General features: G+C 61.1%; 4 protein-coding genes across 7 annotated transcripts in view; 2 read left to right on the top strand and 2 right to left on the bottom strand.

Moving 5' to 3' along the window:
- The window catches only part of ZMPSTE24 (zinc metallopeptidase STE24), a 6,797-nt gene extending 5,190 nt beyond the window's left edge, over positions 1-1,607 (top strand). Inside the window, exons 9-10 of the mRNA XM_029081487.2 lie at positions 206-349; positions 1,248-1,607. Coding sequence (XP_028937320.1) covers positions 206-349; positions 1,248-1,472 — 369 coding nt within the window. The 3' untranslated portion in view covers positions 1,473-1,607. The remainder of the gene's footprint in view (positions 1-205; positions 350-1,247) is intronic.
- Positions 1,608-2,876: 1,269 nt separating this feature from the next.
- TEX46 (testis expressed 46) lies at positions 2,877-5,526 on the bottom strand. Its single transcript, XM_007658728.4, has 2 exons — positions 5,278-5,526; positions 2,877-3,250 (listed from the first exon to the last, which is right to left on the bottom strand). Exons 1-2 carry the CDS (start codon positions 5,452-5,454, stop codon positions 2,945-2,947), a joined length of 483 nt encoding a protein of 160 aa, XP_007656918.1. The 5' UTR covers positions 5,455-5,526; the 3' UTR covers positions 2,877-2,944.
- A 3,143-nt stretch (positions 5,527-8,669) lies between these two features.
- On the top strand, positions 8,670-45,454 carry KDM1A (lysine demethylase 1A). 3 transcript variants are annotated; one of them, XM_029081042.1, is made up of 21 exons: positions 8,670-9,080; positions 15,271-15,436; positions 24,263-24,322; positions 28,268-28,401; positions 29,738-29,816; positions 31,185-31,277; positions 32,092-32,198; positions 32,718-32,799; positions 34,166-34,260; positions 37,870-37,881; positions 40,062-40,204; positions 40,468-40,558; positions 41,154-41,288; positions 41,612-41,685; positions 42,545-42,656; positions 43,213-43,345; positions 43,574-43,761; positions 43,885-43,999; positions 44,532-44,659; positions 44,757-44,903; positions 45,041-45,454. In XM_029081042.1, exons 1-21 carry the CDS (start codon positions 8,685-8,687, stop codon positions 45,224-45,226), a joined length of 2,676 nt encoding a protein of 891 aa, XP_028936875.1. In that variant the 5' UTR covers positions 8,670-8,684; the 3' UTR covers positions 45,227-45,454. The 3 variants fall into 3 exon arrangements, with proteins under 3 accessions (XP_028936875.1, XP_028936874.1, XP_028936876.1); XM_029081041.1 differs by lacking the exon at positions 37,870-37,881 and adding an exon at positions 36,359-36,451; XM_029081043.1 differs by lacking the exon at positions 37,870-37,881.
- A 1,333-nt stretch (positions 45,455-46,787) lies between these two features.
- LUZP1 (leucine zipper protein 1) lies at positions 46,788-53,437 on the bottom strand. Of its 2 annotated transcripts, XM_029081030.1 has the most exons (3): positions 50,351-53,437; positions 48,256-48,442; positions 46,788-47,325 (listed from the first exon to the last, which is right to left on the bottom strand). In XM_029081030.1, exons 1-2 carry the CDS (start codon positions 53,297-53,299, stop codon positions 48,266-48,268), a joined length of 3,126 nt encoding a protein of 1,041 aa, XP_028936863.1. In that variant the 5' UTR covers positions 53,300-53,437; the 3' UTR covers positions 46,788-47,325; positions 48,256-48,265. The 2 variants fall into 2 exon arrangements, with proteins under 2 accessions (XP_028936863.1, XP_028936862.1); XM_029081029.1 differs by having other exon boundaries at positions 46,788-48,442.
- Positions 53,438-66,987: the final 13,550 nt, after the last annotated feature.

The following is a 66,987-nucleotide window of genomic DNA, read 5'->3' as shown; positions in this document are numbered from 1 at the left end:
CCCAGCCCGCCGCAGTTTGAGTTTCAGTCTTGGCCGGAGGAGACTTCAGTCCCTGGGTTTGGCTGGGGTGAAGCCGTTGGGAGCATGTGCAAAGCTCCCCAGTGACCAGGAGGCACACCCGCTGGAGAGGCACGGATCTGTGGACCCCCAGGGCAGGAGCGAGCGGAGTGGCCACTCGGTGGTTCTGCCTTCCCCCCCTTCCCAGGTGAACTCCTTCCTCTGCTTCTTCTTGTTCGCCGCGCTCATCGGCCGCCGGGAGCTCTTCGCCGCCTTCGGCTTCTACGATTCCCAGCCCACGCTGATAGGCCTCATGATCATTTTCCAGTTCATCTTCTCCCCTTACAATGAGGTAACGCCTGGCTTCCGCCGTCCGGGTAGGGGCCGGGAACCGCCATCCCTCATCCCCGTCCTCTCACCAAGTCCCGCCTGTCTGCTAGGTTGCCTGGCCCCGGGCCAAACTTTCCATTCAGAGATAAGCCCTCTGGGGACCCTGGGGGCACCAGGGGGTGGAGGTGGGACAGGGCGGGGACTGCTGCTCCGAGCTGGGCGGGGGGCCCAAACTCCTGGACCACCCACCCCCACCGGTCAGTCGGTCAGTTGTATTTACTGAGTGCTTACTGTGTGCAGAGCACTTTGCTGACAGATGGAGTACACTGCAACAATAATTTGACACATTCCCTGCCCACAGTGAGCTTTCAGTCTAGAAGGGGAGACAGACACTAGTATAAAGAAATAGATTGCAGATATGCAGCGCTGTAGGGCCAGGAGTGGGGATGAATTAAGGGAGCGAGTCAGGGTGATGCAGAAGGGGGTGGGAGAAGAGGAAAGGAGGGCTTAGTCAGGGAAGGCCTCTTGGAGATGTGCCTTCAATAAGGCTTTCAAGGTGGAGAGAATAATTGTGTGTTGGATATGAGGAGGGAGGGTGTTCCAGGCCAGAGATGGGACGTGGGTGAGGAGTCGGCGGCGAGATAGATGAGATAATAGGGCCTTAGGGGAGGCACCTGGGTCTAGGGGACGGGGGTGGGGGGGGCTGGCAGCCAGTGAGAATCCTCCCCCCCCGGCTGGGATTGAGAGCAGGGATCGCTCTCCCCACTTTACAGGAGAGGAAACTGAGGCCCCGAGTGATTCAGAGGCTCCCGCCAGGGCACTTGATGGCCAGGGTTGCCACTGGGACCGGAGCCCAGGTCTCCTGACTCCCGTTGTCGGCGGCCGGCCTGGGCGCCAACCCGCTCCCCTTCTCTCCCCAGCTGCTCTCCTTCGGCCTGACGGTGCTGAGCCGCAGGTTTGAGTTTCAAGCCGACGCCTTCGCGAAGGAGCTGGGCAAGGCCAAAGACCTGTACTCCGCCTTGATCAAACTGAACCAGGACAACTTGGGCTTCCCGGTCTCCGACTGGATCTTCTCCATGTGGCACTATTCCCACCCGCCCCTCCTGGAGAGACTGCAGGCCCTGAAAGACACAAAGCAAGACTGAGCCTGGCGGGGGCGAGGGACCCCGGGGGGATGGGGAGGTGGGCGGGCAGTCGATACGGGGCGGGGGGGGACACGCACAGACAAACGTGCCATTTTAAACATAGAATCGTTCAGTGCCGAAACCCGGCCGGGCTGAGTCGCGTTGAGTCCGATTGTTCCGCACGGCCGAACCTTCTGAGCGCCAGCATTCTGGGGTGGTCTCAGGACCCGCTCGAGGTGGGGGTCTCTTGGATCGGGTCAGCTCCCTTCCCGGGCTCAGGGAATTCCCAGTGAAGAGAGTCCAGACTCGATGCGTTCCCTCGCATCTGGCTTTTGCGATGAGAGGTGTGGAACTAGGCGCCCTGCTTCTGGTATTTCCAGAGGGCTTTGACTTCTGGCTTCGCTTACCAGATCTCTGGTCACAGAGAGGCAATCAGGGGCAGGGTTAGAGACAGGGAGGGATGGACGGACATGGGGCAGCGCCCCTTTGGTCAACATCCTGGCCAGGTGGTCTGATACAGTGGCTGGTAGGATATGGAGGTGTCTCTGGTCACTGTTCACTGCCAGCTCGGCTTGCGGAGCAATTGGTCAATGGTATTTATTGAGTGCTTAATGTATGCAGAGCACCGTACTAAGCGCTTGAGAGAGTAATCATAGCAATTGTGTCATTTAAGCGCTTAATATGCACCAGGCACTCTAGTAAGCTCTGGGGTGGATTCGAGCAAATCGGGTTGGACTCAGTTGCCGTCCCATAGGGGACTCACAATCTTAATCCCCATTTTATGGCTGAGGTAACTGAGGGCCAGAGAAGTGTAGTGACTTGCCCAAGGTCGCACAGCAGACAGGTGGCGGAACCGGGATTGGAACCCAGGCCCTTGCTCTACCCACTAGGCCACGCTCCTTCTCGGCCAGGGTGGCACCCCAAGTGCGGTAGACACCGTCTGTCCTGAGGCGGAGGGGTTGGTGAGTCTCCCAGCACAGGCAGGTCGGGTACACAGAGGGCCAGGATCTCTGCCAAGCGGGACGCCGTTCCCTCTCCCCGGACCTCAGGGAAGGCACCTGCCAGGAGAGGGATTTGGTGAGAGGGGCGCAGTGCTTGTCAAGTGCGAAGGACCCTGCCCTCTCGGGCCCTGCTGCTGATGGTCCAGGGGAGAGAACGCGGCTCTGGGAACCGGGAGATCCGGGTTCTAGACCCAGTTTGGGCCGGAGTCGGCCGACCCGGGCGACAGTGGCACTCGCGCTTTTCAGCGGGCTGCCTGCCCGCCAGCCCTTTGCCCCCCGGAATGCCTCGGAAACCTCCCAGGCAGGGATGGGAAGGTGCGAGGGCCCTGCCTAAGCCTCCAGCGCCAACATTGACGTCTCCGCATGGGGTTTCAGCCTGAGGACCGGGGCCCGTCCAACCCAAGGCTAAAGAAAGGCGCCCGGCTCCGGCTGGGGCTTTACTGCTGAGAGGTGGGGCTCCCCGACCGAGCCCCGGGTTCCGTGGTCTCGTCCTCAGTCTGGGGAATTGGAACTGCCCGCCTCGGAGGCGTAGGCCGAGTGTCTCCTCGAGCTGGGCTTTCCTGGGCATGGGCTCCTCCGGGGCCTCCCCGACTTCCTGTCCATCTGATTCCAGACGACGAGCATCTGGTTCTCCAACACTTTGAGCTTCATCTCGTTGAAGATGAGTCGCTCCAGGATCTTGTCTTGGAGAGCGAAGCAGGCGTGCACTTTGTCAACCTCCCTGGGGGTTAGGGCTGCAGGGCTGGGTGGGGGGCCCTGCTCCTTTGGTGTCTTTGAAAGCTCCAAGTGCCCCTTCTCCTGTCCCGCCCAAAACAAGCCCACATTTGGCAGGCCAGGTTAGAGGAATTGAGAAAGTCAGACCTGAAGTAATAGTAATAATAACGTTGGTATTTGGTAAGCGCTTACTATGTGCCAAGCAGTGTTCTAAGCCTCAGGGTAGATATAAGGTAATCAGGCTGTCCCACCTAGGGCTCACAGACTTCATCCCCATTTTAATAATAATAATAATGTTGGTATTTGCTAAGTGCTTACTATGTGCCGAGCACTGTTCTAAGCACTGGGGTAGATACAGGGTAATCAGGTTGTCCCACATGAGGCTCACAGTTAATCCCCATTTTACAGATGAGGTAACTGAGGCACAGGGAAGTTAAGTGACTTGCTCACAGTCACACAGCTGACAAGTGGCAGAGCTGGGATTTGAACTCATGACCTCTGGCTCCCAAGCCCGTGCTCGTTCCACTGGGTCACTGAGGCACGGAGAAGTGACTTTCCCAAGGTCACACAGCTGACAAGCGGCGGAGTGGGGATTAGAACCCATGACCTCTGACTCCCAAGCCCTGGCTCTTTCCACTGAGCCACATCAAGAATCCTCTCTCCCCCTTCAGATCCTCCACACTACCACTCCCTCCATCCTCAAGGGCTCCCCCAAATCCCGCCTCCTCCAGGAACCTCTCCCGGATTGATTTTTTCCTCTCCCCCGAGGCACACCTCCCAACTGCCATCTCTGCCCCTCTGCCCTCACAACTGCTCACAGTGCTTTGGTGCATGTTGATTTATGCACACGACCAGTTAGGCACTTTCTCTACTTTTGAAGTAGCGTGGTGTAGTGGGTAGAGCCCGGGCCTGGGAGTCAGAAGGTCATGGGTTCTAATGCCAGCTCCGCCACTTGTCTGCTCTGTGACCTGGGGCAAGTCACTTCACTTCTCTGGGCCTCGGTTACTTCCTCCGTAAAATCACAGCCCAGGATTTGGACTGTGAGCCCCATGTGGGAAAGGGACTGTTCCCAACCCGATTTGCTTGTTTCTACCCCAGGGTTTACTAGACTGCCTGGCACATAGTGAGCTCTTAACAAATGCCACAACTATTATTATTCCATGCATCTATTTTTTCCATTCTCCCTCCCGTCCTAGAGTGGAGGGCTGTGTTAAGCCCTTACTATATGCCAAGCCCGGTACTAAGTGCTGGGGTAAGGTACAAGACCTTCAGGCCAGACACCGACCACCTCTGACCCACATGGGGGTCACGGTCCAAGTAGGGAAAGAGACCAGGTATTGAATCCCCCTTTTTTAAAAGAGGGAAGTGAAGGTCTTCCCCAAGACCACGTGGCAGGTAAGAGGCAGAGCTGAGATTTCAGCGCTTAGAACAGTGCTTGGCACATAGTAATAATACCATCATTATTATTGTTACACCCCAGGCCTTCTGACTCACAGGTCCGGACTCTGACCACTCCACCCCACTGCTTCCTTTTGCTGTAAAATGTATCACATCTGTCTCCCCAACTAGACAGTGAGCGCCTCGAGGGCAGTGGTCACGACCGCTGACTCCATCTTACTCTCCAACCGTTGACTCCATCTTACTCTCCAAGCACTCAGGACCGAGCCCCCGCTCTCCGGCTGCTTGGTGAACACGATGGATCACTGATGGGCCGCCTACATGGCAGGGGGTAACTTGGGAGGCCCGTGCCGTGGGCTGGGTCTCACGTCGAGGGCCCGGCTGGTCCCCGGGGCCTCCGGCAGTGAACGAATCTCCGGTGGCCTGGCCCGGGCCAGCAGCGACGGGGAGAGGTGGCCCCGTCGTCGGGGCGAGGCGGTTTCGATAGGAACCGGCAGCGCGAGGGGAAGGTGAGAGCCTTTCTACCCGGTTGTGGCCAGCGAGGGGCTGCGCCTCGGGCGGGGGCTCGGTGGCCTCCATCCCCCTCCCTCAGAATGGCTTGATACGTTGGCTTCTCACCGTGGGCTCTCAGCTTGGTGGGCCTCCTTGTACCGTGCCCCCTCCACCCCTCTGTCTGTCAACCCCTGTACCCCTGGCCCGGCCCTCAAGCCTACCGGGCTCGGGCTGCCCTTCGCCGATTGCACCTCAACCGGCATGCTGGCTTCATATTTGACCATCCAGTTGCTGAGCAGCAGCAGGAAGAAGAGGAGCCCGAGTATCAGGGCCTTGTAGTGGAACAGGTAGGAGATGATGGCCACGGTCCAGTCTACCTCAGTCAGGTCTGCCTTCATACCCCCCAGAGCTGGTAGCAGTAGGTCCAGCACTGGGAACCCCTGCTGCCCACCCCAGGGCCCTGCCCCGCCAGCTGCCCCGCCTCTCGGGCCACCCTCTGTGACCTGGGCTGGGGAGAGCCCCGCCTCCGCCCCCGCCCCTGCCCCCTCATACTGGGCAAGGCCCAGGTTCCAACCTCTTTCTCCACCCTAGCACCCTTGGCAGACTCAGCCCCAACCCTCACCATCCGGTCCCCACCCCTCACTTTTCACTGCCCCCTACTCAGGGCAACTCCTGGAGACAGGAGGAGGAATCAGAGGATGAATGGCAGCAGGGTGGCCATCACAGGGTTCCTCCAAGTGTCCGCTGAGTCCCCGTTGGTGTCAGAGGCCGGCCTGGATGTGTCTGGATTTGAAACAGCCTCTCGGGTTTCTAGTAAGCTGTGTGACATCAACGGAAATGGTAGCCCTTTCGGTTAGATTATAAGCCAGGTGTCGTTTCAGTTGTCTTCTTGCAAGCGCTTAGGAGAGTTCACTCTACTCAGTAGGAACTCGGTAAAGAGCAGTGATTGATTCATTTCCTTACCACTCTCTGCTCTAGAGTGGCCACTGACTCTGGTTCCAGAGACAGTTGTGCGATATAGGTTACATCAAGTAGTGTGGATGTCACACTGTCTGTCGCACGTAAGGGTTCTTTGTGGAAATCTGAAGAACAGAGTCTGTCTCGAGGATGATCCCTGATCTCTCTCCCTTGCCCTAGAGACATTGTGGTTCCCGTGAATATCGGCTTCCTAGTCATGGAATTTGGCGGCAGGAGCTGGGGCGGAGAGTGGCTGGGTACTGATGATAAAAATACCAGACACAGGCATCCGGTGCCATATCTGTACCAGAGGGAGGAGTAAAGAATCACGTGGACTAGTGGAAAGGCCACAGACCCCGAGTCAGGAGACCTGGGTTCTAAGCCCACTTCTGCCACTTGCCTGCTGCGTGACCATGGGTGAGTCACTTAGCTTCTCCGTGCCTCCATTTCCTCATCTGCACAATGGGGATTAAATCCCGTTTTTCTCTCCCTCTTAGACTGTCTGATCTGATAGAATTGTATATACCCCAGCATCTAGCAGACTGCTTGGCAGATAATAAACGCTTAGCAAATACAACAGTTGTTATTACAGACTGGCTGAAAGCCCATCTGTCCCTGCAGTCAAAAACTGGACAGATGGCCCACGGCTAATGGACAGGTCATTTGGACCTGGGGGTGTCCCTGTGGTCTGAAATAGGATGAATAGTTGCCCAATGGGTAGGGGACCCCCCCGCCCTGTGCCAAGGTGCCAGATGGTCTGGGTTCTCTCCACATAGTGATGCTCAGGGCTGGCTGACTGGTGCACTATCGCTCAACAGTGTGGTCCTAGTGGATAGAGTTCGGGCCTGGGAACCTGAAGGACCTGGGAACCTGAAGGACCTGAGTTCTAATCTTGGCTTTGCCACTTGTCTTCTGTGTGACCTTGGGCAACTCATTCGGAACTGTAAGCTCATTGTGTGCAGGGACTGTGTCTGCTTATTGTTACACTGTACTCTCCCAAGAGTTTAGTACTGTGCTTTGCACACAGTAAAGCGCTCAAGGAACACGAGTGAATGAATGAATGAATTTAACTTCTCTGTGCCTCAGCTACCTCATCTGTAAAATGGGGATTGAGACGGACCCCTATGTGGGACAGGGACTGTGTCCCACTCGATTAGCGTGCACCTAACCCAGTTCTTAGTACAGGGCCTGACACATAGTAAACACTTAACAGATATTATCCCAGACTGAGCCCCCCTTTTCCTGTGGTCCTCCTCCCTCCCTCTGCTCTACCCCCTTCCCTGCCCCACAGCACTTGTGTAGATTTGTACATATTTACCACTCTCTTTTATTAATGATGGGTATATAATCTAACATTCTAGTATCTATTCTGATGCTATTGATGCCTGTCTCCTTGTGCTGTTGTCTGTCTCCCCCTTCTAGACTGTGAGCCCGTTGTTGGGGAGGGATGGTCTCTATCTGTTGCTGAATTGTACTTTCCAAGCGCTCAGTCCAGTGCTCTGCACCCATTTTGTTTTGTTCTGTTTTGCTTTGTTGTCTGTCTCCCCCATTTAGACTGTGAGCCTGTCTTTGGGCAGAGACGGTCTCGTTGCCGAATTATCCGTTTCAAGCGCTTAGTACGGTGCTCTGCAGATAGTAATCCCTCAATAAATACTATTGAGTGAATGAATTAATGAAGTCTCCCCCTATTAGATTGTGAGCTCGTCACTGGGGAGGAATGGTCTCTATCTGTTGCCGAATTGTTCATTCCAAGTGCTTAGTCCAGTGCTTTGCACGTCGTAGGTGCTCCATCAATACTAAAAGGAGGCGCTTAATAAATTCGATTGAATGAGTGATTATTAGTCGAGGGGGCGCTGAGAGGATAATAATGAAGGCTCGGGCCCTCATTATTGGAGGATTCCCATTGTCCATTCCAAGCGCTTAGTCCAGTGCTCTGCACGTAGTAGGCGCTCCATCAATACTATTGAATGAATAAAAGGAGGCGCTTAATAAATTCGACTGAATGATTATTAGTCGAGGGGGGGCTGAGAGGATAATAATGAAGGCTCCGGCCCTCATTACTGGAGGATTCCCATTGTCCATTCCAAGCGCTTAGTCCAGTGCTCTGCACGTAGTAGGCGCTCCATCAATACTATTGAATGAATAAAAGGAGGCGCTTAATAAATTCGACTGAATGAGTGATTATTAGTCGAGGGGGGGCTGAGAGGATAATAATGAAGGCTCCGGCCCTCATTATTGGAGGATTCCCATTGTCCATTCCGAGCGTTTAGTCCAGTGCCCCGCACACAGTAAGCGCTCCATCAATACTATCGAATGAAGGATGGGCCGACGGGCCGAGGGCCCCGGCTCGGGACCGGAAGTCGGCCTCGCGAGACGCCCGTGGAAAGAGGGGGCGGTGGCGGCCGGGGGCCGTAGGGGGGCGCCGTGGGCCGTCTGGGCTCCCCTTCCCCTCTGTCCCGGTGGTTCTCGCTCTCTATGGTGCGACGCCCGGAGGCGGGCGTGCGCATGCGCGGCGCCCCCAGGTGAGGCGCTTTGTCCGGGGGTCCGGGGGCGCGCGCCGGGTTGGCGTGAGGCGGCGGGTCGGGGGCGCGCTTCGGCTTGGCGGGCGGCGGCGGCGGCGGCGGCGTTGGCGGCGGGGCCTCCGGACCGGCGGCGGCCGCGGCCTCGAAGGATGCTGTCCGGGAAGAAGGCGGCGGCCGCGGCGGCGGCGGCGGCGGCGGCGGCGGCGGCGGCGGCCGAGGCGGGTCCCGGGGCGCCGGGCGGCGGCGGCGTCGAGAACGGGTCTGAGGGGGCGGCGGCGGCGGCGGCGGCGGGGCTGTCGGGCGCGGCGGACGGCGGGCCCGGGGCGGAGCGGACCCCCCGCAAGAAGGAGGCTTCGCGGGCCTCCCCGCCGGGCCCGCCCTCCGACCCCCCGGGCCCCGCCGCGCCCCCGCCGCCGCCGCCGCCGCCGCCGCCGCCGGGGCCCAACGCCCCCAACGCCCCCAACGCCCCCGCCCCCGCGCCCGTCGACACCGGCATCGCCGAGACCCCCGAGGGACGGAGGACCAGCCGCCGGAAGAGGGCCAAGGTCAGGAACCCCGTCAGTCAGTCACCCCGTCAGTCCGGCAGTCAGTCACCCCGCACCTCCTCCCCCGCCTCGGAATCCTCCGCTTTCGCCGGCGCTCGCTCATTAGGCTCATGAGGGCTTGTGTTAAGCGCAGACCACTGTCCTGAGCGCTGGGGAGGAGACGAGGCGAGCGGGTGGGCCCCCGTCCCCATTTGACGGATGAGATCACCGAGGCCCGGAGAAGTGAAGCCACAAGCCCAGACTCACCCGGCTGGCGAGCGGAGGAGCCGGGATTCATAATGTTGGTATTTGGTATTTGGTAAGCGCTTACTATGTGCCGAGCACTGTTCTAAGCGCTGGGGTAGACACGGGGGAATCAGGCTGGCCCACGTGGGGCGCACAGTCTTCGTCCCCATTTTACAGATGAGGTCACCGAGGCCCAGAGGAAGGGAAGTGACTTGCCCACAGTCACACAGCTGACAAGTGGCCGAGCCGGGATTAGAACCCGTGACCTCCGACTCTCCAGCCCGGCCTCTTGGCACCGAGTGACGCTGCCGAGCCCAGTTCGCCGCGCTGGGGGAGATTCAGGGTGATCGGGGGGTCCCACCTAGGGCCCAGTCTTCATCCCCATTTTACAGAGGAGGTCACTGAGGCCCGGAGAAGTGAAGCCACTGGCCCACAGTCACCCCGCTGACAATCGACGGAGCCGGGATTAGAACCCATGACCTCTGACTCCCCAGCCCGGGCTCTTTCCATTCATTCACTCAGTAGTATTTAATGAGCAATTACTATGTGCGGAGCACTGGGCTAAGCACTTGGAGTGTCCGATTCGGCAACACATAGAGACTATCCTTGCCCATTCATTCAGTCATTTTTATGGAGCACTTTCTATGTGCAGAGCACTGGGCGGAGCACTGGGCTAAGCACTTGGAGTGTCCAATTCGGCAACAATAATAATAATAATAATGACGGTATTTGTTAAGCGCTTACTATGTGCCGAGCACTGTTCTAAGCGCTGGGGTAGACACAGGGGAGTCAGGTTGTCCCACGTGGGGCTCACAGTCTTCATCCCCATTTTACAGATGAGGTCACTGAGGCACAGAGAAGTGAAGCGACTTGCCCACAGTCACACAGCTGGCAAGTGGCAGAGCCAGGATTTGAACTCATGACCTCTGAGTCGTTAACGCATAGAGACTATTCTTGCCCATTCATTCAATCATATTTATGGAGCACTTACTATGTGCAGCGCACTGGGCTAAGCACTTGGAGTGTCCAGTTCGGCATCACTTAGACTATCCTTGCCCATTCAATCAATCATATTTATGGAGCACTTACTATGTGCGGAGCCCTGGGCTAAGCACTTGGAGTGTCCGATTCGGCAACACATAGAGACTATCCTTGCCCATTCATTCATTCAGTCATATTTATGGAGCACTTACTATGTGCAGCGCACTGGGCTAAGCACTTGGAGTGTCCAATTCAGCAACAGATAGACACCATCCTTGCCCAACAACAGGCTCGTGGTCTCAACGGGGGCACAGACAGCTGAGCCATGCTACTTACTAGGTGCCAAGCGCTGCTCTAAGCGCTGGGAGGGATACAAGGTCATCAGGTTGCCCCCTGTGGGGCTTCACAGCCTTCATCCCCGTTTTCCAGATGAGGCCACTGAGGCCCGGAGAAGTGAAGTGACTGGCCCAAAGTCACCCAACTGACCTCTCCGCCGATTAGACTGTAAGCCCGTCATTGGGCAGGGATGGTCTCTACCTGTTGCCAAATTGTCCATTCCAAGCGCTTAGTACAGTGCTCTGCACATAGTAAGTGCTCAGTAAATACTATTGAATGAAGACTCCCCTGTTTAGACTGTGAGCCCGTCATTGGGCAGGGATTGTCTCCTACCTGTTGCCAAATTGTACCTTCCAAGTGCTTAGTACAGTGCTCTGCGCACATGAGAAGCAGCGTGGCTCAGTGGAAAGAGCCCGGGCTTGGGAGTCAGAGGTCACCGGTTCGAATCCCGGCTCTGCTACTTGTCAGCTGTGTGACTGTGGGCAAGTCACTTCACTTCTCTGTGCCTCAGTTTCCTTATCTGTGAAATGGAAATTAAATGTGAGCCTCACGTGGGACAACCTGATGACCCTGTATCTACCCCAGTGCTTAGAACAGTGCTCTGCACATAGTAAGTGCTTAACAAATACCAACATCACATAGTAAGCGCTCAATAAATGCTATTGAATGAATGAATGAAGTCTCCCCTGTTTAGACTGTGAGCCCGTCATGGGGCAGGGGTTGTCTCTACCTGTTGCCGAATTGCCCATTTCATGTGCTTTGTACAGTGTTCTGCACATAGTAAGCACTCAGTAAATACTATTGAATGAATGAATGAATGAAGTCGCTGAGCTCCCCCCTTCCCTCTGCTCCTCCTTCCCTCCCGCCCTCTGCTCTTCCCCTCCCCTCAGCACTGTGCTTATTTGTATAATTTATTACCCTATTTATTTTGTTCATGAGGTGTATATCTCCATGATTCTGTTTCCCTTGATGATGATGTCTTGTTTTGTTCTGTTTTGCTTGGCCGTCTGTCTCTCCCGTTTAGACTGTGAGCCCGTTATTGGGCAAGGATTGTCTCTATCTGTTGCCGAATTGTGCATTCCAAATGCTTAGTCCAGTGCTCTGCACATAGTAAGCACTCCAATACTAATGAATGAATAAATGAAGTGGCAGAGTCAGGATAAAATCCCTCGACCTCGGACGCCCCAGCCCGGGCTCTTTCCACCGAGTCACACTGCTTCTCTGTCACCCCTCCCCTCACCCCGTAGCTCCCCCATCTCCAACTTATTGACTTATGTCACCATCTGAATTTATATTCTGCCGTTGATTTCTAGTAGAGAAATCTAGTCGTGATTTCTTCTATTCTATTTCTCCTATTCATGAGATGCAGCCTGGCTTCGTGGAAAGAGCCCGGGCTTGGGTGTCAGAGGTCGTGGGTTCTCATCCCGTCTCTGCCACTTGTCAGCTGTGTGACTCTGGGCAAGTCACTTCACTTCTCTGGGCCTCAGTTACCTCATCTGAGTGGGGATTGAGTGGGGATTGAGGCCGTGAGCCCCACGGGGGACAACCTCATTACCTTGGATCTCCCCTAACACTTAGGACAGTGCTCGGCACACAGTAAGCGCTTAACAAATACCATTATTATTATTATTATTATTATTATTATTATTATTATTACCATCACCCCCTCCGGGCTGTAAGCTCATTGCGGGCAGGGGACGTGTCTGTTAGATGGTTGTGCCGTGCTCTCTCGAGCGCTCAGTAGAGTGCCCCGCACACAACGCTCGATAAATACAACTGATGACCGACTCGTCCCCCAGGTCCTCCTGCTCGTCTTATGCCGTGGAGTTGTGTCCGACCCACAGCGACGCCACGGGCACAGCTCTCCCAGAACACACCCCATCTCCATCTGCAGTCGTTCTGGTGGTGGATCCACAGAGTTTTCTTGGTTAAAATTACGGAAGTGGTTGACCATCACCTTCCGCGCGGTCAGCTTGAGCGTCCACCCTCGACTCGCTCCCGTGCCACTGCTGCCGGGCACGGGTGGGTTTTGACCGATAGCAGACGGCCTGCCACTCGCCAGCCGCTGCCCAAGCTGGGAATGGAATGGATAATGATGGTGGTATTTGTTAAGCGCTTACTATGTGCAAAGCACTGTTCTAAGCGCTGGGGGGATTCAAGGTGATCAGCTTGTCCCATGTGGGGCTCACAGTTTTCATCCCCATTTTACAGATGAGGTAACTGAGGCACAGAGAAGTTAAGTGACTTGCCTACAGTCACACAGCTGACGAGCGGCAGAGTCGGGATTCGAACCCATGACCTCTGGGTCCCAAGCCCGGGCTCTTTCCACTGAGCCATGCTGCTTCTCAGGATAGGCCTCAGCTTGATTCTCCCTCTATGGTCGAGACTGGTGGAGTACTGGAAACTCTCCAGGTGCCACCCTGAGAGGGGCCTCCGTATTTATTGAGCGCCTACTGGGTGCAGACCACCGTACTAAGCGGTTGGGAGAGGACAGTAGAACGATGTAATAGGCACATTCCCCGCCCACAACAAGCTTACAGTCTAGAGACAGATGTTAATTATAAATCTGTAAATGACAGAGAGGGACATAAGCGCTGTGGGGCCGGGAGGCGGGGATAAATAAAGGGAGGGAGTTGGAGAAGAGGAAAGGAGGACTTAGTCAGGGAAGGCCTCTTGGAGGAGGTGTGCCTTCAATAAGGCTTTGAGGTGGGGCGGAGTAAACGTCTGTTAGCGCCACTAGGGATTCACTAGCAGCCCTTTCAGCTCTCTGCCCTCGTGGCGGCTAGCCCCGTGTTATTCCCACGCCAGCCAGGGCGACTGGGCTGGGAAGAGTGGTGGGGAACAGGGGGCTCCCATTATCTCTGCAGGGAGCCTGTCCCCTCTCCACCCCGGCTAGGAAGGGCACAGCTTTGGCCATTAACATCTACAGACAGAGCAAGCAGCTTGGCAGTGGCTAAGAATCTAGCCTCCAGCCCAGGGCCAGCCCTTATGTACATATCTGTAATTTTATTAAGTTTATATTAAGGTGTGTCTATTTCTCTAGACTGTAAACTCGTTGTCGGGAGGGAATGTGTCTGTTATTACATTGGAATTTCCCAAGTGCTTAATACAATGCTTCGTGCACAGTAAGTGCTCAAATGATGGTGGTATTTAAGTGCTTATCATGTGTCAAGCACTGTTCTAAGGGCAGGAGTAGATACTAGAAGTAGCGTGGCTCAGTGGAAAGAGCCTGGGCTTCGGAGTCAGAGGTCTTGGGTTCGACTCCCGGCTCTGCCACTTGTCAGCTGTGTGACTGTGGGCGAGTCACTTAACTTCTCTGTGCCTCAGTTCCGACAGCTGTAAAATGGGGATTAACTGTGAGCCTCACGTGGGACAGCCTGGTTACCCTGTATCTCCCCCTGCTCTTAGAACAGTGCTCTGCACATAGTAAGCGCTTAACAAATACCAACATTATTATTATACAAGGTAATCAGGTTGGATGCAATCCCTGTTCCAAATAGGGCTCGCTGTCTTAGTCCCCATTTTCAAAATGAGGTAACTGAGAAGCAGAGAAATTACGTGAGTTGCCCAAGGTCACACAGCAGACGAGTGGCGGAGCCAGGTTTAGAACCCAGGTCCTTCTGACACCCAGCCTTGTGCTCTATTCACTAGGCCATGCTACTTCAGTATATACAGTTGACTGACTGGGCTCACCCCTTTCCACCCTACCCCCAGTTCCTCAGCTCATCCCTCCCTCTACCCCCCTAACCCCGCTCCAGCTTCTCAGTTCACCCCTTCCCACTCCTCCCTCACAAACCCCTCACTCCAATCAAGTCAGGACAGCCCATACCACCCCCTCCACTAAGCCAGTCCAGACAGCTGTCTGTGAGCTTTCCTCAGCCACCTCATCCCCACCTCGATTTTCTTCACTAGATGTCCCCTTCCAAGTGCTCTTCTCTGATGGGCCTGTCCCCAGGGTGTCGCTCCCTTCTGGAGTCTAGAACCCCCAGAAACCTCCCTCCACTCTCCTCCTCTCCTTCCCTGGCTTCTCCCCTCTTCCCCCGCCCTTTGTCCCCTGCTTTTCCTCCTCCACCTCCTCCCACCGCCAACTTCTGGGGAGGTTGAGCCCCTGCTGGCACCGGCTGCCACGGACAGGGCTTTGTGTGCCAACCGAGCTGCTCCACAGAGGCCACTGGTGAGCGGCCAGACCAGCGGTGGCGGCTGCGTCCCTGCAGTCACACATCTTGTGCCTGGGAGTAGTGATCTAGGCAGCCCCGTGACCTGAAAGGCAATGTTTTCAGCAGAAGCTTTGTAGGACGTGGAGTCAGGGAGCGGGTGCAGGGGCTGGGGTCTGTCTTATAGAATTGGGGTAGGAAGAGCAAAGCTCCCCGAGTACTGACTTGCTCTTCCTGGGGATCGTGGGACAGCAAATGGGCGATGGGCATACGGGGGTGTCTGTTCAGGGTGGATCTGGGGCGCCCAGAGGGAGAGATGGAGGCTGGTCGAGGCAGGCTCCTCTCCGGGGACACGTTGTTGTCCGTGGTGGGAGAGTGAGCTGGCCCGGAGAGTCACCTCGCGTCATTCTGGCTCTCAACGGCCCCTGCCTGCCCCCGGCGAGATTCGGAGCTGCTTTCTGACTGTGCTGCTTCTCTGGGGCCCGTCCCCACAGGTGGAATATCGGGAGATGGACGAGAGCCTGGCCAACCTCTCAGAAGACGAGTACTACTCAGAGGAGGAGAGAAACGCCAAAGCGGAGAAGGAGAAGAAGCTCCCCCCGCCCCCTCCGCAGGCTCCCCCCGAGGAGGAGAACGAGAGTGAATCGGAGGAACCGTCGGGTGAGTCTCGGTGCCAAGTCCCCTTCTCGCTCTGCCGGGAGGTGGCTTCTGGCGGGAGGAGGTGGGGCAGCGGTGGCCTCCACCTGACCGAGGGGCAGCGTCCGACCCCCGTGTGTGCGTTGGGACCCGGTGAGGGGCGCACGGGCGCCTGAGGAGGGATGAGACCTGCCTGAGGGCCGGGAGCGAAGACTGGGACAGGTGGGCAGTGCCAGGAGGAAGAACGAGGTAGGAGTGGGACCCCTCGGGGCCGGTTCTGAACTAGGAAGGGCCGGCTCTGCGGAGGGCAGCCGAGGGGAGACTGGTCAGGCAGGGCTGTCCTGGAGCTGGTCCCCCACTCCTCCCCTGATCTTGGGGGTCAGCTCAGGGTAAACTGGCAGATTGCTGGGGAGGGAGGTCTGCCTAGGGTTGGAGAGCGGTATGCCCCAGCTCCCTTGAACTCTGCTTCTCTTCATCATGTGTGGGGCCGAAGGTCTGTCAAGGAGGGGAGGGAGTCCTCCTCTGTTCTCCCTCCTCCCCCGACTCCCCCAACCCGGTACTGAGCTCTGATGGGTCACTTGGGGCAGAATGTGAATGGGAGTATCCCTGCCTCGATGGATCATCTGGAGCATTTGGCCAAAGCCCTCCAGAGTGGGTGTGTGGGGAGTCACTTTTTCTTTTCTACTCCATCTGTTAAGCGTTTACTATGTGTCAAGCACTGTTCCAAGCGTTGGAGTAGATGCAGTTAATCAGGTTGGACACGGTCCTTGTCCTGCATGGGACTCAGTATGATTAGGAGGGAGCCCAGGTTTTACTTAGTCCTGTCCCCTCAGAGAGATTGCAGGACCCGCATCCCCGGAGGCTGATCCCCTGGTTCTCGGGGATCCCGGAACCAGGCCCCCTCTTGCAGAGTTCAGAGAGGGAAGGGGATTCAGGGGAGAGGGGGGCAGGTAAAGGGCCTAAGCCTGTGGTTGGGTACGACCTGGGGCAGATGAAGAAATGGCTCCCCTGGCTGGGCCTGCCTGCTATTTGAGGTTCGGTAGGCCTTTCCCGGCCTGCTAGGCGGCCTGCTAGGCGGAAACTGTTTTCCTGAGGTTTCTGCCCCCAGATTGGCCCTGGCTGAGACCTCACGGCCCCGACCCTGCAGCCCATATCTGGCCAGAGCAGCTGCAGTGAGGAAGGCCCTCGTCGGGGGGCGGGGACCGTGGCTTGGGTCACGTTTCTTTGTTTCCTCCTAGAGACAGGGCAGTTAGGGGCCCGGCACACTGACGGAAAGGCTCCTGATTAGTGTTGGACCTGACCTGCAGCGGTAGGGAAAGCCAAGTCTGGAGTTTTATCCAGAAGTCGCGAACCTGGCTCGACTGCATGGTTGTGGAGTAGGAGTCCAGACTGTTTGTTGGGGGATCTCCCGGCAGGTCCAACTGCCTCCCTCCCTTGGCTTAATTGGAAAATTACCCTTTTCCAGTCTGAGGTCCCCGAGGCCCCCCTGGCCTGCCTGAGACCCCCCAGGGCCCTGCAATCTTAATCATAATCATAATAATGATGGCATTTGTTAAGCGTTTACTATGTGTCAAGCAATTTTCTAAGCAGTGGGGGTAAATACAAGCGAATCAGGTTGGACTCAGTCTTAATCCCCATTTTACAGATGAGGGGACTGAGTCACAGAGAAGTGAAGTAAGTTGCCCAAGGTCACACAGCTAAATGGCAGAGTTGGGATTAGAACCCAGGACCTTCTGACTCCCAGGCCCACACTCTATCCACTAGGCCATGCTGCTTCTCCATTGCATGCACCCTGAATCAGCTGCTGAGCGAGCCTGCTGGGGAATCCAAGGAGGCACCCCGGGACTTGTGGCCTGCATGCTGCAGTGGGGGAGACGGGCCGCTTGGCCTGGAAGCTCCTCCCGTGTCTGTCTGCTCTCTCTCCCGAGGATCAGGGGAGGCGCGGGGGAATGACCAGAGCCGCTGGGGGAAGCCCTCTTCTGGAGGACAGCAGTCAACCGGTGTCAGCGTCGGGGACGGGAGGGCGTGCACATCGGATTTTGTCCTCCAGATTGGTCGGGCGCCTCGGTGCGTAGGGCCTTGAGCTGGGGACGGGAGGACCTGCCTGCTGGACCCTTGCCAGAGGTCACTTTCCCCACGCCGACCGCTCGTGCCTCAGGGGGAACCTCTCTACAGGAGCTGCAGGGCTCTGAGCTAGCAGCTGATGGGGGACACCGGGACCCGTCCACCCACCTGCTTTCTTGATCCACGAGTTAGTGCTCAAGATGGGGGTGGCAGAGGGGCCGCTGCAGGAACTGCTCTCCCAGGGAGAGGGCCGGGTTGGGCCCTGTCAGCAAAAGCTGCGAGGGGCCCCCGTGGCGGTCGGCGTGAGTGGGCCTTGGGCTGGGTCGAATGTTGGGGGAAAGATACGGTGCCATCTGTGCCCACGGTTTTCTGCCCGGCGCGCCCCTCCCCCAATCTGTCTGTGGCTGTGTTCTTTTGAAGGTGAATTTCCACTTTGGGATGCCTTCGGTGATGTGTTCCCCATGGAGCAACTTTGGCCTGGCACTCAGGTGGCACCGATCCCATAGTTTCTTTGGAGAGCCCCGTATTGGCCACATTCCCAGAGCCCGGGCCGTCACCTGGTCCGGACCAGCCGGCTCCGACCTGCCAGTGGTCAGGCTGTTGGGTGGAGGGAGAAGGGCATCCCTGGGCCGATCCCAGGGACCATGTTTCCTCTCCAACTCCACCCTCTCCTCCCGAGTCGGCCCCAGAGTTCTTGCCATCCTACAGCTCTCCCCGGGTTCTGGACAGAAAGGCTGTGGCATTTCCCATTAACTTCTGCTGAACTTTTAACTTCTACAAGAAGTTAGGTCTGCGGGGGTATTTACTCATATGCTTTTTGGGGGCTTTGGTTTCTGAAAAAAAAGTTGTCGCCTTGCTTCGAGAGACTGTAGATTTTCGGTTTTACACAGGGGCTATCTGTTTGTTTCTTTCCAAGACGCCTCTCTCCCGTTCTAGGGGAAGCTGGCTGGGGGCTGGGGGCGAATTGGGTGCAAGGCCTCTCGCCTTGCCCCCTGGGTGGTGCGATCCGTGTTGCCCAACTTGGGATTCGGTCGATGAACCCCTTGAGGCAGGGGCTGTTTTCTCCTGGGTGCTGGGCCACAGTAAGCACCGGGCATAGCGGTCCCTACTCAGTAGACACCCCACAGTCAGTAGGTGTGGTAACACAAGCTGCACCAGACCAATTTTCCCCCTGAAAGGGTCGGTTGGTCGCCTTCCTGCCTCCCGTCCCTCAGGGGTGCTGAGTTCCAGGGTGGAGGCTCCCTCCCATGCTGAGCATCCCAGGCCATCGAGGCAGAGGTGGGCGGGTCCCCAGGGCAGCCAAAGCTGTCATTTCTCCTCAGGTTCGGCCAGGCTTCTTAGGGAGCGACCCTTCAGCCCTTCTCAGTGTTCCCACGCTGGAGGCAGAGTGGAGTGCCCAGGGGCCGGGGCGGTGGGGGTCTCATGCTCCTGGGTTACTTCCCAAGCGCTCAGATCCCAGTGCGGGAAGCGTGCTCGGCACAAGCAGTCCCTGTGGCTAATCTCGAGTTGGTATGTGGGCGAGTGTGGGGGCAGCGCTAGGGGAAGGGAGCTGAGGGGACTCTGTGGAGGTGGGTTGGGGAGGGTCTGTGTGAGGGGCCTGGGGGTGATGCTGGGAGAAGCTGTTTGGGGTGGTACTGGTGCAGGGGTGTCTGTGGGTGAGGCCTGGGGGGGGCAGCGGTCTGTGTGAGGGGCTATGTGTGGCGGGAGGTGGGAGGCAGTGTGGTCCGTGGGCTCTGCAGGTAAAGGCTACTGGTCTCTGGGCTTTGGCCCCATTTTTCACAGACCCAGAGCGAGTCTCCAACCCGTCTTTCCATACCGGCGTTCGTTTCTGGGCCAGGCATTGGTGTCCCCAGTCCGGGGGGCCAGGCTGCGGGGTAACTGGGCCAGAGGGCGGGACTCATCTTGCTGTCTTATCAGTCTTCGGGCAGCATCCAGCACTGCCAGGGCCCTCGCCACCTGCGCAAGGAGGTGGAGGAGGCTGTGGCGGCTGGCACATGGGGGACACCAGCTGTTAGCCTGGGGTTCCCTTGGCCCCACAAGAAAAAGCTTGAAAGAGTCTGAGGAGTCTGAGTCCAAGCTGCCCCCGAACTAAAGCTTGGGGCCCTGCCGCCCACCCCTATGGGCACCTCTGTGTCCGCCCCCATTTACCAAGTCTCTAGTATCCTCCAGCGGGCAGGCTCCTGGAGGAGGCGAGGGTCGTTAAAGGGATGCAGAAACTCCAGGACCCTCTGTTGGAAACAGCAACGGCTGGCCTGGCACTGGTCTCTGCGTGCTCTCTCTGACTGGCAAGGTGGGCTTCACCCAGCCACCAAGCCTGGTCATCTGAGCATCTAGAGAGACCCCAGGGTGGTTCTCTGGTCAGTCAGAGGATCGTTCTTTGGGAAAACTTGCAAGTGTGGGGGCTGTGGGATCTGGGGGTTGCCCTCGGCACCCTGAGCCCCACTTGGCCAACTCCCCAGATTGTCTCTGCCCATGGAGTTTTGCCCTTCTACCTCCCATAGAGCCACTCGGGTAGCCCACCGTAGGGCAAAACCCCCTTCAGGCGGCGTGTTCTCGACCCCAGTCGCCCCCAGTAGCCTGGGGTGACCAGTCACAGCCGCCACGATGCCCCTGTCAGGGACTGCCGTGCCCATCTTCCTCTCTCCTTCCCACGACCCCGACCGTCTCCAGTGTGGTGTGTACTACAAGGCTTGGAGCCGCTGCCTCTGCAGAGGGGGCTGGCAGCTGGTCAGCGATGCCTAGCAGACTGGTCTGGTACTTCACCTCCCAGCCTGTCTCTATCCCCCTCCACCTGATCCCACCTCTGAAATCCCACGATTGGTTTAAGAGGAAGGTGCCCGAGAGGACCCATTCTCAGAGTTTTCAGGGCTGGGGAGCTGGAAAGGGTCGACGGACTGGAGCTCGTGGCCGGAAGGACACACATCCTCCCCAGGGCATCCACTTGGCGGGGGCGGTGGGGTCTGTGTTGGTCCGCCTCAGTCAGTTGCGGTGTAGCATTTCTGGGCGGGCTTTGCGGTAGCCATTGAGGTGAGCTGTTCACCGTCAGGGTTTCCTGCTTTGCCAGGCGGCCCCCGTCGGCCGGTCCCCAACTGGGGACTCAACTAGTGTGAGAGACGTGGTTATGAGACACCACTAGTGTGAGAACGGCAGGAGCCTAGCGGGTCCCTGGTGATGGGCAGCAACAGTAGCTTCGGTCTCGGTCGTTCTGCTTTCTGTTGGGGTCTCAGTGGCATATCGTCCCTGTCCATTCCTGCCCCTGTTCACCACGTGGCACTCTGGGGGAGATTTGGGTTCCAGCATCCATCCTCCCTTCCTTCTGCCGTCTGTCTCTCCCCAAACCTCCCCAGAGAGGGATGAATGTGTGCAGTCCCAGAGGACCGAGCTCCGAAGGGCTTCCCGTCCTGGTCATACCCAGTGCACACCTTGCTTTCCTTTTGCTCTTGGCAGGATAGTAGGCCTCGGGGAGAACATGACGGGCTGGTGTCAGGGAGCCCGGCTTCTAATCCCAGCCCCACCGTTGGCCCGTTGTATAACCCTGGGCAAGTTATTGAGCCTCCCTGGGCCTCAATTTCCTCCCTCCCTCCGAAAAATGGAGATGAGACAGATTGTGAAAGTGGTGTCTCATAACCACGTCTCCACCCCAGCGCTGAGCACATAGTGAATGGAACTATGCTGAGTGAATGAGTGAATGGAACTGAGTGAATGGAACAGTCAGCGCTGAGTGAATGGAACAGTCAATATTATTATTATGCCTTTCCCCTATCCCCCGGGCTCTGTGGGCTGTGGGACGGGGGGAATGTGGCACTAGGCTGAATCAGGGTGGGCCACTTAGGGCTCTGCCTTCAGGGAAAAGGAGCCCATGGGCAGCTGCCCCCACAGCCAGTTGTGGTCGTGGAGGGTTTTGTTCCTGAGAACAAGGCCTTCAGGTGACACTGCAGCACTGTGGCAGCTCCTGGCCGAAATAACCCCGGTCCTGAGTGCCTCCGCAGGTGAACACCAGCCCCTCCCGCCCCCATGTTTCCCCCCACTCCCCAACCCCACCATTACAGCTCGAACTCTGTCTGGGCCCATGGCAAGCATGGCTAGAGTGACCCCCAAGTTAAAGTGGAGAGCAGCAAACCAAAGTTGCTGGGGGCCTGAGGATGGTTTGACCAACAAACCGCAACCGGGGTGGGTTGGAGAAGATGGAGTGGCCGTGAGCTGTTAGGGTGGCTCTCGTGCCTGGACCCTGAGCTGTGCAGAGATGTTTCCCCACCTGGCTGGGAGCCAAGATCTGGGCAGGCCAAGTCTCATTTCTCCTGCTCTGCTGGGTGAGGAGGGGCCCCAGGCTGCACCCTCCCCATGCCTGGCTCGTGTCTGGGGCCCGCAGCACCGGGCCCAGGCACCTGCACTGGGGCCCCTGGATTTTCTCTTTTTTTAATAATAATAATAATATTAGTAATAATTATGGTATCTGTTAAACACTATGTGCCAAGCGCTGTACTAAGCTCTGGGTGGCCACCACTCCTGGTGGAGGTGAGAAGCTCGGCGACCCAGCGAGAAGCAGCGTGGCGGGGATAAGGGGGTCGGAGAGCGCCATCGCTGGGGGCCACCGGCCTGCAGCTGCTGCTGTCGCAGGCTCCGTGCCCACCTCCCCCACCTGTTGCTCTCCACGTGGGAAGCATCACCACGGGTGAAGCGCAGTCTTCCCGCTTCCCAGCCAGTGGAAGTCCAGATCCACGAAACGCTCTGAGCCGTGTGTGTTTAGCGACCCTGGAGGCCGCCGCCACTGCTGTCATCACAGCCGCGGCCTCCGCTTTGAGACCGCCTGCCCCTCCGGTCTGGACCCCTAGCGCAGCCGCACCATGACTCTCAGTTGTGTCCCGCACACCGAGCCCTCCCCTCACCCCCGTCGTGCTCGCCTCGTGACCGTCTTCCGGACACTCCCTTCTCCTCCCCAGATGTGGTCCCCGCCCCAGAGGGCCTTCCTCTCCCACAGCAGAGGGGATGGGGGGCCGAGGGTGGGATGTGAGCTGAGTTAGGTTGGATCTGGGGCCCAGAGAAAAGGAGTACAAGGGTGTAGCTGGCACCTGTGGCCTGCCCGGCCCTGCCGGTTGTAGAGTGGTTTGGGGCAGGTGGCCGGGTGGGCAGACCGGTGACCTGGTGACTAGGGCAGATGCCCGGGCAGCAGCCAGAGCCCCGCCGGGTGAGGCTGTGGCCGTGGCAGTCTGGCAGCCCCATGGCCCTGCTCCGGCAGGCTCAGGCTCGCTTGCCGCCGGCCGGTGGGAGGGAGCTCACCTGGCAGCCTTCACAGGAGCATGGACACTCAGTCTCCCTTTTGGCCTGTTCCCTCTCCGCCATCTCCCTCTGCTCACCCAACAGGAAGGAGCAGCCCCTCCCGGGCCCCAGCCTTCCCTGATGAAGCTGCGCCGGTGCCCGGGCCGGAGGGGCGATGGGGGTCCTTTCCCTCAGGGTCCTGCAGTGCCTGCGAGGACTGTGGTTTCCCAGAGCTGTGGGGGGCGGGAGGGGCCGGTTCGGGGGGCGGGCCAATTCCCCAACTCCACGCTCTTCCCCAGGAGGTTCGGAGGTAGTGCTTGGAAGCGCGTGCACTTGTTCAGCGCATGAGAGCTCCTGGAGCCGGCGGGAGCGCTCCAGCCTCCTCCTGTGCCTGCAAGAGCAAGGTGATCCTCTTCTTAGAGCACTATGGAAAGAGTCGGAGCCATAGAGTGAGGCTCCAGTGGGGTCTCCCCTTCCCCAAAATCTGCATAAAGGGCCCAGGATCGGGCTGGACTCCCCATCTCCTCGCCACTCCCTTACCACCTCGGCCTAGGGATTTCCCAGAAGCGCGAGGAGACTCCGGGACCCCCTCGCCGGGGCCCGGCCCTGGGCTGTGGAAGCCCCCCTCGCTGACGGGGTGAGCCTGGAGACACTCGGCCTCCTGTCCTCCACCGACCCCCTCGGACCGCCCCCGTGCCCACCCCCTGACGGACAGGCAGACAACACGCATCGAGCCTCGCTGTCCTCGGTCGAGTAGACTTGAGTGTCTGCGTCTCAGCAGGCCCCGGCAGCCCCGGCTGTGGTTTGGGCGTTGGCCCATTTCGGTTCTTGGCAGGGGGCCAGAGGAAACGGCCGTGGGGGTGGGGGGGTGTTAGGCTTGTCCAGATGTGGGTTTTTGCCACTCCCTCTGGCTGTCAAGGGTTCTGGCATTCCTAGTGCCTGGAAATCCACTCAGATGCGTGAAACAGCACGGGGGGCCCACGCCTCTACTTCTCCGGGGCCCCTCGGGCCTGGCCGAGCCCACCGCAGAGGAGGGAGAGACTCGATCAAGATTAGCGCAGCCCTCTTGGGCAGAGGGGCCTGCTGGAATCCCTCTTCGGAGAGTGTCTGGGCTGGGCCGGGCCGGGAGGCTGCCACTCCCGCCGTTAGACCCCACCCACCCCGGCTTCTGGATCTGGCCACGAGGAGACCCAGATGGGTGCCTGCCAGCCTGCCTTCCTCTCTGCCTGCCCAACTTTCCCCTGGGCCAGGAACTGGGCAGGGCCGGGCTTTGGCGGCCAGCACTACCATGGTCCCCGTGCCCGCCTCCTCTTCTGCAGGATTCGGGGTGGAAAGCTGCCGTTCTGTGGATCCGAGTTGGGAGGACAGAGGGACTCAACGGCCCGAGACTCCCGAAGACGGCTCTCTTGGACAGCGGGCCGGCTGGTTGGTGGGGCGCTCCTGAATCACTAGTCAGGAGGCCTCGGGGTCCAGAAAGGGGGCCTGTTTCTGGAGTGAGGTCCCTGAGCGCTCTCCTCTTTCCTTCCACAGGGCAAGCAGGAGGACTTCACGACGACAGTTCTGGAGGGTATGGAGACGGCCAAGCGTCAGGTGAGGGTGGCATTGATGCTTGCCTCTTCTTAGCCAGAGCCGCCAGGCCAGGGATCGGTGCTTGCAAGGGCTTCTGGCTCAGGGTAGCCGGGCCAGGGGCAGGAACGGAGCAAGGACAGAGCGGGAACAGGAGCCGCACAGGATGGGTGGGAGCGGAGCGGGGCAGGGGAAGGAACGGAGCGGGTGGGGGCAGGAGCAGGGCGAGAAAAGGTGCCGGTGTGGGGCCGGAGCAGGACAGGGACAGGGCAGGAGGAGGACAACTTGCTGAGGCCAGAGCACTTGAGCCCTCCGTGTGCTCCCACAGTCTGATATCACTGCTGGGTCTTGGGAAGACCCTGGGTCCAGGAATCTCAGATCGTTCTCTGACAGGCTTGAGAGCTGGTCGGTGCCCAAGCCGACCGGCGCCTGGTGCTCTGGCACCCGGGAGGAGCTGGTGGCCGCCGGTGTCCTCAGGTGGGAGGTGAATTGCCCTGGGCATCTGCTCATTGGGAGAGCCCAACAGCTATCCCTCTTTTTCCTCCTCCTCCTCCTTCCTTTTTCTCCTGTCAGTCCTCCCTCACTTCCTCTTCCTCCTCCCCCACCTTCCCCTGCTCCTCCCCCGGGGTGGGTTGAGGTCTGCCCCCAGGTTTAGGAAAAGAGCGCAGGGATCAGCGAAACCCCAGCTAGCTTAAGTCAGGCTCTGCCTCTCCCTGACCCAAGCAGGCGCTGAGGCGGACCCTTGATAAAGGCCCCGGGTTAGTCGGGTGATGGATCGCCCCACGGGATCCGATAGGGCATCTCCGGGTGCCGAACGGGTCCCCCCGCCGTCAGCTGTGCGTGTTTCTGGGTGGCAGGTTCCTGCTCTGCATTAGCACGACTCCCAGGGGTGCCCAGGGTTGCCCAGCTCCATGGTCATGGGTGAGCAGTTGGTTAAACGTGGCAGGCTTCGGGGACGTCAGGGAGGTGCTGGCTCCGAGCTGCTGGTGACTGGACTCTGGAAGCCTGTCTCACGGGCTGACGGTGCCTCCACGACCCTGGCCGCGCTTGGCCGGAGGGAGCCAAGGACCTCGGCCCCACCACCCTCCAGGAGGACTGCTTGTCTGCTTGTCTCCCTCCTGCCTGCCTGGCTCCTTGGGCACCGCCTCGACAGGACAGCAGTCCCTTCCCATGGCTCAGTGTCGTCTCTCCCTTCTGAGCTTAGATCAGAGTCCAGCCCGGACGCAGGAGAGGCAGAAGATGTTCTGTGGGAGACTGGGCAGATCAGCGCCCACGAGTTCCCCATGCTGGAATGGGGCTGCTCCTCTCAGAGATAGGGAGGGGGGCTCCTTTAGCTTCCCCATTGCAAATCAATCAATCAGTGGTATTGATGAAGTACGCCTGGCAGCCCCTCAGTCCCGGGGCTGGCCTGGTGGATACCTTCCACATACCCTGTCTCTGTGCGGCCTGAACCCCAGCCCTCCTCAAGGGGCTTCCCACTCCTGTAGGGCGATGGCAGGGCCCCCATAGTGACGGAGCACCCTGCTGGGACAGAGCATGGTTGGGAGGTTTAGGGGGCATTGGGGCACCCAGGGAGGTCCCTGCCCCAGAGGGACTCGCGCTGATGAAGCCAGCCCTCGGGCAGGGCAGGCGGGCAGGCAGCCCTCCATCCGCTCGTGTCGGTGACACACAGCAGGCGACCACACTCAGCGGGCGGGAGAGCGCAGGCACCTTTGGGGCTGCTGGATCGAGCGGGACCCTCTGGAGCGTGGGTGTCTTGGAGCTCGTATTCCCTCACAGCCAGGCTCCCTGACGACGGGAAGTTCTCCATCCTCGGGTCGGGCGTCTTGGCGGGTGGCAGTTCACCGTCCGCAGGTTGGGTCCAGCCCAGGGAGGCTAGAGGGGCTGGGGACTGCTGGGTTGCAACTGGGCACCGATGTGGTGCCAGAGGCTTTCCCAGAGGCCACAGAGCACGCGGCGGCAGAGGGGGGGTCCCGCCCAAAAGGGCACAGGACCCACGTTAACCCCACGTTAACTCATCCCCACCGGCCCTGGGCTAGGCGTTCCCGGGAGAGGGTCTTGTGTCGTGCTTCTCCAAGCGGGACGGGAGAGGGCAGGCGGGTCTGGCGTCCCAAGGACAGAGGCTGGGGTGTGCCCGGGCCCCTCTGAACCCGAGAGCGACCCGCCAGCCGGAGGGGCGGCTCCGTTCAGAGGGAACCCCGACCTGGCCCGGAGATCCCTTGCAGAGGGGGGCTCTCCTGCCCAAAGCCTTCACTTCCAGGCTGTTGTCTCGGCGCGTTTCCTCTCTCTCCCCGAGAATCAGGGGCCAAGGCCCACTTCGTCCTTGTTTCTGCCCCTGTGGCGCCTTTCCTTGCTGTGCCTCACTGCATTGTGTCTTCTTACTGCACCTTCTTTCTGCGCTACATCTCACCACACTGTACCCTGCAGGGCTGCTCCTCACTGCGCCGTGCCGTCTCTCTGTGCTGTGCCTTAACTTACTGTACCCTGCCAGGTGGTGCCTTCTTACTGCGCTGTGTCTTATCACACCGTACCTCGCCGGTCTTCGCCTCACTGCGCCGTGCCTCCTTACTGCGCTGCGTATTACCGCACCGTATCCTGCCTTACTGTGCCTTCCGACTCTGCCGCGCCTCACCACACTGTACTCGCTGGGCCGCGCCTCACTGCGCCGCGTCTTCACGCTGCGCTGCACCTTACCTCACCGTACCTCGTGGCGCCGGGCCCCCTCGCTGCACTGCGCTGCGTCTTTCCGCGCCACACTCTGCCTCGCCGCGCTGCGTGTTGCCACGCTGTTCCATGCCGTGTTGCACCTTGAAACCACGCTGTGGCATCTTGCCAAGCCTTGCCCCGCCGCACCTTCTTACTGGGCCGTGACTTACCGCACTGCTGCATCGTGCTGTGCCTTGCTGCGCCGCATCTTCTTACCAGGGGGTGACTTACTACAGTGCTGCCTCATGCCTTGCTGTGTCGCGCCTCAATACCCCCACTGCATCTTTGTGTCTGGTTTGCTCCATTGCACTCTCCGGCTCTTCTTGCTTGTTGGTAACCCTCACCCTCCCTCCCCATCGGTGATTCCCAACCCCTCAGCTCAGTGCCATGCCTCTGTGTCTCTTGGACTGCCAGCCTCGATCTTCCTTGGGTTCTACTCTCCTTCCCGTTTGCTCGTGGCTCCTCGTTTGGTAGTTTGGGAAGGTCCAGCTGAGTCCCTCCTTTGTTTGGCCGGGGGGGGGGGGAGGGGGAGAGAGAGAGAGAGAAAGTGAGTGGGTGTGGGTGGATGGCAGGGTGAGGAGGGGTGTCTCGAGGCCAGGTTCCCCGTGTCTGACGCCCTATGGAACTTTTTAGTGTTCCTTCCGTTTTCCGCTCTTTGGATCATGCTTAGCGGTGTTGTTCTCACCCTTGAACTCTTGGTCGGGCCCAGTGGAGTGAGTGTCTTCGTCCCGCTGGCTCGGGAGGGCCCTTTGGAGAGGGACTTCAGTGTCGGCTTCACAGCTGGAGAGGGGAAATCGGGCCTTCCTGCTGGCTTCTGCCCCTTAGCGCCCTGCTTGGCAGCCCCTGCGGCACCTGGCCCGGGAAGGAGCGCCTCGGCTGGAACCCCAGCAGGGTGTGCCCGGCCCCCGTCTCTTCCTGCCGGCCAGGAGGCCAAGCTGGCGCCATTCCACGTCGGCTCTCACCCTGTCTTCCCTCTGGCTGGGGCTCTGACCCGCTGGCCTACCTTCGAGCCCTTTCCTCTGGGAAGCCCGTACCGGGAGCGGACGGCCGATTCCCGAGAGCCAAGTCGGCTCAACCTATCGGATTCTCGGGCGGGCCATCACCCAGCTTTCGTGAGGCCAGCAGGCCCCTCCTCGGGTGACTCTCACAGCAGCACTGCTCCCGGCTGGTCGGTCTCGGGGCATCTACCGGGAGTCAGCGGCGCCATTCTAGAACCTTCTGTTCTTTCTTTGTCTGTCCGTCTGTTATCCGTCCGTGGCCCAGGTGTGGAGGGAGCAGCCTTCCAGAGCAGGCTCCCCCATGACCGGATGACATCTCAAGAGGCCGCATGCTTCCCGGACATCATCAGCGGCCCCCAGCAGACCCAGAAGGTTTTCCTGTTCATCCGGAACCGCACGGTATGGCCGCTGGGGAGGGACCCTGAGGCGAGAGACCGGGGTGGGGCCACCTTGCTGAGGAGACTGGGCAGCCATGAGGAAGAAGAAGTTGGGCCTGGGGGCCGTGTGGGCTCCCATAGGGCCTCTGGAATGGCCCCACGGCACAACTTACAGAATTCCCAGGCGATACCCGCTGATCGGTCCCCAGACTGGATCTCTGCCTTTCCCAGCAGCTCCTTGCACCCTGAATTAGAGTCCAGTGGGGTGGGGAGGAGGGAACGGCCCTCCTTCTTCCTCAGTCTCCCCCTCCATGGGAAACCCCCTCGGTTTCTGGCCAGATCTGAAAATTTCCTCTCAGGGCCCACCTGGTCCAGATGGTGGCTTCTGGCCCATTAGCCCCTAAAGCCTGCCCGTGAAACCCACCCCCTTCCTCCCCCTCACACCTACCTCGGCCACCCTGATGGAACCCCCGCCTCCAGGGGGTTGCTGCTAGCGGGCTTGATCACCTGCCCCGGCTGATCCCCTGGCTCTCCCAGGGAGCTCTAACTGAGGGAGCTGCCCTCACCTCTGCCTCCCCGAGAAAATCTCTTGCCTCGTACGGTTGGGCTGTTGGACAGTCACTCAGCTGCTGTCTCCACAGCTCTCCGATCCCACCCTGGGGGCCCGCAACCTGCTGAGTTCTGGGGGCTGTCTGCGAGGCTGCCTGGCCCTGGGGTGGCAGGTGGGGATTCTGTCGGGAGCACTGCACTTACAGGGTCTGCTCAGTCTTTCCTTGACAGGTCAGAGTTTGGTGTCACCCTGAGAGTGGGCACCCCAGGCCGGGACCTTGTTGAGGGCTCTCATTGGGTTTCAGGGTGATTCTGGGGATCAGACACCCTGTGACTCCAAGGGAATTCCTGGGCTGGGGCAGCCCCCGGCCCCACCCCACCCCACGTCTTCCATGGACAGACCTGGCTTCTGCTCTCAGTCCGGTGTGCCCCTAGCCCAATCCCCAGTCCCACCACCATCTCTGCCTGCTTGAGCTCCCTGCTGGGCCAGCCCAGGGTTGTGGTGGGGTTAGGGGTGGGCAGCCGTGCCAGAGGAGCGATGCCAGGGGAGCAGGGCTACTGAGGAAGGTGCACTAAAGGGGTGCTGAGAATTTGGTCAATGGGCAAGGCCTGGATCTCCTAAGGGATGGTTGCTCCGAGGGTCCTGCACACCCCCTGTGTCAGTGTCCTGGAAGTCGCCAACTTCTGGGGGCAGCTTGGGTACTCCCCAGAGACCCTGCCGTCGGCTGGCACCGCCCTCTTTGGGCCGTAGGGGCCGGGACTTTAGAGTTGGTTGGGGAACGGCCTTGACCCCATCTCTCCACCCACAGCTGCAGCTCTGGCTGGACAACCCCAAGATCCAGCTGACATTCGAGGCCACTCTGCAGCAGTTGGAGGCACCGTACAACAGTAAGTAGCAGCTGCTTCTGCTTCCCCCCTAACTGGGCCCTGCACCCAGCCCCAGGGGCTTCTCAGCCCGCAGGTTGCGGGCAGGAAAAGGCGGTCAGGTTCCCGGTGGTCTCGGCTCCTGTTCTCTCTAAGATGCAGAAATTTGCCCGTGAATAGGGACAACCCTGCTCCCCTCCATGCAGGTTCTCCCGGCCCTCCACACCCTCGACGAGGGTCGGGCAGCCACCACGGGCCCATTGCCTGTTCTTGCGAGTCTGACACTGAAACGCTCCTGACCCTAATGAGGCACTTGCCCTGGCCCAGTATTCACCCCGACCCAAATGCTCCGAGGTGTTGACCGGGGGCTGTTCTCCTCTGTGGCTGGGCTGCGTGTCCAGTGCGGGCGCTCCTGAGCTGTCGCGGAGGTGACTGGCCCAGGTGCCTGGCGTAGCCACCTCGGAGCCAAGCCGCCGGGGATGACTAGTCAACTGGGGATATCGATGACATGCTTTCTGTGTGCAGAGCACTGGGCTGAACACTTGGGAGAGGGCAGGAGAGCTGGTTGACACGATCCCTGCCCGCAGAGAGCTCACAATCTAGCAGGGGAGACGGATACTCAAATGACAGGCAGGTCGAAGCAGTAGAGTCAGATCTGTTTATAAGTGCAACGGGAGAGGCATAAATACCCAAAGGCTGAGCTGAAGTGGAAGTCCTGAAGCGGCAGCAGGTGGGGAGATGGGAGATGGATCTGGAAAGCTTCTGGGAGGAGGTGGAATTTTAGGGAGACCGGGAGAGAAGTGGTCTGATCGATGGGAAAGGGGAGGGAACTCCAGGGAGAAGGGAAGACCCGAGCGAGAAGAATGAGGCCCAGGTAGTAGGTCGGCTTGAGAGGAGCAAAGCGTGCAAGCTGGGATGCAGTGGGAGAGGAGTGAGGAGAAGTAGAGAGGGAGAGAGAGCTGGTGGCCTCTGCCTTAAAGGCAAGAAGTTTGGCTTCTTGCGGAGAGAAACGGGCAACCTGTGGAGGAGTTGGGGCTATTTTAAAACAACAATCAGGCCAGCAGAGTTAAGTGTGGACTGGAGAGGTGGGAGAGACCAGAGGTCTGCGAGGAGTACAGTGCAGGAGTCCGGTCGAGATATGATGACCTCAGACCAGCGTGGCGTTAATTTAGGTGCAGATGAAAGGGGGGATTAAGGAGATGTGGCGGAGGATGAACCAACAGGATTTGTTGTCAGACTGAATGTGAGGAGCAAACTCCGGTGGGGTCAGGGCCTCTGCTGCCCCTCGGCCCTGGGATGTGGTGGGGGTGGATTTGTCAGGGTGGGAGAGGCATTTGGGGAAGTAGGCAGCGAGCAAGGGCTAGAACACCTGTGTTCTTTTTGTCTTGGCAGGTGACACGATGCTGGTCCACCGCGTCCACAGCTACCTGGAACGCCATGGGCTCATCAACTTTGGCATCTACAAGAGGGTGAAGCCCCTTCCGAGTAAGGAACCCGGGGGGACCGCGTTGCAACCCGAGATCGGGAGTGTTTCCCGGACTTTCCCGACCGTGGCCGGGCCCTCCTGGCCCCAACGGCCGGTGACCACACCAGGGACGGCCCGGTGGCGGGTCCAGTAACCGAAGCCAGAGGGTTTCCCCTTCCCATTACCTAAATGGCTGGTGTCCTATAGCTCTCTGTCTCCCCGACTGACTCTCCCATAACCAGCTGCGTGGCCTAGTGGTAAGAGGCCAGGCCCAGGAGTCAGAGGACCTGGGTTCTCATCCCAGCTCTGCCACTTGCCCGGTGTGACCTTGGGCCATTCCTTTAAGGTCTCTGGGCTTCAATTTTCTTATCTGCAATTATATGCAAAGGCCTATTCTCCCTTCCCCTTTGACTGTGAACCCCGTGTAGGGCGGGGACTGTGTCTGACCGGATTGTCATAGATCACCCCCAACGCCCGGTGCAGTGCTTGGCGCCTAGTCAGCGCTTAGCTGGTACCACCTTGTTTGCTGGGATGGTGGTGGTGGTGGTTGCTGTTGTGGGGCCCTGGAGCAGAGGGAGGGTTGAAGGGAGAGGGTGGCCAAGGCACCACCTTTGGGTGATTCCCAGTGTCTTATCCTCTCCTCCCATGGATACGGTCATCCCGGGCTTCCTGCCTCCCCAGCCCCTTGGGGCAACAGGTGCTGGTCTGGGACTAGGATTAAGTGGGTGGGTGCATTTTCTGAGTAGGAGGTATCTCTGATGACCTCAGCCTCTGCCGACGGGATGATGTGGGGCCGGGTGACTCTGACCCCGTCCCTTGGTGCCCTTTGTCTAGCAAAGAAAACGGGGAAGGTGATCATCATCGGTTCTGGGGTCTCAGGACTGGCAGCGGCACGCCAGCTGCAGAGCTTTGGCATGGACGTCACTCTGCTGGAAGCCAGGGTGAGAGCCCGGCGGGTGGACGTTGAGTGCGGAGGTCTGACGTTACCTAGCCGGGGGGCGGGCATTGTAGCGGTGCCTCGGAGACCTTGGAGTAGGTGGGGGGCAAAGGGGGTGGAACTCTACTCCATCTAGAGCCCGGGCTAGGTCCAGACCAACAGTCAGTGGCCTGGACCCAGGACAAACTGCTAATGGGGTGCAGTGGGCCTGTCAGGTGGGGATGCTAGTACTCAGTGGGGAGGGACGACCGAGGGGGAGGGCCGGTGATCCAGGAAGAGGGAGGGAGCCGGGGGCAGGAGGAGGGTTGGTTATCTGGGGAGGGGGTGGGGGCTGGTACTCCAGCACTGTCGGGCAGGGGCACGGGCACTCCCGGGAGGGGAGGTGGGGGTCCTAGTACTCGGGGGGAAAGAATAGTCCAGGTGGTGCTCGGCTCACGGTCGGCGGCCAGGCCGCCTCCGTGGGGCTGCCCTGGGCGGGAAGCGAGGAGAGACTGACGTTTCCTCTCTAAACTCCGAAAACCAGGATCGCGTAGGTGGGAGAGTTGCCACCTTTCGCAAAGGAAACTACGTCGCCGACCTGGGAGCCATGGTGGTCACTGGCCTCGGTGAGTCCTCGGGGTGGCATGGGACGTGGCGGGTGGGGCGGTTTCGGGGAGAAGCGTGTGCGGATTTGGGGATCGCTGGGATGGTGGAAACGCCGAGAACAGTTCTGGGGGTTGTGCCTTCAGTAAGGTTTTGCTTATCAAAGGCAAATCTCCTCTGAGAAACCCTTCCCTAAATCTACGTTTCCTCTGCTCCCATCCCCTTCTGCGTTGCCCTTGCACTTGGATTTGCTCCCTTCATTCACCTCCCCTCAACCCTATAGCACTTCTATAATAATTTCCATAATTTCTTTATTTCTCTTTATTCACCTTCCTTCAGCGCCCCAACCCTTATGTACATATCTGCATTTTAGTTATGTTAGTGTCTGCCCCCCGCCCCCAGATTGTAATCTCGTTGTGGGCGGGGAATGTTTCTACCAATTCTACCAATTCAATAGAGAAGCAGCGTGGCTCAGTGGAAAGGGCACGGGCTTTGGAGTCAGAGATCATGGGTTCGAATCCTGGCTCCGCCACTTGTCAGCTGTGTGGCTGTGGGCAAGTCACTTAACTTCTCTGTGCCTCAGTTACCTCATCTGTAAAATGGGGATGAAGACTGTGAGCCCCACGTGGGACAACCTGATTCCCCTGTGTCTACCCCAGCGCTTAGAACAGTGCTCTGCACATAGTAAGCGCTTAACAAATACCAACATTATTAATTCTATTATATTGTACTCTCCCAAGATCTTAGCACAGTGCCCTGCACACAGTAAGCGCTCGTAAATACAGTTGATTGATTTCATCGATGTGGGGGGGCGGGGAGCTGCCAGCAGGGGAGGGCCGGTGATGAGGGGCCGACAGAGACACTGCCGGTGGTTCTCAGACCAGTCTGCCCCTCTGCTGCACCACCATGACGGCTGGCCAGCAGAGGGGATACAGTGTAGTCTAGTGAGTAGAGCACAGGCCTGGGAGTCAGAAGGACCTGGGTTCTAATCCAGGGTCTGCTGCTTGTCTGTTTTGTGACCTTGGGCAAATCACTTCACTTCTCTGAGCCCCAGTTACCTGGTCTGTGAAATGGGGATTGAGACTGAGCCCCACGTGGGACAGGGACTGTGTCCAACCCCATTTGCTTGTATCCACCCCAGCGCTTAGTAGAGTGTCTGGCACATAGTAAGCAGGTAACAAATACCGTTAAAAAAAAAGGGGGGGTACTGAGGCCGGGGTTGGGGGGGCTCACCTCTCAGGGGACCCACCTGTCTGGGCCAACCTGGGTTATCTCACACCTCCCGTCAGCAGGCCCGGGCAGTCGGTGAGCTTGACCTCTTCCTTTCCCGGGCAGACGGGCCCTCGGCTCGTGGCCCGCGGCTCACGGCTTCCATTCCTCCTCTTCCAGGTGGGAACCCGATGGCCGTGGTGAGCAAGCAGGTGAACATGGAGCTGGCCAAGATTAAGCAGAAATGCCCCCTGTATGAGGCCAACGGGCAAGCTGTAAGTCTGACGGCAGCCCCGGGCGGTCGTGGGAAAAATCGCGGAGCCAGCCTTACCCTCACTCTTGGCATTGGGTGGGTTGGACTCAGTCAAGGGCCCTAAGCAGCGGGATGCCGGGCCCGGAGGGCTTGGTGGGGTAATAAGACTTGCAGCGCTGAGACTGGGCCCTTTCTCTACCCCGGGACTGGCCACTGGCTTCCGGGAGAGACTGCTTTCTCCCAGCTTGGGGATGGCCCCCGGGCCAGCCCATGGGCCGTGCCAGCTGCCCTTGGCCAGAGTTGGACTCCCCCACCTATCCTTCTAAGGCCAAGCTCCCCTGAGGTGGCTGGCCTTAACGGGCATTTGCCTGCCTGGCCACTGGAACCCCCCCAGCTGAGGGGCAGGACTGTACTGCCCATTAGGGTGGGTCGGGTCAGACTTTACAGTTTAGACTGTCCCCCGCCCTTGCCTCCCTCACGCACTTGCTGCTGGGGATCCCAGCCCCACAGTCCCCTGCCGGCCTCATGGGAGCAGAGGCTTGGGTGAGGCCGGCGGGGGGCCCAGAATGCCCCTTTCACCTGCTCTTTTGGATGGGGCTGGTCCCTGGGGGGCAGCCACTACCAGGAGAAGCCACAACCGGGATGTGGGCCGGGACTGACTGCAAGCTCAGTCGGACCCAAACAGAACTGGGGGAGGGATCGCAGCCCGGTCAGTTCCCAGCCGTCCCTCTCCGAGCTTCGAGCCGCCCCTGGCCTTCGTTACCCTTCCGAGCTGGGGAAGCTGCCCACCAGTCAGTCTGTAGCGGGGCGGGGGTTGAGGGAGGGATGGGGGGGTGATCATCACTGTCAGTTTTCCTGCAGGTGCTTGGCCCACAGGTCTGCCCTCCTCCCTCCACCCTCCTCCCCTAACCCTCCTCCCTGCACCCCCTGCCCTGTGCCCTCCTCTCTCTGCCCTGCTCCCTCCTCTCAGCTCTTCTTCCTCTACTTCTCCCTCTGACTTGCTCCCTCTGCCCTCTGCCCTCCTCCATCCTCCTTCCTCTCTCCGTCCCGTCTCTCCTCCCCACCCCTACTCTCATCCTTTAATGGTGCCTTGCCCAAAGGAGAAGGGGCAAGAGACGCTGGTTGGGAGTCCAGAGGGGGCAAACCCCTGCCCCAGTGGAAAAGTTGAACAGGTGTGGCCTAGGTCCCTGGGTGGAGGCAGGGGGTTGTCTAGATGATGTTTAGGGAGACTTTTCAGCCCTTGGATCGATTGAGCAGCCTGGAGCCCTTCAAAGAGGCCCTCACTGGAGCTCTCTTGTGCTGAAAGGCAGTGGCTGAGGTAGTCAGGAAGTTAGCTCGAGAAGCTTGCCCCTGCTTCTTCCTCTTCCTGCCTGCCCCGAGGTGGGGGCTGGAGTGGCAGCGGGCCCCTCAGTGCCCGCGGGGAGAGCGCCCCAGCCAAGCCGAACCTCGTGGGTGGCCCACGTTGGCCGGATACCTCGGGGAAGCTGCGGACCAAGCAGATGGCTATTTTTGGCCAAGCCTTGTTCCTCCCATCCCCTGGGCTCCGATGAACGCCTTGGGATTTCATGAGGCCCTGCTCGTACAGCCTGACCTCGCGGTAGCTTCCAGGAGTGCCGAGGGGGCACCCGGGGCCCCGAGCTGGGGGGACTGGGTCGGGGACCCTCTCTTGACTTCCCAGCCTGAGGGCTTCCCCACGCCACAGAGGTCGTTTCTGACGGGGGCTGCCCGCATCACCTGGCGGGCTCTGGCCAGTCTGTGGGTGATCGTGTCCGGCCGTGGTCAGGTGTGTGGCAGGGAGGGGATCTGCCTTGTCCCTTGTCTGCGGGAGAGCTCGGTGGAGCCCTGTCACGCCGTGAGCGGGACCTAGCGTGTTTTCCGGTGTCCTTGGGGCAGCCCGGGGTCACGGAGGGGGAGAGACAGCCTGGGACCTGGACGATTCTCCACCGTTGTTGGAGACCCGAGACCTGTCAACGCCTCCCGTGTTCTGCCTTTGCCTCCCTTCCCCCCAACGCCTCCGCTCTCCCGCCACCCAGCCCCACAGCACCTCAGACCTCCTGTGTGGCTCGCTCCTGGGGTTCGGTTTTTAGAGGGGGAATCACCACGTCTGCTTCCAACCGCAGTCCAAAGCTGCGGCCGTGTTGGGGCACCCCACCTCGAAACCCCAAACCTTGGAAGACTCCCGCTTTGCCCTGGTGGGCAGCACCAGTCAGCAGGTATGAATCCTGGGCACACCTGGCCCTCTCCCTCACCTGCCCGTCCCCCTCACCCCCTCCAGACCTCGGGGCCAGCCGCTTTTGGAGTCGGAAGCATCGACTGAACCTCAGCCTGCTGAGGGTTGGGCACTGAACCGAGCGTTTGGGGATGTCCAGTGGGAGCGGGTCACGCGCTCCTGCCCTCGGAGTGCTTCCGATGAAAGTTCAGATGAAAGTCCAGCTAATCCCAGGGACCCCTGAGCACTCGGCCAGGCCTTCGGCATTTCCGATCCTTGACTGCCCCAACCCTCAGCCTCTTCTCTGCAGTACTGGTGAAGGCCTGGGAGTTTAGGGCCTGGGGCGGGGTGGAGGCATCCTGGTCGATCCTGGCTCCCTCCCCCAGGCCAACACCATGGCCCGTCCTGCCTCCGGTAGGCAGAGGAAGCCTATCCACTTCCCCCTGCCCTGGGAGGGAACTGAGCTCTGATACCCACGGACCTCCTTCCCTTTCTCCTTTTCTCCTTACCCCCATTCCTCTCCTTCCTCCCTCCCTCTCTTCCTCCTTCCTTCCTTTTCTTCCTTCCTCCTTCCCTCCCTCCCTCTCGCTCTTCCTCGCCTGTGGCAATCTCCCCCAGGTGATGGACTGTGGGACAGTGACCACTGGGCAAAGATTCTCCATCCTTCTCTCCTTGCAGTAGGAATTCTGAAAGCCCCCAGCCCAGCCAGGGCCACAGCCAAGGACCCCTCCCTGCTCTGTGCTCCTGCCCCTGACCCTGGGAGCAGGCAAGGAGGAGCGCACCAGGGTGAGGCAGCAAAGCCCAGGGCGGGTGGGTTTCCCGGGAGGGAGACCCAGTCTTTCAGTCTCCCAGATCAGAGGCCCGCAAGCAGATTTGTGGGGAGCGGGTGCCTTTCGGGTTCCTTAGTTCAAGCGGTGGATCCCCAGAAGGTGCCAGGCGTTGTGAGATCCCAGCTAACTCCTCCCGCACGGTGTGAGGGTCGGCCTGGGCGCCGGGGTCCTGGGTGCTGCCGTTCTGCCCGCGGCCCTTCCCTCCCTCGATGGCCGGGCATCCCGGTGCTGCCGTCTCTCCCCACCCCACCCAGCGATGGTCTCCTCCTCTTCGCGCTCTCGTTCCATCCACTCTCACTTGTTTCTGAGCGCCCTCCTCCCCTAACCCTCCTCCCGCCAGCGCTGCCCGGCTCGCCTCGTTCATCTGTGCCCGCTGCCGCCTTGTGCTTGGCATCTGGGCACACCTCTCCCCGGCTGGCAGCCCGCTTGTGGCACGTGTGGCATGTGTCATGCGTGTAGGGGCTGTACGTGTGCTGTGCGAGGGGGTGCGTGGGCCTGACAGCCTGACTGCTGCGGTCCTGGCCAACTGCCCCTGCCCTGGCTGTGCCCGGTATTGACAGTTTGTTTCTCTCTCTGCTGCCATGGTTAAAAGGACGCTGTCAAGGTATTTGCCTTAATCTTTCCCACCATTTTCCTCACTGTCTGACCAACCATTAGTCGCTCGAGACTGCCGTTTCCCTCACAAGGTTCCCCTCCATCGTGCATCCACACTGCTGTGTTGTTGAAAGTGGCGTCTGAGGGTGGGGCGGTGGCCCCGGAGTCCCGCGCATGCCGGCGGGAGGGCTGGGGGGGCACGGGCGGGGGCGTGGGCGGGCAGCAGATCTCCCGGCCTGAGCCCACACATGCGAGGGAGAAAAAAGCAGGATGATTTGGTTTCCTCGACCTTGACAGCGTCCCTTTACATGTTTCTCTGCCCCGGCTCCCCCCATCTCCCCCATGGCTGTGAGCCCTTCCCGGCCTCTGCCTGGGCCTCCCCCGAAGGTCCTTCCCTTCTTCCCTCCTCCCTCCTCCCATCCTTCCTGCTCCCTTTCACCCTCTTCGTCTCTCTACTCTTCCCACGGCTATGAGCCCCTCGTCTCTCTACTCTTCCCACCGCTATGAGCCTGGGGCCTCCTCAATTCTCCCTCTCCCCACCCCCTTCTCTCCTTTTCTCTCCTCCTCCCCTCTTCCCTCCTCCCTCTCCCCTTTTCCCTCCTTCCTTCCCCTTCACCCCTCCCCACTGCTGGGATCCTGAGCCTGGCCTCCGTCTGGGTCTCCCTGGACTGTCCCTTTCTTCCTCCTCCCCCCTTCCTTTCCCTTTTTCCTCCTCCTCCTTTCCTTTCCCTCCCTCCTGCTGGGAGCCTGTGTCTGGGCTGACCGGGGACTGTCCGAGTCCCCATCCCTTCCCCCATCCGCAGGGTAGTGTCTCCCTGCCTGCCACCCCCCCATGCTCCGAGCTGGGGCCTGCCTTGCCCTTGGCCTCCTGCTCCTCTAGCCACAGGACCGCTGTGGCATCGGCTGAGCCCCCTCCACCAGGTGGTGAGGCGGGTTTAAAGCCACCGATTGGGAATTGGCAGGGGGAGGTGATTCTGCCGGGACACAGGTGGGCACGGGCCCCAGAGAGGCATGCCGAGATCGGCCCTTGGCTCCCACTGAGACTTTCTCTGGGAAAAAGGCTCCGCAAAGACTCTGGAAGAGATGCCCACGGTCCCCAGAGGAGGGTCCCAGCGAAATCCGTCAGTCAGTAGTATCTATTGTGTTCAGAGCCTACTGTGTGCCAGGCTCCCCCTGTTTGAGAAGCACTGTACTGGGGGCCTTCTGGGTGCAGAGCACTGTACTGGGTTTCTCCTGCAGCACAGCAGTGTCCTGGGGACCTCCTGGAGCAGAGAACTGTACTGGGGACTTTCTGGAGCCAGAGCATTGTACCGGGGGCCTCCTGGAGCAGAACACTGTACTGGGGACCTCATGACTGCTGAGTACTGTAGTAGGCTCTGGGAGAGAACCGCAGTGTTAGTAGATCCCTGCCCTCAGCAAATGATCTAGCGGGAGGCAGACACACAATAAGGTGAAGAAGGGACATGAAGAAGAAGGAAAGGCGGTTTGTGCCCGGACGCCACCTGCGGAAAACCTCAGGGCCTCCTGGTTGTCTCCCCGGGGTGGGTGGGGAGACCAGTGGGATCACGTCCTCTCTGGACCGGGCCCACCCAGGGTGCCCCGGAGCCGCTGAAATCACTCAGCTGCCCCGGCCCCCACCCCGCCCCCTGTCACTCGTTCTCAGGGAGACCCAGGAAGGGGTCTCCAACCACGCCCAGCTCCAGGCTCCCCTTTCCCACTGGGGACCCAAGGGGCCACGTCGGCACGGCCCCGGCGCGGGGAGTGGGCGGGGGGAGAGCAAGGGGAAGACCTTATAGAGAAGGGGTCGTCCCATCCCCAGGCCCATCCACTCTCCGCTGGCTCTAGGCGGGCCCAGGGCCAGTACCTTTCCCTAGTGGCTGAGAGGGAGCCAGGCTGGAGCCGGGGCCCAGGCCCCACCGGGCTGCCACGCCGGCCCCAGCGCCGTGCCCCCCACCCGAGGGCTCCAGCGCAGCTCTAGCCTCGCTGCCCTCTGGGGTCCCACGGGTGGGATCAGAGGGACACCTGCATTTCACACCCCTCACTGGCTGGCCCGGTCACCGCGCCCCCACCTCCTGAAAAAGCAAGGAATCCTTCTCCCGCCCCCTCCCCGACCTGGTGGGGCCACGGGGCTCGTTGCTGTCCGCGGACCTCTCCCTGCCGAGCCCCGAGCCACCGCCGTCTGGGTTGCAGGTGCCGAAGGAGAAGGACGAGATGGTCGAGCAGGAGTTCAACCGGCTGCTGGAAGCCACATCCTACCTCAGCCACCAGCTGGACTTCAACGTCCTCAACAACAAGCCCGTGTCCCTGGGCCAGGCCCTGGAGGTGGTCATACAGTAGGTTCCTCACCTTTCTTCTCCCCGCCCTCCTCTCCACCCTCTGCTCTCCCTCCCCGCCCCCACTTTACGCATCTGAGGGGGCCGGTTTCGCCGGCCGAGGCGCCCGGGCCGGTTGCTCTTTGTGAGTAGAGTTTGCTGCTCTCGGGTCACGGGGGCCTGTGAGGTTAGCCGGTCCGCCCCCAAGCTCCCCGTTTGGGGCTGCCGGTCGGCCCGCAGGAGGCTGGGTTGTGCTACCATGAGGTTCCGCTCTGTGGCTGTAGATTGCAGGAGAAACACGTGAAGGATGAGCAGATTGAACATTGGAAGAAGATCGTGAAGACCCAGGAGGAGCTGAAAGAGCTTCTCAACAAGGTGAAACTGTGGGTCATTCAATAGTATTTATTGAGCGCTTACTATGTGCAGGGCACTGTACTAAGCGCTTGGAATGAACAAGTCGGCAACAGATAGAGACAGTCCCTGCCGTTTGACGGGCTTACAGTCTAATCGGGTCGAGCTGGCTGGCGGGCAGGGGGTCCTATTCGCTGTGTCCCTGCTTAGCGGGAAGCTTCAGGAGCTGGGCAGTGGGGCAGGGACCGGACAGACCGATGACGGTGGTATTCCTTAAGCACTTGCTATGTGGCAAGCACTGTTTTGAGCGCTAGGGTAGATACGAGGTCGTCAGGTTGTCCCAGGTGGGGCTCTCGATTTTCATTCCTATTTGACAGACGAGGTAACTGAGGCAGAGAGAAGTGAAGTGACTTGCCCGAAGTCACACAGCTGATAAGTGGCAGAGCCGGGATCGGAACCCTCCACCTCTGACTCCCAAGCCCGGGCTCTTTCCACTAGGCCCCGCTGCTTCTCTAGACTGTGAGGTGGTGGGGTCAGAGCACGGGGGATGGCCAGGCAGTGAGGGGCGGCGGGCGGGATCGGGCAGGCAGTGAGGCGGCAGGGTCGGTGGTTCCCACAGATGGTGAATCTGAAAGAGAAGATCAGGGAGCTCCACCAGCAGTACAAGGAGGCCTCGGAGGTGAAGCCCCCCCGCGACATCACGGCCGAGTTCCTGGTGAAGAGCAAACACCGAGACCTGACCGCCCTCTGCAAGGTAGGTGCTGGCGCCCGCCCGGGGACCCGGGAGTCCGCGGGGGCAGGACCGAGGGGCCCCGGCGACGGGGTTGACCACGTCGGTTCCCTCCGCCGCCCTTACCCCGACCGCCTCTCCCGAACCTCAGCCCCATCCTCGCCAGCGGGCGGACCGGGCTTCTTCCTCTCTTCCTGTACGGTCCCCCCTGGGAGGTGCTTCCCCGACTGGCGGAGGGCGCCCGCCGGGGCTCCCGAGCCCCAGACATCCCAGCCGCTCCGGCGCATCCCGACGCGCGGCTTGTCCCGTCCCCGGGTGGCATGTGCGGTTGGCTTGTCTCGGAGCAGGAGTACGACGAGCTGGCGGAGACCCAGGCCAAGCTGGAAGAGAAGCTCCAGGAACTGGAGGCCAACCCCCCGAGGTCAGCGCCACCCTCGCATTGGATACGATGATTGCTGGAATTGGTCGACTACTTTAACTAGGGGCCGAGCCCTCCCACCAGGCTGGCGCCGCTGCCGCTGCCTGCCTGCCTGCCTGCCTGCCTGGTGGGGAGATGGTCCTTCTGCCGCTTGTTGTTTATGGTTGTTGAACAAGAAAATGAGCTACTCGGTCGGCTTCGGCACCGGCGTTACTTGTTTAGTTTGTGTTTCCGTTGCCTGTCATTTTTTTTTTTTTTTGCTTTTACTTCTTTTTTTCATGGTATTTATAAAGTCCTGCCGTGCCCAGAGCGCTGGGGTAGGTACAGGCATATCAGGTTGGACACAGTCCACGTCCCACGTGGCACTCAGTCTTAATTCCCACGGTACAGCTGTGAATGAGGCCCAGAGTAGCTAAGTGACTTGCCCAAGGTCACAGAGCAGACAAATGGTGGACCTGGTATTAGAACCCAGGTCCTCTGACTCCCAGGCCCGCGCTCCATCCACTAGGCCATGCTACTTCTCCCATTCTCGGCTTTGAAAGAGTTGGAATTGCCACCCGGGTGTAAATTCTGACGCTGCCACCATTGGGGCTGTGAGACTTTTTCAGAGTGACTGAGAAATCCCGAGAGCTCTGCGGGATTTCCTCTGACTCGTTTCCCGTTAGAGTGGAAGATCTCTGTGGCGGGGGAATGAGTCATCTGGGCACTCGATCGGTGTTGCCACCCCAGTCGGGGTCGGTGGGGTAGGGTGCCGGCCTCAACGGGGGACATGGGCCGTGGAGGGCAAGAGTGGTCGGGGGTGGAGGGCAGCCCGTTCCCGGGGTCGGTGGGAGCCACGCCAATGGCCGGGCTTGTCTCGCAGCGACGTGTACCTGTCGTCACGGGACCGACAGATCCTCGACTGGCACTTTGCCAACCTGGAGTTCGCCAACGCCACTCCCCTGTCGACACTGTCACTGAAGCACTGGGACCAGGTGAGCTCCCGGGGGCCCGCCGACAAGCCGGCCCCGGGGTGGGGCGGAGGGAGGCTTCGGTTGGGTCCCGGGGGCGCGTGTGGCCGGGGTTCGGTGGCGGCGCCCCACGTGTCTGGGGCACGGACCGGGCAGAGCGCTGGTTTCCTGTCCCTTTGAGCCCCTCAGAGGATGGTAACCCTCCCAATCTGCTGGGGGCTGGGTACTGGGGCCGTTTGTGCAGCTGTTCTCCTAGGGGACTTGAGCACGGATCCCCTTCCCCGCCCCAGAACTGGAAACGTAGTGATTTTCCAGGTTGACTCATTGGGTTGCCCGGAAGCCGGAGTGGGTTGGTTGGGCAGAGGCTGGTCCAAGCTTCTTCCCGGGGTGGGGGGAGTCCAGGCAAGGGTCAGATCCCGGATGCTCGGCCCTCCTGCTGCCCCAGAAGGGGTCACCGTCTGCGGGATGGTCCCTCTTGGGGCCCGGAGGTGGGGGAACGGGCCCGGGTCAGTCTCGGACCGGAGGGGCGCCGGGCCTCGTTCCTCCCGTGACGGCGCCTGTGCGGAATCCGGCCCGCCAGGACGACGACTTCGAATTCACGGGCAGCCACCTGACCGTGCGGAACGGCTACTCCTGCGTGCCGGTGGCCCTGGCCGAGGGGCTGGACATCAAGTTGAACACGGCCGTGCGGCAGGTCCGCTACACGGCTTCCGGTCAGTTCTCCTGTCGTGTGCCCTGGCCGCCGGCTGGCGACCTCGGGGAGGGGAGGGCGGTACCCGCCTCCGGGCTCTTCCTCCCAACTGAACGCCCACAGAGGGCTCTCGGCCCCAGGGCTGGCCCCCTGGGGTCTCGGTGTGGGAGGCCACGGGCCCGAGGCACCCGGCCCCCCCCCGCTCCTCAGCCGGAGGCTCCCCCCAAGCCCGGGCCCGCTGTCCCCGCAGGATGCGAGGTCATCGCCGTCAATACGCGTTCCACCAGCCAGACCTTCATCTACAAGTGTGACGCGGTGCTGTGCACCCTGCCCCTGGGCGTGCTGAAGCAGCAGCCGCCGGCCGTGCAGTTCGTGCCCCCGCTACCCGAGTGGAAGACCTCGGCCGTCCAGAGGATGGGCTTCGGTAACCTCAACAAGGTGGGGGCGCCGGCTGGTTGGCCTCGGGCTCGGCCTCGGGCGCTCGGCTGGTTGGGGCGGGGTGGGGGGCGGGCCCGGGGGCGGCACCGCTGGAGCGGCCCGGCTCCGTCCCCTCCCCCCCAGGTGGTACTGTGCTTCGACCGCGTGTTCTGGGACCCCAGCGTCAATCTGTTCGGCCACGTGGGCAGCACCACGGCCAGCCGGGGGGAGCTCTTCCTCTTCTGGAACCTGTACAAAGGTAACCCTGCCTGGTCGCCCCGCTCCCGTCCGGGCCGGCGGCCGGCTGTGGGCAGACTGGGGTGGGTCGGCGAGGGGGACGCACGGAAGAGTGAAGTGGAGGCTTGAGGCAGGGGATTGGCCAGGTGAGGATTGAGTAGGAGGTAAGGGTTGGGCAAGAGGGAAGATGAGGGAATGGAGCCCCCAACCTTAAGCTCCTCGCTTTCCGGCATGCCCCGCTTGCCTTCCCTCCTGCTCCCCCACCTTCCTCCCCACCTCCCTCCCGCCAATCCCCCAGACCCATCTAGTGGGATCCACGCCTGCTCCCCCAGTAAATTCGGACCTCACCCGCCTCTCCAGACAGCCCTCCGATAACCGCTCTGGGGAGCCAGGGGCAGGGGTGAGGCCGGACCCACGGCTGTCGTCCCCGGGCTCCCGCCGGACGTGAGCCGGAGCAGGGCGGGAGCGAAACGGCCACCCCGCGTGGCCGACCCGGCCGTGGCGACGGGGGCCGGGGGCGGGGAGGTGCAGGCGGCTCCGGTCTCTTCCCACAGCACCGATCCTCCTGGCCTTGGTGGCCGGGGAAGCCGCGGGCATCATGGAGAACATCAGCGACGACGTCATCGTCGGTCGCTGCCTGGCCATCCTCAAGGGCATCTTTGGCAGCAGCGCCGTGCCCCAGGTGACGTGCGGCGGGCGGAGGGGTCCGGGAGAGGCGGCCGGCGGAGGGGGCGGGCGGCGCTCCCTCCTCAAACCCCCGTGACGGCCCCTCCTCGCAGCCCAAGGAGACGGTGGTGTCGCGCTGGCGGGCCGACCCCTGGGCCCGGGGATCCTACTCCTACGTGGCCGCGGGCTCCTCGGGGAACGACTACGACCTGATGGCCCAGCCCATCACGCCAGGACCCGCCATCCCCGGGGCCCCCCAGGTGAGAGCGTATCCCCCGTCCAGGGTCCGGAGGCCGGGGACGTTAGGGGTGGGCCCGGGGGGAGGCGGCGCCGGGGCTCCGGGCTCCCACCCGCCCTTTCATCCCCCTTCCCTCCCGCTCCTTCCGTGTCCCCCCAGCCCATCCCCCGCCTGTTCTTCGCCGGAGAGCACACGATCCGTAACTACCCGGCCACCGTGCACGGGGCGCTGCTGAGCGGGCTGAGGGAGGCCGGCCGCATCGCCGACCAGTTCCTCGGCGCCATGTACACCCTCCCGCGCCAGCAGTCGGCCGGGGCCCCCGCCCAGCAGTCTCCCAGCCTGTGAGCACGGCCGGCGCGGGGCGGAGACGTCCCCCCACGGGGGGCCGAGGCGGGCGGCCGGAGGGCCGGGACGGCCGGGAGGGGAGGGGGCGGGCCGGGTCCCCGGCGACGGGAAGCGGGAGGCCCGGCCCCGGTCCGTTTGCCCGGGGTCGGCGGAAGGAGTCGCGAAGGTCGGCGTCGTTTGGTGTGATGATGTTTTTCTACGCTTGGAAAAGTAAAGGTTCCTATGAAAGCCTGGGCCTGTTTCCTTGCCCCGGAGCAGGGTGGAGCGGGCTGGGCTCGGGGGTGGGGGGAAGGAACTGCCGTTCCCCTTCACCCGGCACCTAGGCCGTCGTCCTGCAGTCATCCTCGTCCTGGCCTCCCGCCGCCGCCCGGGAGACTGGACCGTCATCTGCCAGGAGCCCCGTCTGGGCTGTCAGAACCTCGCTTCTGCAAGATTTCCACCCCCCCTCCCGGGACTGGGTCGGGCCTTCCTCCTCCGCTGCCTGGCTGCGCCGCCTCCCACGCCCTCGCCCGAGGGACCCACGCTCACAAACGCACACGGCACGTACAAATTAGAGCGCTTTATTGGTTACATACTGTGTGTGCCGTCGAGCAGGTCGGCACCGGGGCCGGAGGGGACATGCAGATGTACGGGTTTCACCTCAACATGCGGCCACGGCACCCTCGCGGTCCGGTCTGAGTCCAGCTCGCCACCGCTCCCGGCCTCCTGGCGATGTGCGTGGAGGGAGGGAGGAAGGGTGGGAGGGCGGATCCGCGGGCTAGAGCCTCTCCGTCCGTTGCTTCTCGCTCCGGCAGAGCCGCGGCCGCCGGTGGCCGGGGGGCTGGAGCGGGAGAGTGAGTCCGGTTGCCTGCCTGGAGCTTGAGGACGGGACCCGGTCACCCCTTCCCGCCCACCCGACTTTAACAATACAAAAAAATATATTTTATTCTTTTAAAAATACATTCCATACAGTTGGGGCAGAGCGCTGCCCGGCGAGGGGCGGCCGTGCCCAGGGGTAGGGAAGCGGTGACCCTCCGGCCCATCCTCCCCCTCCGAGCAGCTGTGCCATTTGGTCACTTTCTCACTAGCCCGGGGGCAGGGGATGCGGTCACGGGGGGGGGGGGGGGGGGGGGGGGGGGGGGGGGGGACGGCGGGACAGGAGGGGCTCTGGTTGGACATGGTGGAAGAGCCGAGGCTTCCCCCAGACCCAGCCGGCCCCTCCCCTGGCACCTGAGTCAGAGGGGGACCGAAACATCATGCAGCAACACATCTTAACTTTTAAATTTCCGGCTCCCCCGGGGCGGGCCCCCATCCGGATCCGAGCCAGGCCCCGCGGAGAGGGTGAGCTTTAAAAGAAAAAGCCGTATCCCGCTCTCCGAGTGTGCAAGGTAGGCGAGGCGGAGCCACCGCAAACCCTCCCCCGCCTTCCAGTCCGCCCCCACCGCACGTCACGGGGCCTGGCGGGAGGTCTCCCCGCGCCGGCCTCTGCGACTTCACCTGCAACGGCAGCGGCGGTCTCTCCTGGGAGAGCCCAGGGCCCTGAAGGTCCCCTGAGGGGCCAGACGAAAGGCCGGGGGGGGGGGAGGAAAGAGGGGGGAGCGAGAAGGCGGGGGTTGGGGCGTTGCGCACCAGTGTCAGCTCCCGGCCAGGGGGATCCCCGGGGGTGCCCTAAGGCCTGCGGGCGGCCGGGGAGGGAACGGGAGAGCGCAGGGGGCAGGGGCAGGGGCAGGCCTACCCCTGAATAAGAGTTCATCCTCCGGTCCTCAGGCAGCGCCCCGGGCGCAGAATGCCGCCGCCTCCTTTTCCCCCTGCATTTGGCCCCGCCATACGGGAGGGCGGGGGCGGGTGGCCCGGGCCGCATCTGGTGGAAACGGCGCCACGCCCAGCCCCGTCACCGCTCCTCTCCGGGCGACGGCAAAGGATGCGGGCGGGGTGGGGTGGGGGACTAGGGCAGCCCGGCCCTCGGTCCGGCCGCGGCGGCGGCGACAGCCGGGGTGGGGTTGGGGCGGTCCGGGCTGAGGATGGACCGAGCGGGCGGCAGCTGCAGGAGCAGGAGGGAAGCGGGGCTGGGGAAGAGGAGGGGGCGTCTGGGAGATGAGCCAAGCAGAGCGGGAACAGGCCTGCAAGACAGACAACGGCCACGTTGGGTCGGGACGGGGGTGGGGGTGGGGGTGGGGAGCCGGGAGGCTGGGAGGGAGAGGCGGCGTTCGTCCTCTCCATCGCTCATCTCCGTCCGCTCCTCTCGGGGCCGGCACACGGGTCGACCCGTCTCCGCCGTCGGCGAGCTCGACCGAAAGCCCGGATCTTCGTCTCCCTCGTCGCCGACGGTTTGGCGCCGGGCACCGGCAGCGGGCGGGGTGCCCTACGGGGCGACTGCCGCGGGTAGGGCACCGAGCCGCGCCCGACGGGAGCGGAGCGGCGAGACGGGTCCGAGGGGAACGGCCACGGAATTCCTCCCCCGAGGGCCGGGGGGGTGGCACTGACGCAGCGGCATTTGGCTGGGGGGACTCCTGCGGACTGGGCGCGGGATGAGGGAAAGGATCAGTCCTGTGCTCGAGGAGCTTCCGCTCTAACGGGGGAGATGGGCGGACGCAAGTCGCCTCACAGAGTGGCTCGAAGGCGGAAGCGGAGGTGCCCGTGCCAAAAGCCAAGGTCCCCGGCTCCCTACGTGAGCCTGTCAAAAACGCCACCCGGGCACCTATGCGGACGGGAGGATCCGGGAGAGGGCACGTAGCCAGCCCAGCGCCCCGCCCAGCAGCCCAGCCCGGCGGAGGCCCCCGGGACAACTGGCCCTCGCGGCTGAGTGACGGCTGCCTGGGCGAGTCCCTCGCCGGTCAGGCGCCCCCGCCGCCCCCGGGCACGTCTCGCCCCTCCCGTCGAGGTCGTCCCAGGTCTAGGGACGGAGCGGCTGTGGGGGCACAGCGGACGGGAGGCCGACCGAGCCTCCCCCGTACCCCGGCCCCGGGCAGCCCTAGCTCGGGATTGGGGGGGGGGGGAACCTGGGGGAAGGGAGGCTGGGCCGGAGCGTGGAACGGAGTGGAGCGTCTCACCCCGGTCGGCTCAGTTGTCTTCGGGCCGACGCCTGGGCGGCCGCGCTCGCTCCTGGCCCCGCCCGGCCACGGGCTCCGGCGCCGGCTCAGAGTTGTTGCAGGACGGCTTCTGGGCGGGGGGCTCCGGCCGCTCCGCAGAGCGGTGCCTCCTCCGCCGGGGGCCGGGGATTCCGTCTCCACCTTCCTCCTGTGTCAACGAGACCAGAAGGGGAAGCCGTTCAGGACCGGGAGGAAAGCCCGGCACGGGTGATCCCCTTCCCCGTCCCCCTCCCAGGCACGTTGGCAGACCCCCTAGCCCCCAGGCGCCAGTGATGGAGGAGGGGGGCGGGAGGGGATCCGCGTCTGTTTCCCTCGACGCGGGCTTCAGCGTAGAACTGGAGTCGGCCCGGTTGCGTCTCCTTTGGACGGCGGAAGGGACCGGCCCCGGCCTGCCCCACCCGGCCACAGCTGTGGGGTCACGCCTCTCTCCTCTCTGCTGAGCCCTGGCCCGCCGAGACCGCTCCCGAACTGCGGGCCACTCGGGCCCAAGCTAGAGAACCCTTTGAGCCCAGCGCGTTTCCCCTCTCCTTCCGAGGAGAGGGACGCTGATCGAGTCCCGGCCCCACCGGCTGCAGGGCTCGGCCCCGTCCGCCCCCCCGCTCGTCCGCGGGGACGCTCGGAGACTCGGCCTCGGCGGCCGGGAAACGGACGATCGATCACCCGAGTGGACAGAAACCTGCCACTCGGACGCCGCCGGGAGGCCTGGCAGAGCAAGCAAGGCTCAGCCAGCTGGCACCGGAGTCAGGCTGAGCCTCGCCAGGCGCACGGCTAAAGCGTGGCTCCGGGTCTACCCTCTGCTTTCCCGGTGCCGGCCAGCCCGGCCAGCTGGCTCTGCCGGCTCCCCCGCCTCTCCGGCACCTGCCTGGCCCCAGCGGGCCTCACCGGCCTGCGGCCGGAGATCGGGCCACCGCTGCTAGGGCTGCAGCCTTCCCGGGCCCGCCCCACCCCCGGCCCGGTCGGAACTCCGGGGTCACAGCTGGGGAGGAAGCAGCCACCGGGAAGAGAGGACGGGACAAGGATCGGGCCTGAACCGGTGACGATCTCGTACCTGCCGCGGCGCTTAGGACGGCGCTGGGCCCAGAGTAAGCACTTAACAGATCCCACAGTTCTCATCCCCCGGGGGTGGGAGAGAAAGCAGATCACGGGGGCAGAAAGACACGGGTGGGGGGAAGCACGCAAAAGTGAGAACCCACTAGACCCCCAGCCCTATGCCAGCAGTGGCGGAGGGCAAAGAGGGCCGGCGGGGCCTAACCAACAGAGCCCCGGGCAGCGAGTCGGGGGACCGGGGTTCCAATCCCGCCTGCCCCCGCCCTGCTGGGTGACCCTTTTTTTATGGTGCCTGTTAAGCGCTTACTGTGTGTCAAACACCGCTCTGTGCACTGGGGTGGACAGAAGTGAATCTGTTTGGGCACAGTACCTATCCCGCCTGGGGCTCCCAGTCTCAACGAGAGGAAGGACAGGAGAACTGAGGTGCGGGAAAGTTAAGTGACAGCTCGCATTTGTCACAGCCGGGATTAAAACCTAAATCCTCTGACTTCCAGGCCTACGCGCTTTCTGCTGGGCCACGCTGTTTCTCCCGAGGCAAGCTGCGTACCCTCTCGGGGTCTCGGTGTAGAGCCACCACTGTAAAATGGGGATGAGATTCCCCCACTCTCCCTGCCTCTTAGAGTGAGCCCCAGTGCTTAGCACAATTCTTGGCACCTGATAAAGGCTTAATAAATACTATTATTGGGCGGAAAAGGCACAGGAGAGGACATGGCAGACTTCCCACTAGGCCGACGCTACAGACCGGAATTGGCCCCGGGGCACAGCCCCCGTGGATTGACCTTGTATCTACCGTGGCAGCTGGAACAGTGCTGGGCACACAGTACGCGCTTGACAGACCCCACAATTATTATCATTTACTTCCGCCCAGGGGATCTTGACCCACTGAGTCTCCCGTGGGACTCTCCCGTCCTCCCCGCAACCCCCAACTCCAGCCAGAGGAAGGGCGTGGGGGAAGAGGCAGAAGGTGGGCGGATAGACAGAGGGTGACGCGGGCGCGAAGAGGGCTCACCTGTGCTGGCGGGCGGCTCCAGGCAGCCGCAGGGGTGCCGTCCGAGGGCCCGGGGCGGCCGGATGGCAGCTCGGACGCCGTGAGGCTGCTGTGGGCCCTGCGGGGGGAGACCTCGAGGGCCTCCCAGGGGCTCTCGGGCCCGGCCCGCTCCAGGTCGAAGCCGTCCGCGGTCGCCCGCTGGGTTCCCGGGGAGCCGACGTCCCACTTGGACTTCCAGGCGCTCCTGACGGTCACGTGGCGGCCGCCGTCCGCCGGGCCGGCTTCTGGGGACGGCTGGTGGCCCTTCCACCTGATCGTCTCCGCGGGGGGCTGGCCGCCCCCGCCCTCGGGAGCCGAGTCGGAAGGCCTGAGGGTGAAACTGCTCCGGGAGACGACGGTTTCGGGCCTGGGCCGCGGGGAGGCGTCTCCGGGCCTCTCGGCCTCGGACAGCTGCAGCGTGAGGTCCGTCTTGTGGATGGAGATCTCGACGGGGGTGTGGACCTGGCCGGCGGCGGGGGACGGCTCAGCCGGGGCCACGCGGATGTTGCTGGTGGACGTGTGCCGTTCCCGGGGGCCTTCGCCGCCGCCGTCGGACGGGTAGATGGTTATGCTGCTGGTCACCTTGCCGGCCCCGGGCCTTGGCCCGGCCCGCGGCTTCTCGAGCGGCCCGTCAGCCGCGCCGCTGCCCATCACCTCCTTGACGTCCTTCTCCACGATGACGGGCTGTATGTGGCCCCGAGACCACAGAGCCTCACGGGGGCTGTAGGGCCTCCGGGCCTTTCCGGGGGCGTCGGGACCCTCTGGAGGGCCGGGGGGAACCCTGGCGGGCCTGGCCACCACGGTCTCCGCCTCAGGGTCCCGGTCGCCGTCGGGCAGGGCGGCGGCCCGCGCGGCCCCTCGGGACCGCCCCGGGGCCCGGGCGCCGGGCTTTTTAGAGTCAGATTCGGGAGTGACCGTGGTGGTCACCAACGTGGCCGTGACCAGCAGCGCCGTGTCCTCCTCGGCATCGGGCTTCTCCCGACTGCCCGGCCTGCTGACCCTGCAGCGCAGTGTCTGATGCGGGCCGCCGCCGCCCCCGCAGTCCGCTCCGGTTGCCGTGGATGGCCCTCCTGCCTCCTTCCCGGGAGGGGGCCCTTCCGGGGACTCGCCCTCCTGGCCCCGGGAGTTTGGGAGCGACCCGGGGTCGGACTCCGGGCCGTGGCCGGACCGCCTGCCCTTGGGCGCCGGGCCTTCGGAGGGCGGCCCTCCAGTCGGAGCCGGCGTCACGGGGGCCGGGGAGCCGCCTCTGCTGCCGCCGAGCTCCAGGGCCGGGCCCGGGGCGGCTCGATGGGCCGCGTGGCTCCTAGGCAGCGGGGGTTCGGGGGACGGGCCCAGCGCCTCCACCCGGGTGGCCCGAACGACCCTGGGGAGGGCATCTGCCGCGGCCATCCTGCCGGGCCTCTCCTCGGGCGCGAGGTCGCCGAATACCCGCGCGGCCTTCTCCGCCCGCCCCTTGAGGCCACCCTCGGGCCCCGGCTTGGTCGGGCCGCGCCAGGCCCTGTGCTCGTGGGCGGCCGGTGGGTAGCGGCTGAGTACGGACGGCTGCTCTCGGGCCTTCTTCCCTTCGCTCTGGGCCGGAACGGGCGGATGGGGGCCCGCCCCTGGCCCCGAACCCGGCCGCTCCTCGGCCCTCCCAGGGTCCGGGCCCTTGGCGGCCCTGCGTCCGGTGGCGCCGGGGCCGGGGCGGGCGCCTTGCGAAGGGGGTTGTTCGCCGTGCGGGGCCGGCTCCTTGGGGCGAGGCCTCTCCCTCTTGGGCTGCGGGGACAGCTCCGGGGCCTTGGTCCTGGGGGGCGGGGGCTCGGCGGCCGGGCCCCGCCCCTTGGCGCGCTCCGGCCTCCCTCGGCCAGCCGGGAAGGGGTCGTCGCCGCCGCCGCCCGCCTCCCCGTTCTCCAGCTCCCTCCGGTTCTGCACCTGCAGCTTGATCTCCTCCAACTGCCCGGCCAGGAGCCTGTTGCGGTTCTGCTCGCTGAGGAAGCTGTCATGGAGGTCGTTGTTCTTGGTCCTCATCTTCTTCAGCTCCTCCTCCAGGGCCTCGTAACGCTTGAGCTGTGCCGTCAGCCTCTCCACCTCCTGGCGCAGGGCCTGGACCTTGTTGTCCTCCTGGTTGCGGTTCTTGTCGTTCTCCGTCTGGTTCCTGGTCTCGTTCTCCACCTGCTTGAGGTAGTCGGCCAGGGCGCCCTTCCTCCGGGCCTCCTTGGACGGGGGCGTCAGGCCGTCCTCGATCCTCAGCTCGCCCCTCTCCCGGAGGCCGGAGGCGATCCTGTGCTTCAGCTCCAGCTTCCGGGTGAGCTCCTCGATCCGCCGCGCGTTCTCCTTCTCCTTCTCGCTGAAGAGCCGGCGCTCGCTGACGAAGCCCAGGGTCAGGGCCTTGAGCCTGTCCAGCTCGGCGGCCAGGCTGCGCTCGGTCCGGCCCAGCCGGTCCTCCGAGGCCTCCAGCTCCCTGACTTTGAGGCGCAGGGCCTCCAGCTCCGCGGTGATCTTCTTGGTCAGGTTGCGCTCCTCGTGCAGGCTCAGGCACAGCTGGGTGCAGTCGTTCTTGCTCCGGCCAAAGGCCTCCTCCAGCTTCTCCAGCTGGGCCATGCGCCGCTGGAGACGCTCCATCTCGCTCCGCAGCCCGCGGCTCTGGCCCTCCTCCTCCTCCAGCTTGGCCTTGAGCAGCTGGCACAGGCCCTCGGCCCTCTGGAGTTCCTCGTCCTTGCCCTCGATCCTCAGCACCCTCTTGCGCAGGGCCTCCACCTCGGCCAGCAGGCCCGAGTTGCTGCCCTCCGCCTGGGTCACCTTGTCCTGCAGCTCCAGCAGCTCCTCCTCCGCCTTCTGCAGGTTCTTGGTGGCCTCCTCCAACTCGTCCAGGCGGCGCCCCAGGCTCTGCACCTTGAAGCGCAGGTGGCGGCTGGTGGCCGCATCCTTGTACCCCGACGCCACCTCGGCCATCTCGGCCCGGGGGGCTCTGGGCTCCCGCCCCTCCTCCTCCCTCCTCCTCGGTCTGGCTCGGCGGGGACGGGGTTAGGTCGCCCTCTTTCCCCTCGGGACCGCTATTCTGGGTTGCTCTGGGGGCCGGAGACCGTTCTCCACCTGCGGGGACAGACAGACGGGGAAGGAGAGGACATGCTTCCGTTAGACGGTCTTCTGGGATTCTCCTAGTTTCCCCCAGAAACCTCCGACCGCCGGCCCGGCCCCTCCCCGCAGCTCCATCCGGGCGAGCCGAACCCAGGCTCCCTGATGGGCGCAGACCCGCCCCAAAGCCCTCGGTAGCCCACTGTGGCTGGCGGGGAGCGAGCGGCTGCAGGTCCCGCGTGGGACGCGGCCCGCTGGCGGGCTGGTTAGAACGTGGCTGCCAGGCATTTCCAACAGGGACTGCGGGGCCCTCCCCACCCTTCTCCTCAGTCACAGGAGACCTCTGCCCTTTCCCAGCATTCCTCTTCACCGTCACTGCCCTGGAAGACATTGGCCCCGCCATCTCCCGATCCCGGGCTCCTCCACCCGGGGCCCGGCCAGGGTGACCATGGAAAGGCCAGACCGCTCTACCCCTTTCAGACTGTTGGGCCGGTGGTTGGGGGCTTCCCAGCCCGGAGCACTCCACCCCAGGGCTCAGCGGGGTGGCCGTCTGGGCAGGACAATGTGCAGGTGCCGGTGCCTCCTGGCCCCATCCACCCCACCAAGCCCCAGTTTCCCTGAAATGCTGCCCCTCCGCTGCCAGGAAGGAGAGGCCAGAGGGCCAGGCTCCGAGTTAGGAGGCCCTCACCCTGCCCCCCAGCAGGTGTCGGGCAAGCGGGCGGGGAGGCGGTAGCGGCCTCTGGGGCCAAGGGACAGAAGGCCACCGTCCCGGTCCGCTCGGTGGGGGTAGGTGGGAGGGTGACCTCATCGGTGCCCTCGACTCCACCCTCGCCCCCTCCGGCAGTGGCTGGCTCCACCCCCCACCCACCTCCTCTCCAGGCACAGGATCTTGGCTGCCCACTCTCTCCCGCCCCCACCCCACGCCGGAATCAGGGTGAGCTCCGACCCGGCTGGCTCCGGGGGCCTAACGACCTCCGCTCTCAGCCTCGGGGCCCCAGACCGCCTGCCTCACCAGGTCAGACCAGGCTCACAAAGACCCAGGCTCACCCTGGCCTCCTAAGGCCAAACAATTCTGAGGGCAGTCCCTTCTGGAAACGGAGGGGAACTGGGGAGTCGGGAAGAGGGGTCGGAGGGAGGAGCGAGTGCTTTCCCTCCCGCCCCCCGTCCCCTCGTCGACACACCCCCACCGTGACATCCGTCACGCCGGCCGGAGCCCGGGGCGGAGGGTTCGGGAGCCCGGCTTTGGGGGCCGGACAGTGTCGGGGCGGGAGGCCTCCGGCCGCCCTCCGGTCGATCGATCGGGTGGACGGGGCCGGTGGCCTGAGTGGCAGACTAGGATTGAATCTGGCGCGTCTCGGGGCCGGGCAGGGTCGGGCGGGCAGGGTCGGACGGGCAGGGTCGGGCAGGCAGGGCCAGTTGCTTTTGAAACGGAGGCCTAGCTTAGCTCTGTCACCAGCAGAGGGAGCCAGTGTCCGGATCCTAGGCAAAGGGGGGCTCAGTCACCCGGGGGCAAGGCCCGGGCACGGCAAGCCCTGGGCAGGGCAAGGCCAGGAGGGCAGGATGAGGCCGGGCTCCTCCTGCTGAGACTGTGGGTCCGGGGGACTGCGAGCTGGGTCTCCCCAGGCTGCTTCTCCCCTTTAGCCACACCCCCGCCCACCCACCTTCGAGGCGCCGACCACAGTCACGGCCGTACCCGTCCGTATCCCCACAGCTCTGTCCCTCGGGTGCTGGTTCCTGGCTCCCCCCCGCTCCTCCCCTCCCTCCTCCTCCCCGGGTCAGTCAGGGGCCTCGGCCGGGAGCCTTTATCCCCGGCCCTTCCTCCTACCTCGTAAGGACTTCCACTGAACGTTCACTCCAGGCGGCTCAGGGGCTCTCCCTGGGGCTCCATCTTGGCTGCCACCTATTTCAGCCTGCCAGGCGCCCCTGTGCCCCTGCCCAGCTGCCTCAACCCCTGCTCCCCACTTTCCCAATAATCCCATTCCCTTGCCCGGGCTAGGCCCTTCGTTTTTCAGCTTCGACTCCGAGGTCCTCGGTGCAAACCCTGCTCGAGTGGGAAGGTGGTGGGGGTGGGGGTACTTAGGGCACATGGAGGGGTTGTTTCAACGGGTTGCTTCAACCCTGCCTGGGTACAACAGGGCAGGGTTGTACCCTGCCTTGCTGAAGCCCTGGAAGGGGAAGGAGGCTCCCACGGGATGGGGCGGGGCGGGCGGGGGCTGGCACTCCCTTCATCCCCTGCCCACCGTGCTTCAGTCCACCCCTAGCCAGAGCTGGCCCCAACATGGGCATAGGACCACACTCAGCCTTCCTTACAAGCCTCAGTCGATCCCGTGGTCACTCGCTGTTTCCTGACTTTTTAATTCTCTCCTTAAGCTCCGGGCCCACAGTCCCCCACCCAATGACTCTGATGCTGTCCTGCTGGTTCAAGAGAGATCTCCCACCGACTTTCAAGAGCTACTTCCCTCTCACCCCCCACACCTCCAACCCCCGATCCTCTACACCTTATTAAAGACGCTCGCCTCTTCCTTTCTTCCTCTCTCCCTCCCTACGCTGAGTTCAACTACTCACTCTCCGATGGCTCTTTCCCTCAGCTTTTCAAACAAGCCACATCTTCCTATATCTAAAAAAACCTTTTTGGCCCCCAGTTGTCTCTCCATCTCCCTCCTACCATTGCTTTCCAAACTCTTCTCGTGAGTTGTCTCATCTGCTGCCTCCACTTCCTCTCCTCCAATTCTCTCTCTCATCCCTCCGATCGGGGCTTCCATCCCCTTGGCTCCACAGAAATTCTTCTAAGGCCCCCGATGGCCTCCTCTCACCAAATCCGACAGCCTCTGCTCTGTCCTAAACCTCAGTCTCTCAGCTGCCCTCTCGACACTGTGACCCACCTGCTTCCCCTGGAAACGACATTCTAACGGTGGGTGCTTCAATGCCACTGTCTTTCCTGGTTCTCCTCCTCTCTGGCCTCTCCTCAGTCTCTTTGGCGGCCTCCTCCTCTGCCTCCCACCCCCACACTGTGGGAGTCCCTCGAGACTCAGTTCTGGGTCCCCTTCTATTCTCCACCTCCACCTGCACCCTTGGAGAACTCATTCGCTCCCACAGCTTTGACTACCATCTCTACATGGACGAATCCCCAAATCTCTCTCTTCAGCCCTGACTTCTCTTCTTCTCTGCAGTCTCCCAGTTCCACCTGCTTTCAGGTCATCTCTTACTTGGATGTCCCGCCGAACCCTAACGAAATATGTCCAAAACAGAGCTCCTCATCTTCCCATCCAAATCCTGTCCTCCCCTGACTTTCCTATCACTGTAGACAACGCTACCATCCTCCCTTTCTCCCAATCCTCACCTTTGGCATTATCCTCGACCGCCCCTCTCTGATTCAAAACCGCATAATTCAGTCTGTCGCCAAATACTGTCGGTTCTTCTATCACAACATCATAACATCACAACCCCAACTGCTAGGCGGTGCTGACCTCTCTCCCTGCATCCTGACTCTCCCCACTCCAGTCCATATTTCACTCTGCTGCCCGGATCATTGTTTTAAAAAAAAATGCATAGGCTCACATCTCCCCATCAATCTCCAGTGGTTGCCCGTACCACGTTCCTTATCAAACAGAAACTCCTTACCATCGGCTTTAAGCACTTCCCTCCTCTGCAAAACAGGGATTCGATTCCTGTTCTATTTCCTACTTTGAATGTGAGCCGCTTGCGAGACCTATCTTGCATCTACCCTAGCACTTAATACAGTGCTTGGTTCATAATAAGTGCTTAACAAATACCACCATAAGAACAATATAACAGAGTCGGCAGACATGTTCTTGCTGATTTTTCCACTACAAACCAGCCCACATGCTTTCCTCCTCTAACGCCCAACTTGCTCACTGTACTCTTGATCTCATCTGTCTCGCATAGCCAAGCACTCATCCAAGTCCTCCTTCTGGTCTGGAACTCCCTCTCCCTTCACAGACGACACCACCATCACTCTCTCCACCTTCAGGAGCCCGATTAAACCAATCACACCTCCTCCCAAGGGACCTTCCCTGACTGAGCCCTCATTCCCCTTCTCCTCTCACCCTTCTGCGCCGCCTACAAACTCAGATCCGTCCCTTTACGCACTCGATAGTCACCCCATCTTTGACCTCACAGTTCTTATGTACATACCCATAATTTAAATATCTCTCACCCCCCTGCCTTAGACCGTAAGCTCCCTGTGGGCCAGGGGACATGTAATTGCACACCCTGCCTGTATTGTACTTTTCAAGTGCTTAGTACGGGGCTGGGCACACAGTAATCTGCTCAAGAAATACCATCGACTGACTGACTGATCCAAGCACTAGTCATATATTCCGCCTCGACCACTGCATCGGCCTCCTCCCTGCCTTTCCCTGCCCGCCAGCGTCTCCAGTCCGTACTTTACTCCCCCTGTCTGGATCGCTTTTAAAATATCGTTCTGCACACATCTCCCCACTCCTCCAAGACCTCGCGTGGTTGTCCATCCATCCTGCATCAAAGAGAAACTCCTTACAATTGGCTTTAAGGCAGTCATTCCGCTCTCCCCCTCCCACCTCTCCTTGCTCCTTTCCTACTACAACCCAGGCCGTACACTTTGCCCCCCTAATGCCAACCTACTTACTGGGCCTCAATCTCATCTCTCACCCGACTCCTTTGCTCACGCCCTCCCTGCCTAGAACACTCTCTCTGGTATTGTCTGACAAAGCACCACTCTCCCATCTTCTCAAATCTTATTTCCTCCAGGAAGCTTTCCCTGCCTAATCTCTCCTCTCCCCACCCTTCCCCCCGGCTCCCCTTCTTGCTTCCCCTAGGCACTTGGGTCCATAACTCCTAAGCACTTTGATACACACCCAACCCCAACAGCATTAACCAGACATTCCTTATACTGCTGTTCCTTCCCCTATCTGTAATTTATTTTAATGTCCACCTCGCCCTCTTAGATTGTAAACTCCTTGAGGGCGAAGGTTGTGCCTACCAATTCTAATGAACTGTAGTTTTCCCCGAGCTCTTCAGTACAGTGCTCAATCACCCGTGGTCATTGATGGGATTAGCCTCTTCTCCGGTGGGGGGCAGGCACGTGGGCGGGTTGACAAGCATTGTGCACGGTTGCAGTAGCGGGTGGGCCGGCGGAATTGGGCAGGTTCATTGGGACCTCGATCCTGCCCTTGATCGGCTCCCATTCAGCTGCTCCCAACTCTGGGGCAGCAGAGACACCCCCCGCCACCCCAAGAACCCCCGTGCCTGAGAGCCCCCGCCTTCCCCGCGAGGCCCCTGTCCTAAGAACGGCTTACTGGCAGGACATGGAGTTTCCCCCGCGAGTCTCCACAAACGGCACCGCTGCCAGCTACTCCTGGGGTCTCCCGAGACGGGGCAGGACCTGGGGGGGAAATCACAGGGAGGGGGGAGCGAGGGGCCGGGCGTTAGAGCTCAGTGCAGGGCGCATGTCCAGCTGCGACGTGGACGCCCCACCTGGGGGCAGCGAGCGTTGAGAACCCGTTCCTCCAGGGGGCGCCTTCAAGGCCAGCAGCTCAAGCTGCCCAAGATAGATTTCCTTCTTCTGTGCTCCTTAAGCTAATGACCCACAATTTCCCCTCCTTCCCCATCTGGCCTAGGACTTGTCCCCAGGGAGAAAGCGGTGGGCCAGGTCCCGGGCTGCCCCTTCTCCCGGGCTCCACCCCCACCTCTCCAGGGTCAGCTGGCAGCACTGCCCATCTGGGGGTGGAGCGGGGTACAACCTGGGCACGACCTGGTCGCCTACTGACCCGTGATGAGGAAAAAGGAGGAGCCTCAGCCCAGAATTAGGAAAAGGCCTCCGGGTTCCAGAGTCCAGTCCACCCTAGGGGTTCTCCAGGCAAGCACAGTCCTCTCAGGCCACTGCGGGCCCCTCCAGGCCACTGCGGCCCCAGGGGCCTGCTCAGCCTCTTCCTGCACAACAGGAAGTCATGTTCTGCAAGAGTAAACACACTTGAACTCCAGAAGGCTGAGTCGGTTCAGAAACTCAAAGGCCCCTCCTGATATCTGCCTGGAAACCAAGTGAACGGGGCCCTGGGGTTCGTCTTAAACATCTCGGGCAGTGGCTGGGTCCCCAGGCCTGGGTCCTCGGGCCCAGTCCCACTCTTCACCCGCCCAGCCCGGCTCCACCCTGCTCTGCATCAGGGGCTAAGACCTCCTCGGAGCTTACTACCCCCCGCCAGCCGGGCCCCTTGGTTGCCAGCCTGTGTCTCCCTCGGAGGCCCGCACCTCCACCTAACAGCTCCAGTTTCTCCAGCTCCCTGGGCCCAAAGGGTGATCGCAGCAGCGGGAGCCCGGGCTCCCTCTGACCTGGCCCCCTAGACTGCATGCTCCCTGAAGGCGGGGATCTCCTCATGCCTATTATGTGTCATACTCTTCCATGTGCTTGGTACAGTGCTTCCGCACCCACAGCAGGCACTCAGAAACTAATAATAATAATGATGGGGTTTGTTATATGTATTTGGTATATGGTGCCAAGCACTGTTCTAAGCTCTGGGTAGATACAAGGTAATCAGGTTATCCACATGGGGCTCAGAGTCTTAATCCCCATTTTACAGATGAGAGAACTGAGGCACAGAGAAGTGAAGTGACTAGCCCAAGGTCACCCAGCAGACAAGTGGCGGAGCCGGGATCAGAACCCATGACCTCTGACTCCCAACCCCTTGCTCTTTTCACTAAGCCACGCTGCCTCTCTACTAATTGATTGGTCGACTGATTAAGGGAGGCTGGCACCAGAGCCCCTTGTAACGGAGAAGTCACCTCCCGTCGCCACCGGAACTGTGCCCGGCTGTGGGCCGGCCCCTCTCGTCCTCCCCTGTCCACCCCGGCCACTCTGGGTGTAGCAGGCCGAGCCCGGTGGCGGGGTTGGGCTTGAGTGGGTAGGGTAGGGGCGAGGGGAGAAGGAAGAGAAGAGGGGTGGGGAGGGTTTACCTTCTGGCACTCCCTCACCCTCACTGAGACCAAGCTTTCGGTCTCCCTCACCCCCAGCCCCAGATCTCCCCTCCCCTATAACCTTCCCAGCCAGGAGCCCCGGGTCAAAACCAGGAGCGTCCCCTCAGCCGCACCCACCCACGCCGCTGCCCAACCGGACCCTCTGGGGTGGAGCCCCACCCCCGCCCAGGCCTCCTCTGCACTCCCCAAAGGCCTGCCCGGCCCAGCTCTCCCGGATGGGGAGGCTCCTAACCAAGGAAGCAACACGTCCCCAAATGAGGTATTGCCCTCTTCCCCGCCCCCCACGACCGGGACCTCTCCCACCACCCTCCAAACAACCCGCAGCCTCCACCGCTCAGCCCTGCGCCGTCCACCCACGCTGCCCAACTCCCCTTCCTCTCTGCAGCCTCTCAGGCCTTTTTCCCAGCCCCCGCCCCTCCTTCCCAGACCATCCCCAACTACTTTCCCGCTCCAGCACACGGCACGGGCCCCGCGGGAGAGGCGGAGCTGGGAAGACAAGGAAGAAGAGGAAGAGGAGGAGCCACCTGAAGCCGGGGAGTGGGGACGGGAGTGGGGGGGCGCGGCCGTTGGACTTTGGACAGCCCTGCTGCCGTCCCGGGAAGACTGTCTTCTCTGGGGGCCTGGGGAGGGGGCGCCGAGGTCCCTTCCCAAAGCCTAAATCCTCGGACCGCGTTGGGCGACTCCACCACCCCCTGCCTGGCCAGCCGTAGCCGGGGAAGCGGGTACCGGGCAGGCGAGGCCACCGGGGTCCCGACTCTTCCCGGGGCAGCAGCCCGGTGGCAGGAAGCGCGGGCAGGAGGAGGGCACGGGGAGGGCAGGGGCGGGGCATCTCACCACAGTTTCCTCCATAACTATTAACCCTCAGAGAACCTGCCGCTTGAGGGAGGCGGCTGGGGGAGGAAAGGAGACACGAACAGACAGATGGCAGGGCCCGGGACCCTAGCAACTGCTTCTGCGGGCAGGGAGCTGCCACCCACCAGAAGCGTTAGGAAATATCAACACGGAGGCCTAGGGGTGCAATTCCCAACGACTCCGACACCTCCCAAATGCTTCAGGGGGGACCAGGCATTCATTCGATTCTATTTATTCGAGCTCTTACTGGTGCAAAGCACTGTACTAAGCACCCGGGAGAGTACAAACCAGTACTGGCTCCGGTTAGTTAACCCCACTCACGGACAGACGGGTCACTAATATTTTTATGGTGTTTGTTAAGCGCTTACTGTGTGTCAAGCACTGTGTTCTAAGCACTGAGGTGGATACAGGCTAGTCAGGTCAGACAAGGTCCCTGTCCCACATGGGGCTCTCGGTCTAAGGGGAGAATGGGGATCGAATCCCCATTTTGTAGATAAGGAAATGTCTCACCCAAGGTCACACGGCAGGCAAGTGGTGGAGCAGGGATTAGAACCCAGGTTCTCTGGATCCCAGGCCTGTGCTCTTTCCACTGGGAACGCTGCTTCCCTTCCACATTCACTGGGCCCGAGAACCGGCTCTTCAGGGACATTCCCGCCGTCACCCTGTCTAACATCAACTCCAAGCCTTACCCTGCACCCTCGCACCACCCCAGAACTCTGCTCCGCCGCTCCTCCCAGGGAACTCACCCAACTTCTGTACACTAAGCACTCAGTACAGTGTGAATAAGGTGTTCTGCACACAGTATGAGCTCAATAAATACGATGGAATGAATGAACTTCTCCTGCCCCTTCCTCCGGTCGGGCAGAGCAGGGGCAGGGCCGCAGCCACAGTGTCCCCCAGCCCAGAGGAGGGCAGGGTGGTCACTCCAGGCTTTCCAACAAGTCCCTGAGAACGTGGAGCTGGAAGGCCTGGGTTCCCAAATCAGGCCCACTGCAGGGGGCCTGCCCCCCTTAGCTGGCAAGGAGGTACCCTCCTCTCTCCTCTCTCCCGCCTCCCACAGGGGTTCAGGAATCAGCTCTGCAGGGGGGCTCTCGGGGCACCTTCCCCAGCTCCCCATTCTCCCAGCCAGACTCCAGCCAGGGGCACGGGGCCAGACTCACCAAGTCAATCCTGGGTCATCCCTGGCCTGAACTTGACCGCCGTGGGGCCGGTGGGACCGAGGGCTGTGGGGAAGGAAGCCAAGGGGCAGTCGGCCTTCAGTCCCATCCCCTGCACTCGGCCCAGGAGACTTAATGAGACTGGGCGCAGGCTGACCTGGACAATCAAACTAGCTGGAAGCATCAGTTTCCTCCTGAACTACTCTCTTGGGAGGCAGGCAAGGCCCCAAATCAATCCAAACAACGCCCCTTCAGAGGGCCGAGCCGGAGGCATCTGGCAGGGGGCTCTGTCCTAAACCCTCGGTCCATATCTATGGCTTCAGGTCGGACCCCAGGAGGGAGGTCTTGGGGCCCCTCGTTAATTGGCTGATTAAGCACTTCTGTGCCAAGCACTCTACAAAGCACTGGGCTGGATACCAGATAATCAGGTCAGACACAGTCCTTTCCCCACATGGGGCTTGCGGTCTAAGTAGGAGGGAGAACAGCCACTGAACCCTCAATTTACCGAAGGCAACTGAGGCACAGAGTTCCCACAGCAGGCTGTGTGACTGTGGGCAAGTCACTTAACTTCTCTGTGCCTCAGTTACCTCATCTGTGAAATGGGGATGAAGACTGTGAGCCTCACGTGGGACAACCTGATTACCCTGTATCTACCCCAGCACTTAGAACAGTGCTCTGCACATAGTAAGCACTTAACAAATATCAACATTATTATTATTATCAGGTCGGCCTGTGTGTGCCATGCAGGAGAGGGAGACCCGCCTGCCGGGTTCTCAGGTGGGGGTGGGAGGGTAGGGGGTCCCTGAGACCCCATGGGAGGGAGGGGAAGTCTGACGGGCAGTCCCAGGCCAATATTCCTGGGGCCAGTCACTGGCTCTGATGAAACAGTCCCCCCTCTGAGCAGTGGCAACCGTGGATAACTTGACCACCAGCAAGTTGGGGCTCTGTGGGCATGGCTGGGGGGCAGGACCGGAGGTCCAAGCTGAGGCTCCCACAATCCCGCCGGGGACTTCAGATAACTCCTGGGAGGATGACAGCCTGGCCCAGAAGCCAACAGATTGCAAATCCTGCACAGCCCCCGCCCACAGAGCAGGAAGACAATTATCCAAGCAAGCAGAGGCCAGTTTGGCAGACCTGGGCAGGCCAGTAGTGCCCAAACAGCTCAAACTCAAACCCTGCCTAAAACTCACTTCCTCATCCTTTCCCCAAGACCCCACTCCTCCTCCTCCTTCTTCTAACTTTCCCTTCTCTGTCAACAACCACACCAATCTCCCACTCTCAGCAGCTCACAATCGCTTTGTCATCCCCCACACCGTACTGCCTTTCCCTCTCTTGCTGCTCGTTCGGCCCATGCGTCGCCCCCCTCACCCCACCTCGGTCCCTTCCATTCTTGAAAAGTGGTCCCAGCATGGGTCATACTGTGGGTAGAATGTTGGCCGGCCTCCTCACGGGCCTCCCTGCCTCCAGCCTCGTCCCCCTCCGATCCACTGCCACTGTTCTGATCATCGTGCCGGCTCCCATCTCTCCTCTCATCAGAACCCACCTCTGGTTCCCTATTATCGCTCAGCAACAAATAAAAACTCCTGGTCAACTTTTGGAGCCTCCACCAGCTGGACCCCTTTACCTGCCTCTCTCTCAACCCTCTGTTCCCCAACTGAGTCTACTTGCTCCACCCAAGCCAACCATCTAGCCGGATCTCCCTCTCGACCCTCCCACCTCCATCCCCTGCCTCAAACTGTTTCCCCTTTTAGAAACTCCCTCCTTCCCCACATTCAAAGCCTTCCTCAAATCCCACCTCCTCCAACAAGCCTTTCCCAACTGATTTCTCAGAACTCTGAATCGATTCTAAACCTTTACAAACTTTTTTACACCCATCCTTCACACTCCCATACACATATTTATAACAATAACTGGAGCTCCTAGACAGGAAACACCTACCAACTCTGTTATATCGTTATAGAGTACTCTCTCAAGCTCTTAGAACAGTGCTTTGCACACAGTAAGCGCTCAATAAGTAGGATTGATTGAGTGAATTTGTTAAGCACATACTATGTGCCAAAACGCTGTACTACACACTGGGATAGATACCAGGTAATCACATCAAACACAGTCACTATTCCACATGGAGTGCCCAGTCTTGGTAGGAGAGAAGAGAGATACTGATCTCCATTTCACAGATGAAGAAACTGAGGTTCAGAGAAGTTAAGTGACGTACCCAAGGTCGTGCAGCAGGCAAGCCACAATATACAATTTATTCAGTTGTATGTTTTGACCACTCTAATTGTAGTTTTTTTTATGCTCATCGATTGTATGTTTTGACCACTCTAGCAGTAGATTTTTTTATGCTCGTCTCCCCTATCAGAGTGGGCAGGAAATGTGTCTATCAACTCTGTTATATTGTACTCTCCCAAGTGCTTAGTTTGGTGCTCTGCACACAGTAAAGCACTCAATAAATACCACTGATTGATCGATTAATTGCAAGCCCCCAACTGTTCCAAGGACTAACCTCCTCCCCAGCACTCAGAAGCAGCATGGCCTGTGGATAAAGTCTGGGCCTGGGAGTCAGAAGGACCTGGGTTCTAAATCCCAGCTCCACCACTTGTCTGCTGTTTGACCTTGGGCAATCACTTCACTTCTCTGTGCCTCAGTTACCTCATCCGTAAAATGGGGATTAAGATGGTGAGCCCCATGTGGGACATGGACTGTGTTGACCTAATGACTTAATCTCTCCAGCGCTTAGTACACTGCCTGGCCCATAGTAAGCACTTAACAAATACCATTAAAAAAGAAAAGTCTGAGTGAAGGCCAGCTGAAGGCGTGGGGTGAAATGAGGCCAGTGGCTGCAAAGCCCACACTTGTGAAGCCCCCAGCCACAAAGAAGCCCCCAACTGCGAAGCCCCCTGCTGCAAAACTCATGCCCAACAGCCCTTGGGGGGAGGGCAGAGGGCACACAGGGTATCCCACCAGAGGCACCTCCCACTGTTCAATTCTTTCCAGCCTTGCACCCTCGCCGCGGGACAAGGAACGTGGGGATTTGAACGCTTCCTCCTCCCCCAGTGCCACCCGAGCTCCATTAATCCTTCCTGCACTCCTTCTTGGAGCCTCAGGCCCCTGGAGGGCTGGGGTCCGCTCCCTGACTTCCGACCGCTCGGGGGCAGGATCAGACACTGGCACCCTCCCAGCTCCCCAGACCAGTGATCCCCTGGGCGGCCGGGCGGCTATGGGCAGGGAGCGGGGCCGTTGGGGAAATGAGAGCCCAAGAGAGAGGCTGGGGCCACCATCGGATCAGCAGCCAAGGCTCCGAGCCATTAGGGAAGCAGTGTGGCTTAGTGGAAAGAGCCCAGGCTTGGGAGTCAGAAGTCATGGGTTCTAATCCCAGCTCCGGAGTGACGGTGCCCCTCACACTCCAACCTGCCCTCCACAACTCCAAATCTAAAGATAAGCAGGTGGACACATAAGGAAAAGTGAAATGATAAGTATACACAAACAGAAAAGTCAAGGACAACAATAAATCCACCAAGAGGAATAAGGAAGCGAGGCCCAAGGAGCGGGGCTCTGGGCTCCTTTGGACTCACAATCTGGCCATCAAACAGCCAAAGCCATGGCCACGGTCATGGCCACCGTCCATGCCACAGCCACGGGTATCACCAGTGTCCCAACCCAGTCCCAGCTTTCCCAGTGTTCTAAAGGTTGAGGAGGCCTCAGGCTCCGACTGAAACCTCAGCTCCAGCCCAGGGAGGCAAAGAGGAGAGGGTAATCCAGGTGGGAGAAACAGCATCAGCCAGGGAATGGGGCAGAGGCAGGGTAGACCAGAGTGAAACCAAATGTGTCCCCTTATTCTGTAGTTCGAAGAGAGCAGCAGGCACCAGGAGACTCACAGAGAGAGATGCTCTGCCCTGCTCTCCACCCCACTACGTGGTCTGCGGGTCAGGAGTCAGGGTCTTCTTGTACCCCTGTTCCCCAGTAGTTCAAACTGGTATATTTCTAAAGTCCCTGAAACTGTTCTCACTCTAATTCCATCACTTTCCTTATTAACAATAATTCTTTATCTTGACCAAGTCCTTTTATTCTGTTGATCCACACATCATCCCAGGAGCCATGAAATGACTCTCCCCATTAGGCAGATAGAGAATCTGAGCCCCAAAAGAGGTGAAGTGTCTGGCCCAAGCTGGTCCCGCCACCACCAGGAGTCTCAGATTTTGAGGTCCCTGAGGACAGGGGATAATCATCAACCCATCAATGCTGTTCACTGAGTGCTTACTGGGTGCAAATCACACTTACAAGTGTGTCAAACACACACGAGTCACACATGTGTCAAGCACTGCTCTAAGAGCCGGGGTAGATTCAAGATAACCAAGTTGGACACAGTCCCTGTCCCAGATGGGGCTCCCAGTGTAAGGAGATGTGCGTCTTGGTTTGGGCTGTGCTCTCCTGTAAGTGCTCAGTCCAGAGATGGAGTGATCCAGCTGCGAGAAGGAGATCTCAGGCCACCCCCCCCGATACTATTGAATGAATGAATGAATCCCTTTTCCCTCCCTAGTTTTGGGGGTCCCTGGAGGAAAGCCTGGTTTTCTGAGAAAAGGTCTC

The sequence above is a fragment of the Ornithorhynchus anatinus genome, chromosome 16 (assembly GCF_004115215.2).
Source record: "Ornithorhynchus anatinus isolate Pmale09 chromosome 16, mOrnAna1.pri.v4, whole genome shotgun sequence".
Lineage (NCBI taxonomy): Eukaryota > Metazoa > Chordata > Mammalia > Monotremata > Ornithorhynchidae > Ornithorhynchus > Ornithorhynchus anatinus.
This window is presented reverse-complemented; position numbering and strand designations above follow the sequence as displayed.

Coding starts and splice junctions, on each gene's coding strand:
- TEX46 (XM_007658728.4), bottom strand. CDS start 5,454: ATGAAGGCAGACCTGACTGAGGTAGACTGGACCGTGGCCATCATCTCC. Junction 3,251..5,277: donor CGAAGGGCAGCCCGAGCCCG/GTAGGCTTGAGG, acceptor TGGGCGGGACAG/GAGAAGGGGCACTTGGAGCT.
- KDM1A (XM_029081041.1), top strand. CDS start 8,685: ATGCTGTCCGGGAAGAAGGCGGCGGCCGCGGCGGCGGCGGCGGCGGCG. Junction 9,081..15,270: donor GCCGCCGGAAGAGGGCCAAG/GTCAGGAACCCC, acceptor CCGTCCCCACAG/GTGGAATATCGGGAGATGGA. Junction 24,323..28,267: donor TGGAGACGGCCAAGCGTCAG/GTGAGGGTGGCA, acceptor TCCGTGGCCCAG/GTGTGGAGGGAGCAGCCTTC.
- LUZP1 (XM_029081029.1), bottom strand. CDS start 53,299: ATGGCCGAGGTGGCGTCGGGGTACAAGGATGCGGCCACCAGCCGCCAC. Junction 48,443..50,350: donor GGAGCCGCCCGCCAGCACAG/GTGAGCCCTCTT, acceptor TCGTTGACACAG/GAGGAAGGTGGAGACGGAAT.